This window comes from Ictidomys tridecemlineatus, unplaced genomic scaffold (assembly GCF_052094955.1).
Source record: "Ictidomys tridecemlineatus isolate mIctTri1 unplaced genomic scaffold, mIctTri1.hap1 Scaffold_170, whole genome shotgun sequence".
NCBI lineage: Eukaryota > Metazoa > Chordata > Mammalia > Rodentia > Sciuridae > Ictidomys > Ictidomys tridecemlineatus.
In genome coordinates, this window is record NW_027521478.1 from 256,066 (window position 1) to 328,154 (window position 72,089).

General features: G+C 38.9%; 1 protein-coding gene, 2 long non-coding RNA genes and 1 pseudogene across 3 annotated transcripts; 2 read left to right on the plus strand and 2 right to left on the minus strand.

Annotated features, from left to right (window-relative positions):
- Positions 1-9,056: 9,056 nt before the first annotated feature.
- Positions 9,057-15,190, minus strand: LOC144372826 (uncharacterized). The gene is made up of 4 exons (XR_013432697.1): positions 13,917-15,190; positions 13,677-13,840; positions 11,513-11,728; positions 9,057-10,983 (listed from the first exon to the last, which is right to left on the minus strand). It is a non-coding gene; the product is annotated as an uncharacterized LOC144372826 (long non-coding RNA).
- Positions 15,191-21,065: 5,875 nt separating this feature from the next.
- On the minus strand, positions 21,066-24,471 carry LOC144372828 (uncharacterized). Its single transcript, XR_013432698.1, has 3 exons — positions 24,426-24,471; positions 23,672-23,771; positions 21,066-22,926 (listed from the first exon to the last, which is right to left on the minus strand). It is a non-coding gene; the product is annotated as an uncharacterized LOC144372828 (long non-coding RNA).
- A 4,215-nt stretch (positions 24,472-28,686) lies between these two features.
- On the plus strand, positions 28,687-34,768 carry LOC101978668 (uncharacterized protein C2orf80-like). Its single transcript, XM_078036064.1, has 5 exons — positions 28,687-28,924; positions 31,011-31,092; positions 32,874-32,956; positions 34,144-34,231; positions 34,623-34,768. The coding sequence occupies exons 1-5, from the start codon at positions 28,884-28,886 to the stop codon at positions 34,719-34,721; spliced, it is 393 nt and encodes a 130-aa protein (XP_077892190.1). The 5' UTR covers positions 28,687-28,883; the 3' UTR covers positions 34,722-34,768.
- A 35,757-nt stretch (positions 34,769-70,525) lies between these two features.
- The window catches only part of LOC144372830 (gamma-crystallin B-like), a 1,949-nt pseudogene continuing 385 nt past the window's right edge, over positions 70,526-72,089 (plus strand).

Genomic DNA, 72,089 nt, shown 5'->3' on the forward strand with positions numbered 1-72,089 from the left:
AAGTACATGAAAAAATGCTCACCATCTCTAGCAGTCAGATAAATGCAAATCAAAACCACCCTAAGATACCATCTCACTCCAGTAAGATTGGCAGCCACTATGAAGTCAAACAACAAGTGCTGGCAAGGATGTGGAGAAAGGGGTAGGTACACTTGTACATTGCTGGTGGGACTGCAAATTAGTGCAGCCAATTTGGAAAGCAGTATGGAGATTCCTGGGAAAGCTGGGAATGGAACCACCATTTGACCCTGCTATTGCCCTTCTCGGACTATTCCCTGAAGACCTTAAAAGAGCATGCTACAGGGATACTGCCACATCGATGTTCATAGAAGCACAATTCACAATAGCTAGACTGTGGAACCAACCCAGATGCCCATCAATAGATGAATAGATTTAAAAAATGTGGCATTTATACACCATGGAATATTACGCAGCACTTAAAAATGACAAAATCATGGAATTTGCAGAGAAATGGATGGCACTAGAGCAGATTATGCTTAGTGAAGCTAGCCAATCCCTAAAAAACAAATACCAAATGTCTTCTTTGATATAATGAGAACAACTATGAACAGAGCAAGGAGTAAAAGCAGGAAGAAAAGATTAACATTAAACAGAGACATGAGATGGGTGGGAAAGGGAGAGAAAAGGGAAATTGCATGGAAATGAAGGGAGACCCTCATTGCTATACAAAATTACATATAAGAGGTTGTGAGGGAAATGGGAAAATAAACAATGAGAGAAATGAATTACAGTAGATGGGGTAGAGAGAGAACATGTGAGGGAAGGGGAGGGGGATAGTAGGGGATAGGAAAGGTAGCAGAATACAACAATTACTAATAGGGCATTATGTAAAATTGTGGATGTGTATCCGACATGATTCTGCAATCTGCATTTGGGGTAAAATTGGGAGTTCATAACCCACTTCAATCTAATGTATGAAATATTATATGTCAAGAGCTTTGTAATGTTGTGAACAACCAATAAAAAAAGAAAAAAAAGAAAAAAAAAGAAAAGGGAAAAAGCATTTCCTCAAGGATTTACAGGCCTGCTTTTGGCATGAAATGTCAGAGCACAGAGCAAAAACACAGAGGGCAAGTGTACTGCCAATGGGGGAAGAGTAGCACTCGCCCACCAGTGGGACGGGCTGGATGATCATGTGTTATGCCAGCTTTTACAGGCACTTAGTTGGAGTCCTTATGCTGACCCTTCATAGTCACATCCACCCCTGCCTGTCCCCATACCTGTACACTGGCAACCACTAATCTGCTCTCCATTCCTATGGTTTTGTCATTTCAAGAGTGTTGTATAAGTGGAAACATATAGTACATGACCTTTTGAGACAGGCTTTTTTCCACTAAGCCTTTGGGATCTGCCAACTACACAAGTGTCAATAGTTCCTTTTACTGATAAATAATATCCCACATATCACCTTTTAAGTTCTAGCTTTGCAAGTCACACAATTGCACTTTCATAAAACAGATCTGTGAATTTCCAAGAGAAGGGAACACAAGCCCGTCCACACCTTGATGACAGTAGTATCAATGTCAGTTTGTAAGAAAAGCCGAAGGAGAACTGTTCTGATGATGCTCTACCACATATGATCTACAACAGACAGAGAGTGGCAGGGGTGGCATTTGAACCAAGGCAGTTTGACTCAAGAGTCCTTATTTTTACAGTGTCAACTTGTCAATCTTCCTATCCCAGTGGGAATAAACTTATTGAGAACTTCATTAAGAAATAAGGTATATAAACATGCTAAATATGCAGCACTAGTTTTTTTTGTGGGAGATGATACAGGGGATTGAAATCAGGGGCACTCAATCACTGAGCCACATCCCCAGCCCTATTTTGCATTTTATTTAGAGGCAGGGTCTCTCTGAGTTACTTAGAGCCTCACTTTTGCTAAGGCTGGCTTTGAACTCACAATCCTCTTGCCTCAGCCTCCCAAGCCACTGGGATTACAGGTGTGCACCACCACGCCAAGCAAGTACTAATTTTTTAAGTAAAGAATTTGAGGACATAAAGGCTTGGCAAGATCAAAATCCTACATGTTTATTGAGGGCAAATGATAGGAAGAAACAAGTGAGTAGCCTGGAAGTCAAAAAGACAGATACAATTCATTTTCTATTCTACAGAACTTCTGACCTCCAAACTTCCTGCTTACTGGATGTACTCTGTGAATGTCAACCACCTAGGAAGCGCTCCTTCCTCACTAAAATTGGAACCACACTTTTATCCTAGACAACCCAAATAGTCCTATCTTCTGCCAGATGGGTTTTCGAGAAAAATTCTGGAAGCACAACAGTTCTACTAAACACAAATAGGTCAGTCCTGCCAACCCCAAGGTCATCACTAGCCAATGGCACATTTGTGTGAATTAGAAAAAGACAATCTTTCTCTGGGCAGATAGAACCAGATATCATGGCCTGGCCTTGGTTGTGCTCACGAGTACTCAACCAAAAATGATTTTTGACAGCTCTGCCACTTACCATTTTTCCCCCATTGATTCCATAAACATTTCAGTGCCTACCATAAGCCAAGAACTTTTCCAGGTGCTAGAAACATTCATACCCCCCACCCCAGGAACTTCAAAGACTTTATGAGAAGCCATGAAGTAAGCAGAGGACATGACATAATGCCATAAATCCATGACAAAGCATGGGAGGCAAAACCTAGACTAGGGGCAGGGAAATGGCTTTTAGGAAAGGTGCCCCAAAGAATGCATCTCCTGAGCTGCATTTTAAGTCCTGGAAAATGGGACTTAGCCCAGGGAATAGAGGTAGCAATGCCAACCAATGATCCTGGGCATGGGCAGCAATCACATAATGGAGGGCTCAGAGCCACAGCTAGCTCTGCAAAGATTTCTGTGTAATGTAGAGAAAATGTTTCCTTTTTCCCACCCCCAAAGAAAACGAAGCTGTATTCATTTTCCAGGGCTGCCATAACAAATTACTGTAAACTTGGTGGATCAAAATAAAGGAAAAATTCTGTAAGCCACCAGTCTGAAATTGAGATGTCAGAAGAACTGGTTCCTTCCGGAAGGGCTAGGGGGAGAATCAACTTGCTGTTTCTCTTCTGGCTTCTGGCTTTCCAGGGCTTCGCCTCCTTCTTTACATGAGGAAATATTCAGTGTTTTTCTCTTCCCTGCTGTACTTTTTCTTTTTTTATAAATAGACTTGTCATTGGATTAGGACCACCCTCATGAATCTAGAATGATCTCACTTAGAGGCCCTTTTCATAATTTCATCTGTAAAGATCCTTTGACTAAATAAGCCCCATTCACAGGTATCAGAGGATATAATTTGCACTTGAGTTTGGGGAGATTACAATACAACCCAACTATAATCCCCTCAGCAGATGAAGCCGCTGGGTTAAACTGGGCCCAGAGCAAGGCAGCACAGCAGGGAACTGAGTCTTTGTCAACAGCAGATCTAAACCATTAAGGAAGTATGTGTTCATTAAGGAAGTATGTGATTGGTCATTCTGGAAACTTTGCTCTAACAGCAGTATAGAGAACAAATTGTTTTACAAGGTGACAAAAGATTCTCTGCTTGACCAACTTTTATTCAGCTTTCTAAATCTTCTACTAGACCCATATGTGCCCATCCTTGTAAAACGTGGCTTTAGCAAGAACCCTGATAAGTCAATTTAGCAAGAATCCCCCAACCTCAATATGTCTTTCTTTTCAATTTACCATCAGTTTCCTCATCCTCCATCTTCCCCTAGGGATTGTCTGATCACACTGGCCTGCCTTCAACAATAATCCTCTTAGGTCAGTTTAGCCACAATCCCCTTACCTCTGAGGTTTCCTTTTAAAAATTTCTCCACCCACTAACCCCAATCTTCTCTTTGGCTGTAAATTCCCAGTTGCCCATGCTGTATTTGGGGCTGAGCCCAATCTTCTCCAATCATTGCTAGACCTGTTTGCAGTGCTCCCTGTATCTGTTGAAGTGGTCCAGGATAAAGTCTTCCTGACCATGCTTTAACAAGTATTGTTGAAAATTTTTAATTTATTTAATAAAGAGTAGGTGCAAGAGGATAAGAGATGACTGAGCCATATTAGGGTCAGCAAGTCCAATGAGGAGACTGTTGCAAAAATAGAAGGAAAGAAGGTCCAAAACTATATTAGTGGCAGTGGGGATGAAAGGAAATGAGAAAGCAAAGCTCCCGAGATTTGGAACTAGATGAGGGAGTTGAGATAGAGCTAGGAATTAAAGAAGATCCCCAAATCTCTAGGCTGAAGCAACTGAGTAAGCTGTGGTGCCACACACTGAAAACACACACACACACACACACACACACACACACACACGTAATTTTAGGGGGTGATGATGATTTCAGCTTGGGCTTTGTTTAAAATGAAATGCCTGAGGAAACATCAAAGTGGAGCTTATTCTGAACCCCCATGAAATGGGAGGTCCAGTGTGGGAAATAACCAAATTCCTAGGGTATCATGTTACTATCCTAAGACAGACAAAAATGAAAAATTGGCAGTCTTATGCTATGTAGGAGTGAGTTTTCTGTAATCTGACACTTCTAAACCTGCACTTTCACTTGTTGCTCTAGTGTTTATTTATCTTCCATAAGCATTCTGACAGTGTTTTCTCAGAACTGAGAAATGTTAAAAGCTGCAAAGAAATCTCCACATTGTCTACACAGAAGAAAAGTGTTTATGCACAAGTAACTCACCAAAACGGTGTCTTTGCAACCATATAGACAAAACAGGGTTTGCTAGCATTTCCTTAAAACCCAGCATGTTTGATCATATCAAATGAAAGCTGAAAGTAGATCCTGAAAGTTTAGGCAAGACTAACTTCAACTATTACCCATGATGTACAGATAAAGAACCAGGGAGACAGGCCACTTGCCTATCTGAAGGTCTCAAGGGAAACAGTGGAAACAAGGGAAATAGTTGGAAACAGTGAAATCTTTTCCACTTAGGGACACTGTTGAGGGCCACAATCAAGTCAAGATGGCGCCTGGCACTTTGCCAGGAGGAGTGGTTTGTGAAGCAATGCCAGCGAGTCATTAAGATGATGAGGATTCCTTAATGACTGACTGCTGTATCTAGATGATGTTAATTAAGTTAAGCTGTGTGTAATTAGTTAAGTATATATACCTCTACTGTCCCGTAATAAAGCGGCTCCCACTGTATCAACCTTCACAAGTTGCTTGTCACACCCCCCCCCCCCGGTTATTTTGCCCAGCCAGATTGCAGCAGGACACTTCTGAGCTGGATAAAGAAGTGGTTGATCTCTCTGACCACCATAGGGTGCTAAAAGGTGGGCCTAGAATAAGAATTTGAGACTGTTATTTCAGGGCTCGTGCTCCTCACTGAGCTGCATCAGTCTCTCTGCAAAAGACAAAGTACTCTTAAACTAACCGACAACTCCCTGCCCCCCTGCCCCCACCCTTTCACCAAGTTAGAACTTGGTCAATAATGAGACTAAGCCCTGTTCAAAGATGGATATAAAAAGACAAATTTAGGGAAATAATGACTATCGCATTTCATCATCTTTCCTACCCCTATGGCCCCTCCCTTCACTTTTCCTCTTCACCCTATCCAGGTCATCATTACCCTAAATACATGTAAGAAGACAAGAACAATGTGGCTCTACTTTGTGTTCAACCAGAGATATGAAAAATTGTGCTCTATATGTGTAATATGAATTGTAATACATTCTGTTATCATATATAACAAATCAAAATTAAAAAAAGAAAAGAAAAAGTCAAATTTAGTCAGTGCAGTGGCACACACCTATAATCCCACTTCCCAGCTGTTCAGAAGGCTGTGCAGGAGAATCCTAAATGCAAGACCAGACTGGGAAACTGAGTAAGACCCTCCCTATCTCAAAACTGAAAATAAAATGGGGGTTGGGGATATAGCTCACTTTACAGCACCTTGGGTTCAATCTGAAGTGCTGCAAACAGAAACAAAAACAAAAACAAAACAATCAAGTAATAATAAGTTAGAGAATCTTTCATCAGAAACTTAAAGAATGAGAAATGACGAGAAAAAAAAACTGTCACTAACTTCCTTGAATTTTCCCTCAGATTAATCTGCATAGTAGTACTATGTTGTACTGGTTAAAATACTGCGTTCTTTTATTCTAGATTCTGTGATGAAGAGATTTACAGTGGAGTATTTATCGTTTCTTTCTGAATGAAGTTCTTTATAGGATCCCACTCTCAAAAGGGGCCCTATAAAACACATTATTCAGAATGCAGTATAAATTCTAAGAGAAACTGTGGAGGCCTGAATAGGCTGGGGTTGCATTTATTTTATACAAAAAGATGGATTTTAGCAGCTATCAGCACTCAAAAATTAGAGCCTGTGTTCAGAACATGTCTTAGTTCATTGACTCTAACAAACTCCATACTGAAGGATATTCATTTAATAAAATCTCATTTCACAGCCAAGCATAGCCATTCCTAGAAATTGTGCTTTTAAAAAACAAAATCCTAGATATTTAAGACACAGCAATCTAGTAATGCATGGGTTCCACAATCTTTAACTTAAATCTGAGTTAGATTTCAGATGGGTGAAAGGAAAAAATGAATCTTTTCTACATATTACAAACTCTTTCAGAAGGATCTGGAACACGAACATTTCCCTGTATTCATATACATGGACATTTTCACAGTCAAAAATGAATCTTCTCACTGAATAGGACACATAAGGACTATAGCCTTGTGTCAGTGTAGATCAGGTTTTAAAGAAAAAGAAATAATTTCCACCTTTAGAACTTTTCAGAATATAAAACTGCTGAAGAAGAATTGTAGACCTGATGGTACTATTTCATCTGTTCTTGGAGAAGATAATGGTCACTTGGAACAAATATTGTAGACACAACTTCCTCCACTTCTGCTATCCTGCCTTCCTAACCCCTGGTAATGAACTAGGCAGTCTGGTCCCTGATCACCCTTGGAGAGCATCCTAAAGCCACACAAGCTGCAGTCCAATTGGAAGCAGTACCTAAGAGTCCAGACTTCCGATCCTGAATGTATTAGTCTCATATAGATTAAAATTACTCAAGTCATTTTAGTGCCATTCATTTTACAATAACAAATTAGGAAATTTTTTTTAGCTCAGAGTCGTAAGGAAAAAAAAATTTAATGAATGGAAAGCTATGGTAGTAGAGTATGCAGAATTGGAGCCACTTATTAAAACTGTGCCAAGTGGTCGCAAATTTAAAACTGTAATGCATTTTCAGTCAGAATCCAAATGGGATTGGTGGAGGGGGATTTGAAAAACAGTTAAAATCTGTTTTGGAAAAGAAAACCATGCAAGAATGGTCAAGAAGATTTGGTGGAAGAAGAAGAACTAGCAGTTGCTAAATGTTCAACAAACAATGAGGTACTGGTGTAAAATCATTCATTGAGAATTTAGCATGTGTCAGGCTTTGTTCTAGGTCTCACAGAAATAGCATAGAATAAGAGCAATAGGGTCCATGGGCATATATTCCAGCAAAAGACCCAGATACTGATGGCAAAAATCAGTTGGTCATAAGGATGCAGGGAAAAGCCTGTGGTGGCTCTTTCAGATCAGGTGCTCAGGAGAGCCCCAAGGGGGCTTAGCAAAAAGCCAAGGGGCCACAGCAATATATTCCAGGAGATGGCATTTGATCAGATAGAGTGTCCTGCATGTTTTTATAAAAATTTTTTATTTGTTTTAATTAGTTATACATGACAGTAGAATGCACTTATATACTTTGACATATCATGCATAGATGGAATATAATTTCTCATTTTTCTAATTGTACATATTGTAGAATCACATTGGTCATACAGTCACATACACACATAAAGTAATAATGTCTGTTTCATTCTACTATCTTTCTTATCCCCACATCCCCTGCCTTCCCCTCCTTTTACTTCCCCAATTATATAAAATTATATAATTTTATAATTATATTTTTTATAATTACTACACATATATACCACAATTTTTGTATCTCTGTATATAAAGTATGTTGACACCCAATTCATGTCTTCATACATGTACTTTGTATAAAGATGTCCATCACATCCCACCATCCTTGCTAATCCCCTACCCCCTCCCTTTTCCTCCCACCCCTCTTCCCTATCTAGAATTCATCTATTTCTCTCATGCTCTCTCTCCCAATCCCACTATGAGTCAACCTCCTTATATCAGGGAAAACATTCGGTATTTGTTTTTTGGGGATTGGCTGACTTCACTTAACGTTATCTTCTCTAATGCCACCAGTTTTCCTGCAAATGCTGAGAAAATTCCATTGTGTATATATGCCACATATTTTTTTTAATCCATTCATCCACTGAAGGGCATCTAAGTTGGCTCCACAGTTTAGCTATTGTGAATTGTGCTGCTATAAACATTGATGTGGCTGTGTCCCTGTAGTATGCTATTTTTAAGTCCTTTGGGTATAGTCTGAGAAGAGGAATAACTGGGTCAAATTGTGGTTCCATACCCAGTTTTCCAAGGAATCTCCATTTTGCTTTCCAAATTGGCTGCATGTTTTAATCAGAAAAATAATTTAAAAATGAAATAAAGTAAGTTTATGTAGAAAATTAAGCAATGTGATTGTTATGGTTTGAGTGTGATCTTAGGGAACCCCCAGGGTCCATCATTATTCGAGTCTTGGTCCCAGGATGGCATTGTTGAAAGGAGGTAGAAACTTGGGGCAGGGTGGGTGGCTAGTGGGAGGTCCTTAGGTCTTTGGGGCATGTCCTCAGAGGACACTGTGGAACTCAGGTACCTCTCTCTCTCTCTGACTTATACACACACACACACACACACACACACACACACACACACACACACACCATGCTGTGCTGCTATGCTGGGCACAGCCCTCACCAGAAAGGGGCTAAACCATTGGCTCCTCCCCACCCAATCTTGGACTTTAAACCTCCAAAACTATGAGCTAACTAAACCTCTTTTTCTTCATAATTTTTCTGTGTGGGGTGTTTGTTTGGTTATAGTGGTGCAAAACTGATTAATACAGTAAATAAAACAACAAAAAAATCTGAAGGAGTACATTGTAGTAAGTTATTCAAATAATCATTTAGAGAAATTACAAATAAGCATTATTTTTAATGCTGCCATTGTTGCACACATATTTAGGTAAATCATATAATTTCCTTTGGGATCTGTTGATGGGACTGGCATGGTATTTTCTCATTTATTTATTTATTTTTGGAATTTTGTGTTTGTGCATAATGATCATACATAATAGTAGAATTGGTTGTTAGGTATTTGTACCTGCACACAACATAACAATATAATTTGGTCAGTTTCATTCCCCTGTACCTTCTCTCTCCCTCCTGCCTCCTTCCTTGTGGTCTCCTAGTTTCATAAGGTTCCTCCACCCCACCCCACGCACACCTTCCTTTTTTCTCTTCAGCTTCCACATATGAGAGAAAACATACAACCCTTGACTTTTCTGAGTTTGGCTAATTTTGCTTATCATAATGAAGCATTTAATTTGAAAATATTTTTTGGGACCTTCTCCTATCTGAGGACAGTAGCACACCCACAGCCTTTCTCCAGCTCAGGGTTTTTTCCCTCTGGCCACATTCTTTGGACTCCTCATCCTGATCACTGTGTTTGCTGTGGCTCTCCAGGAACCCCATCTGTCTTGGAGCAGTACCAAAAGCCAAAGAGGCACCTGGCAGAAGCAAAATTGGAAGATGGTGTTGGTTTAACACCCACCCATTCATTCATTGAGAATTTAGTAAAACCAGAAAATGCTCACTGTATGTTACACTGTCAGATGAAAAATACAAGGGCAATTTGAAGGACAGGGAGGAAAAAACCTTTCGTGGCCTGGCTATTCCCTCTAGAGATGCAGGCTTCTTTAGCTATTGTTTGGCATGGCATTTTCAAAGTGATGACTGAAATCATTTGAAATTCAGTCGCATCTTTATTTCCTGAACTAGTACTTCCAGGTTTACCAGTGATGAGATTATTACTAGCACCAAGATTATTAGTTTAAGGAAAACAATTGTCTTAGGAGGGCAGTGGTCAAAGCTACATCATATGCCAATCATAACTTCTAAATTTCATTTTTCTAGATGTTGAGATTCAAATGTAACATTCTCCTCTATTCAAATGATAAGAGTGTTTTATTGATGAAAATTTACTCACATCATTTAAAAAAAAGGAAACCAAACTCTCTTTTTATTTAGAAGATTGTTCTATCACTTATACGTATTGTGTTCTTTTTTATTTTGTTCTATAATATTAGGTTGAGTATACAGATATGGAAGGCATTTGGATGGTTGTTCTATGCTCCCAAACAAAGGTTTTAAAGAGTAAAGTTTTCTTTGATATATCTTTTCTTTGTAATTTCTATGTTCAGGTGAATATGCATTAATTCCATCACTGGAAAATAAATTCAAGCTAGAAAACCCCAAATATCTTGCTATTATCAATCAATTACAAAAGATTGTCAAATCATTTTTCATGTCATTTCCAGACTTCTTTAATAAGCATCCCATATGCCAAAATGCATTCACCAATTGTGAATTCACCACTTGTATCATAACTCAGGAAGTATTGCGTCTACTGATTGATTTTCAGGCAGCAAAGATGTACAGACTCAAAAAACTAAAGAGGTAAACTATTAGAGTTATTCACCTTCTCAAAACTTTTGGAACTCTTTAAGCACATCCAAAGGATGTTACTGCAGATTTTAATACCATTGACATTGCTGGCTATGTTATCACCAACTCTGGCAAGAATACTGAAAGGAGGACAAAATGTCTTTGTGGAACATAGCTGCATTCTTGGCACCTAGGACTTCTACCGCTGTGTTTGATATCATCAAAACTGACTCAGAGGATGGCACACAGGTTGCCAATATTGGCATCGTGGGATTGAAAATTCCACCATTGAAGAGGCCTCTGTGTGGTTTGAAAAAATTTTAGTCTTCTAAGAGTCCCCTGTTAGAGGATAGAATGCCATTGCCTTCTGTGACAAGCTCTCACTTAGCTGGGTATCTAGAAGGAAGTAGAGAGAGAAACGTTACAGCTATTCTGAATCCTTGGAGAGAGAGAAAGAGGACAGCATGAGAAAAAGACAATGTTAAAGAACAACTTCCTGTTTCACAAGTTTTCTAAACATTGGCCCTAAGTACTGGCTGGACACCAAGTCCCTTAGTCCACTGTGCCACAGTTACAGCAACACCCTTCATTACCGCAAAGGCACAGTAAGTAGATACACAATTCCTGGGACCTCATAGGCCTTGGCAGCTCCAAGGCTAAGAGCAGCCAGAAGACGAGCTGGCCAGGTAATCACAAAAGTGTCTCTTTAATCCTGAGATCAATGCCAAACAGAAATGGCTTCATGACTTTGACAACTGTATTATATTTTTGAACTTATATATGGGTTCATCATTTCTTATACATCCAGTGCTGCAATTTAAAGATGTCCCAGTCTTGGTGTGTCAGGGCACTCAGCTTGGTGTCCACAAATATCCTCAAACTTCATAAAGGCACCATTTCCACACGTTTCTCTATATTTTAGCACCTTAAGAGCAGGAAATTATCTTTGAATCCTGCAGAGGACCAGATGGAGGTGGTCACAGGAACTGGTGGATTTGCAATCCTGGCAGAACAGCTCTGGATCAAATCATGATTGGGCACAATTGCTCTCCTCCACTTATCTTCTCCTCAGGATAGCTTTGGTATCTTCTAAGCTAAAAATCTGACAACTTGATCCTGAGTGACATCTCTTTTGTATTACCTAAAACAGAGATTGGAAATCTTTAACTTGGGTGTTTAAATGAAAATAACCGTGGATTCAATGAACCTTCACTAGGCCACTTGATTTAGGGAACAGGTTTCTGAGAACAGTAACATTCTCTCTAAACACTGTTATCAAAATCTAGGGTATAGGGTTTGGAGTGAGGTCGGGGTGGGGGAGTGCTTGCCTAACATGAATGAGGCCCTGGGTTGGATCTCCAGCATCACACACACTCAAAAAACACCCCAAGTGTAGGTGAAAATATCACCAGCTATGGGTGATGCTCACTGAAGGGAAGAGATGTAAAGGAAGCACCAAGAGAAAGAAAAGAACAATGGAGATTAAGGAGGGTGATTTCTAGTCCTTCTCCTGCCTCAAGCCTACTCTTCATTTTAACACACTAGGGAGTCTTGGTTTGCCAGATTTAACAAACAAAAATACAGGGCATCCAGTAAAATTTGAATTTCTGAGAAATGATCAATTTTTTTTTTAGTGCAGTCACATACCCCTGGAATATGTGGTTTTACATGTTAAGTGTTTACACTTAACACTTTAAAAAACTATATTGTTGTTCATGTGAAATTCAAATTTCGCTGGCACAAAGTAGTCCATGGTGAGAACATCAAAGATTTTGAAACAAGACAAACAGGTTTTATGTGTCAAAATACACTCTACTGTCTTGTAGATCTAGAAAGAATAAATACAATTTTTATTTAAAAAGACAAACAGGTTTGAAACCTTACTTATTAGTCACAAGGGTCTGGGTATGCAATATAGACTTTTTGAGTCTCACTCTCCACATCTTAAAATGAAGAAATAGTATTCCTGCATAGGTTGTCATGGGGATTAGAAGTAATATATACATAAGGCATCTAACAAGAGCTCACCAAGATGATGTCCTCTAGTTAATTCTCTTAAATTGTTGGTATGTTTGCTTCTTCACCCTTGGCTTCTAAATCTAAAATATATCTAAAACTCCAAATATGTTTTTTAGCCTCCTCCTCCATCCATATTACCACTTGTCTTTGTCTTTTTAAGCTGTTATAACAAAATACCGCAAACTGTGCAGCTAACAGACAACAGAAATTGATTTCTTACACTTCTAGACTTGGAAGTCCAAAATCAAGGTGTCAGCAAGATGGCACCTGCTATCTGTATCCTCACATTATTGGAGGGGGGAAACACTTCCTGGCGCCTCTTTTAGAAAGTCTCTGCCCTTGTGGCCTAATCATCTTCCAAAGGTTCCACCTCCTAACACCATCACATTGGTGACTAGGTTTTTACGAATGCATTTGGAGAGACAAACATTCAGATCAAAGTACTATTCAACTGTGCATAATATAGAGACCAAATGTTCATTTTCACAGCTTGCTCCCACTTAACATAGTTTATTAGTACAAATTGTCTAAACATGTCCTAAAGACTATGGCATTTTAATTCCCCAGTTCAAGAAAGCCATGGAGAAGAGTCCTGCAAAGTTGAGAGTTGTGGTTATACTAGCAACAAGAGAGGATAGTATAATCAGACCATTTAGCAGCAACAGAATATGAACTATAGAATTATTCTTTAAAAACTGAATAATAATGAAGCTATTCACTGGAGATAAGTTAAAAGTTTAAACAAGTCTCTTTCCCTATGTCATTTCCTTGGATAAAGCCAAAGAGAATGATTTTGAGGTTTTTATAAAATGGTTTAAGTTTCTCCTTAGTCTTTAATGAGGAGAAAAAAGGTTTGCCCAGTACTATACAGGTCAGATAGTTTTAGCTGAACCACCAGTTTCTCCTTAGTCTTTAATGAGGAGAAAATAGGTTTGCCCAGTACTGTACAGGTCAGATAGTTTTGGCTGAACCACCAGCTGTCACCACACTATAATCACACACAAATTCCTGATGAGGCTAGAAAATATGCCTTGAAAGTGTTTTTAATAGCAAGTCTCAGTGGCACATACCTGTAATCCCAGCTGCTTGGGAAGCTGAGGCAGGAAGATTGCAAGTTCAAGGCCAGTCTGGTCAACTTAGTAAGTCTCAAAATAAAATTTAAAAGGCTGGGATTGTAGATCTGGGGTAGATGGCTTGCATAGCATGCACAAAGCTCTGAGTTCAATCCACAGTACTGAAACAAACCAATAATTATTATTAATAATACAGAATTATGAAAGACACCCCATAGTGTAAAATAAAATGTTTACCTCAGGAACCACAATGCACAAGGAGTGCATATCATTCTCCTTCTGGGTCAGAATCTGCAACTCAGGAATCAAAGGTCTGTTTTCAATTGCAGAAGGGTCCAGTGTATGTACTCTAAAAATAAATTAGGCTGAAACCATTCCTTGGCTGCTCATGCACATCCTGGTGAGGCCCCAGTTGCACAGGGAGAATGACTTCATAGCCTCTAACAACTGCACTGTTGGGAAAGAGATATCAATACAGCCTCTCTCACAGCTTGTACAAATATTTAAATGCATTCTTCCCTTGATTCAGCAATTCTGCTACAAGAAATCAACCTTAAGAACATCTTTGATTTCTGCACAAAGCAAATATGCATTTATGCAAAATTGTCACTGTAGAATTGTTTATTGTAGCAAACGACTATAAACAACTTTACTATCTCTTGATAAAGAAACATTTAAAATATATTATGGTATGCTCATACTAAGAAATATTCACCGAAGTTAAAAAGAATGAGTTAGATTTATGTTACAATAAAGAGAACTTGATAAGACATATTTTTAAGGACAGGAGAACTGCACAGAGCATTACTATAATCCTATTACATTAAAATAGTTGGGATGTAGTTCAGTGGTAGAGCACTTGCTTAGCATGCAGGAGGCCTGGTTTTAACCCCCAGCACTGAAAAAAAAACCTTGCTGAGCTTTTTATGTATACATGTATGTATATAAAAGTTTAGTGTCATGTTCTAGTGATAAATACTTAATGCTAATACTACTTCTAACTTGAGCAGGATGTTTGCTGGGGAATAGAGAGACTATAATATTACTCAGTACACCAAAATGTTGAGTTTTTAAAAAGAATGTATTTGGGCATTATTTGTATCATTTCATTAATTACTTTTAAAAATAAATGTAAAAAGGAAAAAAAATATAACTATTGAATATTCTCCTTACATCTTGTTTGCTTATCTACAAAGCCCTCCTTTATAAAACAGGAATTTCAAATTGTTGTATCTATACACAGTGGACTATTACACAGTATTAAAAGAGAATAAAATCATGCCATTTGCAGGAAAATGGATGGAGTTGGAGAATATTATCTGAAGTGAAGTAAGCCAATCCCAAAAAACCAAAGGCTGAAAATTTTCTCTGATATGTGGATGCTGATCCATACATAATGAGGATGGGGGGAAGCATGGGAGGAATGGAGGAGCTTTAGATAGGGCAAAGGGGAGGGAGGAAAAGAGATGGACATGGAGATAAGAAAGATGGTAGAATGAGATAGACATCATTACCCTAAGTATCCTAAGGCACAAATGGTGTGAAAATACTTTGTGATCAACCAGAGACAATAAAAATTGTGCTCTATATGTGTACTATGAATTAAAATGCATTCTACTGTCATGTATAACAAATTAGAGTAAATAAATAATTTTTTTAAAAAAAACAGGGATTTCAGAAAGAAAATTCAAATTGTGCCTGATGCAAATTCAGATGTGTAGCTTTTCCTAAGCATATTTGCTCAGCATTCTAGAATCTAGCTCCTTCAAGAATGGAGGAGAATCACAGAAAGAATTTACCCTGTGGGACAAGTAAAACCGCTTAAGCTTGCTTGGTTCAAGGAAACTGCAGAGTCAACAAAGGAGAGGGGAATGATTGGTGAGAACAGTGCAGTCAAGGCGTGAGAGAGAAAGAAGGTTGTTTGAAACACAAGCCAACAAACAAAACCTAAATCCTTAGAATCAGTGATTCACGAAGGGCAGCAACCACAGCATTATAAGCTGTACAAAGGAGTGAATCTGGGTGTGTGAGAGAGGGTCCTCCACACCTAAGAGCGGTGACTGCACAAGGCTGGGTCATGAGATGGGGTTGATGTTAAGGAGTGGTCCCAAGAAGCTGAGAGTGGCCTGAGTCCCGAGCCACAAGGATTGATGGTGGTGGGGGTGGAATTCTTGGCAGTGATGGGTGCAGGGATTGGGAGCATGAGGGCAGCTAGGAGAGCAAAACTATCAAGGTGGCTGGGAGGACCACATGGAACTTTCTGAGCTTCTGGGGAGGGCTTTGTGGAAAACAAAGCCTTACTCAACTCTGTATTAAGAACTGGAGTGTAATACCAAAACTTAGAGTCTGCAGCAAAAGCAGTTCTAAGAGGGATATTTATAGTGATAAATCCTGCATTAAGGAAAAAGAATGATCTCAAATAAGCAATCTAATTTTATATCTCAAGAAACTACAGAGAGAAGAATAAACCCAAAGTTAACAGAAAGAAGGAAATAAGAGAAGAAATAGGAGAAATAAAGACTAAAAAAACAACAGAAAAGATCAAGGAAACTAAGAGCTGTTTTTTTTAAAAGACAAATAAAACTGACAAACTTTTAGCTAAACTAGCTAAGGAAAAAAGAAAGACTCAAATAAATAAATTTGTAGATGAAAGAAGACTTTACAACAAGCACCACAGGAATGTGAAGGGTCTTAAAAGGCTACTCTGAATAGTTATTTGCCAACAAATTAAATTACCTGGCAGAAATGGATAAATTCCTTCAAATATACAACCTACCAAGACTGTATCATGAAGAAATAGAATTCAAAATGAATAAGGAGGTTGAATCAGTAATCAAAAATCTCTCAACAAAGAAATCCCAGGATCTGATGCTTCATTTTTTAATTCTATAAAATATTTAAAGATAAATTAATGCCAATTGTTATGGTTTTGGATATGAGGTATCCCTCAAAAGCTCACATGTGAGACAATGCAAGACAGGTCAGAGAAGAAATTACTGGGTTGTGATTGTCTTAACCCAATTGGTGAATCAATCTCCTGATAGGGATTAACTGAGTGGTAACTGAAGTAGTAGGATATGGCTGGAGGAGTTGAGAATTAGGGGTGTGGTTTTGGCATATATATTTGTATCCAGCAAGTGGAGACCTGTCTCTCTCTGCTTTCTGATCATTAGGTGAGCTGCTTCCCTCTGCCACACTCTTGAGCCAAGCAATGTTCTGCCTCACTTTGAGCCCATGAGGAATAGAGCCAGCCTTCTATGGACTAAGAGCTCTGAAACCATGAGCCCTTAAGTAAACTTTCCTCCTCTACAATTGTTTTGGTTGGGTTCTTTAGTCATAGCAGTGAAGAAAGCTTATTAAAACACCAATTCTTTTCAAACATTTCCTAAAAATTGAGAAGGAATGAACACTTCCAGACTTCTTCTATGAGAACAGTATCACCCTGATACCAAAACCAGAAAGGGACTCTATAAGCAAGAAAATTATTCGTTAATATTCTTCATGAACATATTGTCAAAAATCCTCAACAAAATACTAGTAGACTGAATTTGACAGCACACTAAGGAAGATCATGCACCATACCATGATCCAGGAATATTAACCCCTGGGATGCAAGATGATTCAATACATGAACATCAACCCATATAGTACACCACATTAACAGAACAAAGGATAAAAGTATAATTCCTAATAAAATCACAATAATACATAAATACACATAGATACGAAAATAATACTAAAATATATATGTTATCACAAAAGACCTCCAAAATAGCCAAGCAATCTTGAGCAAAAAGAAGAAAGCTGGAATTTGCATTACCTGATTTCAAATAGGCTACAAAGCTATATTAATTTTTTTAAAAAACAGTATGGTGGTAGGAAAATAAGGACAGACATGTAGTCCAATAGAACTATAAATAAAGACTAAAGAAAAAAAAATAGAAAAGACCAAGGAAACTAACAGCTGATTTTTTGAAAGGACAAATAAAACATCTAAGGAAAAAATAAAGATGCAAATAAATAAACTTGTAGATGAAAGAAGACTTTACAACAAGCACCACGGAAATGTGAAGGATCTTAAAAGGCTACTCTGAATAGTTATATGACAACAAATACAGAACCCAGAAACTCATCTTCTTATTTATAGCAGAGGGGATCTTTTATATAGGCACCAAGAATACCCAGTGAACAAAGAACCTTATCTTCAAGAAATGGTTTTGAAAACTGGATAGCTACATAAAACTAGATTTCAATCACAAAACAATAAAATCAGATGGAAACTTAACTCACACCATATTAAAAATGTGAAACAAATCAAAATGTATTAAAGATCTGAATATAAGACCAAAATGTAAAACTTCTAGAAGAAAGCATAGAAAAAATGTTCTCAATCTTGGTCTGGGTGATGATTTTTTAGATATGATTCCAAAAGCACAGTCAGTGAATGAAAAAATAGACAAATAGGATTGCATCCAACTAAACAGCTTTTGCACAGCAAAGGGTACAATCAACAGAGTGAAGAGAAAATCCAGGGAGAAAGTATTTTCAAATCAGATATCAAATAAGGTCTATATCCAAAATATATAAGGAACTCAACCTAATAGCAAGAAAACACATAACACATTGAGAAATGGCAAAGGACTTTTCTCAAAAGAAGACATACAAATGACCAACAGGTATGTGAAAAAAATGTTCAGTATCAATATCAAGGAAATTTTGGAATAGCAATTATCAAAAAGACAAAAGATAAGTGTTGGAGAGAAAGAAGAGTAAAAGGAATTCTTGCACACTATTGATGGGAATGTTAATTGACAGAATAATTATGGAAACTGTGGAGTTTCCAGAAATAATTAAAAACAGAACTATCATGTGCAATTCCACTACTCGGCAATCCAAAAAATTAAAATCAGTATGTTGAAGAGTTATCTATACTCCATGTTCACTGCAACATTGTTCACAATAGCCAAAGTATGGCAACAACCTTAGTGACCGTCAATGGATGAATGGATTAAAAAATGTGAACACACACACATATGACATATACCTATATATAATATAGATGTATATAATTTATTCAACCTTTAAAAGAAGGAAACTCTGTCATTTGTAACAACATAGATGAACACAGAAGACATTATGCTAAGGAAAATAAGCCAGGCACAGAAAGACAATTACTTCATGATCTCATATGTGGAATCTTGTAGAGTTGAACTCACATATGCAGAGTGTAGAAGGGTGGTTACCAGGAGCTGGGGACAGTAGGAAAGCCTTGCTTAAAGGGCACATAGTTTCAGTTACACAGGATGAAGACATTCTGGAGAGTCGATGTACCACATAGTGACTATAGTTAATAATATGGTATTGGGCATATCTCTTTGCTAAGAGATCTTAAATATTCTTACGCATACAAAGTTACCTTTATAAGGTGATGAATATGTTAATCAGCTTGATTGCGGTCATCTCACGGTGCATATGTGTATCAGAATATATTGCATATCCCTCATATACATAAATTTTTTATTTGTTAATCATACCTCAATAGAAATGGGGGGAAATAAATTGATAAATAAAATAAAATGAAATTCCACTAGGAAAAAAATATGAAACTGGGAGTTGTGTGGAGAAAAATGCTGTATGTTTTAATAATTTGAACAGTACATAAATTTTATGCTTATGTTTGTGCAAGAGTATATGGAAAGTATTCCAAGAATAAGTAATAGGTCAATAGTTTTAACACCAACATAAACAATGAACTTTCTTTTTCTTTTCTTTCTCCTTCTCCTTCTCCTTCTTCTTTGATAGTAGAGATTGAACCCAGGGGTGCTTAACCACTTAGCCACACTCCCAGCCTTTTGATTTTAAATTTTGAGACAGGGTCTTACTAAGTAGCTTAGGGCCTTTTCTAAAATGATGAGGTTGGTTTTGGCTTTGAACTTGCAATCCTTCTGCCTCAGCCTCCTGAGCTGCTGGGATTACAGGCTAACCAATGTACTTCCTCTATCACCCCTGAGACCTTTCTACATTAGATGAATCCAGAGGTCTCTAGAGAGCTCATACAAAAAAATCACCACTCATGATGGAAGTAACTTTATGGGTGATCAAATAATTTAACAGTTTTATAATACAAATGAAAAGAATCAGAATATTAATGTTGCTTATTATGACTGAAACACTGCTGTAAACTCTGCCCTTACCTTGATATGCCCATGGAAACCCAAGTTACATTTAAAAACCAAGCCCATCATAGAAGTCTTAGTGGATTTCTGAAATCTTCAATCCATTTAGCTAACACTTAAACTAGATCCTGAGCAGGAAGGGGAGAGGGACGGGACTAATGACTGGGGAATGTAACCAAAATAAAGAAGAAAATTCAAATTCTTTCCTTTCTTGACTCCGTAATTTCATTAAATGTTTCATGGAGCTGGAGAAGGAGGTGTACCCTCTGCTTTCAGAGTTCAATATACAACTATTAATCAAATTGATGATTTTCAACTGAAGGTAAAAGGTAAGGAGAAAGTAGCATCAGGGGGAGAGAGCTGAAGTGTGTTGTTTGACAAAAGCACGTTCCATGTTATATTGTAACTGCTTGGGGAATATTGTAAAAACCTTGTTTTCAGAAAATGACTATTTCAGGAAGATGGGGTGGTTGAATTTACTGTAATGGGGGATGACCTAAAAATTGTGAGAATACGAAGCTCAACCTTGCTTATTTTATTGCTCAGATCTTTGGATAACCTTTGTTAATTATTGTCAAGTACTCAGAACAGTATGCTGAAGTTGATTATAAATATTTTCTTTCATCTGGGTCAAGCTGTTCTGTATCTGGGAAACATTCAACATTTATGAAATGACATTGGAACCATTTCCTGGTTTTAGGGCTAATGAAAACTTCTCTTTTTATTTTTATCTTTTTAGCTCATTTTTGTTAATATTTGGAAAAGGTCTATTAGGTCAAATTTATTCCACATTTTTCCTAAAAATTTCAAGCTATGTGTTTAAAGAGGAGATAGTGGGGATTGGTAGACCAGTTGTAGAACCTTTATCCAGTAAAATCCGAGGGGCCACTAGTCACAAGCCTGTAGAAATGCATTTATGCATAGGGAAAGACACTCATGTTGTGTGTTTGACTGAAACAAAGGTACGAGAGGTTGCAGAATAGCATGATAATTAAATTAAAATAATATAAATCATATCCAACACTTAATGAGGGAAACAGAACAAGACAGTTCTTCCTTACAGTAGAATTCCAATTGAAAAATATAAAGGAGAAGAGGGAAATAGAGATTCACCGTTATTTAAATGCCATAGTAATGATTGTTGCTCTGGATCTGCTGATGAATGTTAAAGGTACAGAGGGAAAAAGTCTGAGAAAGAACAAGATTTGCATTCTTTGAGAGTATCACTATCAATCGATTTATTGACCACAACATTACTATGTTCTCTGAAAAAATGACTTTACAGTAGAAGACAATCCCAACAGGCACTGCCTTTACCAGGTCCCGTTAACGTCACCAACAAAAGACCTAGGAACACCGTGAACCCCACTGTCCGGTGCACAATATCTCAGTTATATTCTTGGCAAAATCATGGGTTTGATCCGACAAATCAAAATTGAGGCACAGTCTACAAAATATCTGCTCTTCAAAAGAGCCAGCTTGTCAAAACAAAATTGGAGGAGGAGGGCAGAGGCTTTTACAGATTGGAGTTTAAGGAGAAAAAAACTAAATGCAATGTGGAATCCTGAACAGGATTCTGAAGAGAAAAATGTTATTGGTGGAAAATCCATTGAAATTGAGACACAGTCCATAGTTGAATTGATAGTGTTGTCCCAGTGTTAATTTCCTGATTTTGATAGTTTTATTGTAGCCAGTTAAGAGGTTAAGTTGGGCAGAGTGGTAAATGGAAACTCTCTGTTGCATTTTTTCTATAACTCTAAAATCACTTCATAATAATTTTTTTTCAAAAAATAATGATGAATATATGGGGCATCAGATATGCTGCCTTTCAAGTGTTCCCTGAGTGTGACCAGATGGTCTGAAGAGCCCAATGTTAGAGGAAAGTGTGCTGATTGTGTGCTGACTGTGGTAGTCAGTTGCTATACCCTACTCTACCACAGGCTCTCAAGGTGAGGGGTGAAAGGAGTTGCTTCTAATTGGTGTTAAGGATAGTGGGTGGAATCTGACAGATGCTTCTTGCTATGGCACGTATTTCCTGGACACATTGATGAGTGCATAAGAATTAAGTAGGTGGATCAGTCCACATTCATGTTTCGCAGGCTCTTATAGTGTAAGTCTCATAGCAGCTTTAGAATGCTTCAAATTCCTTTCATGTAGTTTTGGGCATTACTAGCAGATGTCACATTATGATCTGTAAATTCAATCTCTAGTTTACTGCACACGGGTCACCAGTTTTCTTTCCAGTATCAGCTTCTTGGCAGAGTGCTGTTGGGGTATACTTACTGATTTTCCAACCAGAGCACCTTGTGTAGGAGGGACCTTCCTGTTTTTCTCTACATGACTGCAGTGGGCTTCAGTATTCCCAAAAGAACATCCTATTCCCCAGCAATTGATGGGCTGGCAGCAAGCCCAAAGCAATCCACACAGTATCATCTGAAGAACTTTCAGAACTGGAATAGAGCCAAGGAGTGAGAAAGAGGGAGCAGCCTGTCTCTGTGTCTAGGTGGAGCATGCAAACCTGGGAGCTGTCAAGCAAACATTTTCTGGCTTGGAGGCTGGGAAAATGGAGAACTCCACACAGAGACCAAGAGCAGGAGGAGGGGAGTAGACTCCCAGAGATGAGCAAAGAGGAATGAGGACTTCTGGATTCACCAAATACTACACACCCAGCTTCAGTTCTCATGCCCAGCCAGCTGTGTCCCTGCCCTGGAAGTCCATGAGATTTCTTAATCTCCTTTCAATAAACTTTCTGTGTAAGTTAGCTCAGGCGAGGTTTCTGTTACCTGCAGCCATGTGTCCAAAAATGATGTCTCTTGTTGCTCTCTCAGCCTAAAATGGTGGATCTGTCCCAAGGGAAGAGCACAGCTGGTGCCCACCAAAGAGAACCCCTCCGTAGCTCTCATGGGCACCTCTCCCAGTCTCTACCCCTCCTGCTGGTGATGCTGACGCCAAGCTGCTGATGTTTAAAGTTAAGGGTGCCTTCTTCTTATACTGCCATAGCTGGTGACGTTGCCTCCCATCTAGTAAAAGCTGTGGTGCCATTTTTGCTGCCAATTTGTCCTTCAGGAGTACTGAGAGGAGAAAAGATAAGGAAAGTTAATCATTTAATAGCTTCAGGCTCAACCAACAACAGCAACTACAGCAAAACAATGCCACATACCTGGGTGTGTGTTTAAACCTTGACTTGAAAAACCACAGGCATCTGAGCCACAGGTACCGGGGCCGCAGGCTTACAGCTCTGACCAACCCCAAAGCAACAAGTCCTTCCCTATAAAGACTGTCCTCCTATCCCCACGCCTTGCTGGCTAGTGTATCTGCCCCTCTTAGCCAATGCAGGCTCAGTGCAAAAACTTCCACCTTCCTTCCCCAAATTTTCATTATAAAAATGTTCTTGACTAAGAGGTCTGGTGGACATCTCCCAACTATTACTTAGTTTTGCTCCTGGAATTTGTGGGCACTTTCCCAGAATGTGGCCCTTTCCTCACTAGCATCTATAAGGACTCAATAAACTATTTCAGAGAACACTCTATCTCAAGAGTTTTGATTTTACAATCACAGGGAAAACACACTTTGTTTTTATTCACTATTTTGTTTTATTCATGTCCTTCTACTGAGGACCCTGGTGTGAATTTCAAGGTTGGATTGGAGGAAGGTGTTACTTAGGAGAGCTTTGGCTAAAATTCTGTCAATCTCCAACTAAAGTTGTCTTTAAAAATAAGTTATTTTTAAAACAAAAGAAGTTTAAACATAAAAACATAAAAAATGTAAGTTCTTTTGAAATGGAAAAGAACCAAAGCAATGTCATTTTGTTCTGACCTGACTCCATTTTGTGCTTGTTGAACATTTTTTTTCTTTTCAGCTTCCCGACAGCGGTATCTATGTTGAAGTACAGAAGGACCTTGAACTGATTATGGCCCTGAAGTACAACAAAAATGTGAAATTGAAACAAGTCTCTCATGTAATCAAAATATGTCTCAACAAGGTCTTTTCTGACCTACAGGTGCCTCAACTGTCCTGTAGTTTTGCCTTTATAAACTCCATCCAAAATTCAGGTTCTGGGATTTGAAGTGCTAGCCTGCTCCCAACTACTTGCCTGGCATGCTCATTACAGGACCTTTTTCCTCTTTCAGTATGGCTCAATATGTGTGGGTGGTCTGTAATAGCACTCTGTAACACTTTGACTCCACCCTTATCCACACAGTAGCTTCATCCTCTGACTGGCACTAAGTTGGCTCTCAATTGCTGGGTGTCCTATCTAGTAAAATAATGATGGGAGAAAGAGTGGTCCATCTCTTATGTCTTTATAAATAAGTGAAGAAAACTTGCTCCCAAGCTAAATATTAGAGCAACTGCAATAATGAAGCATCACCTAGGATATCCCTGATTGTCACATGCATCCCTGGTTATCAACCTTATTTGTATACCAGAGCCCATGGAGAAATTTCTTAAAGAATAGGGTAGTTCAGCCTTACCTGCCACCTGCATCCAGCACAGATGGCTAACTAAGGTCATTCAGGGAAAATTCCCAAGTTGTTAATAATAAAACACAGACACACAATTTACAATTTACCTTTAAACCAAGCTCCGGGACAGGTCCTTTGCCCTCAGCCTCAAGCTCTCCAAATGGGAGAGGGAGCATGCTTTGTGTACTTTTATTAGAAGGGACTCTAAATTCTTAGGAATTCTCATCCAATGAAGGTCAAGGGGGGCAGGGTTACAAGGACATGGGAGGTAATTGAATCCCTGGGGATGTGGGAAGGTATGAAGACACAGTCGCTGGAACCCTAGAAGACCAGGCTATCCAGATCACAGTGTGACCACCAGATGCCACACCAGTCAGCAGGGGAGTCAGACACAGTCAAGTCCTAGTTTGGCTTCCCACACTAACCCTCAGAGAGTCTTAGCTTACTGTTCTTGGGACTTTTTAAAGTTTCTCACTGATACAATTATGATCCTGATAATCTCACAGCTCTGGGTCCTCCAGACTTGCCCAGGTGTGCCCAGACTTGCCTAAATCCAAGGGTGAGAACAGTCTTAACCTTGTTACCCTAGAATAACTAATCTCTTGTGTTCACAGAGAAGTTTTACTGAATCACGTCTGTGTGGTTTTTTTTTTTTTTAATGCCCAAAATACTATGCCCACATGGGTTACTTTACACAGTCTGTGCATGCAGCCCATCCCTTACCAAATACAAATACCCAAATTAATATCAGCTGGCTATAGGGAGGAGACTGTCTTTTCTGCACCAATCTTGGATTCATGGCGGAAGCCCTTCTAGCAAAAGGTAGAGAGAGAAAGGCATGCAGATTTTTTTTTTAAAATTCAAGTTTTACATGACATAGGAGCTTTCATAAGCATTGAGACAGCAATAGAAATAAGATCTTCACTCTGACCTTTCCTCTTTCTTCTCTCCCCACGCACAGGCCATGAGACCTAGCAGGATTTTCTAACCTTCCCCTGAAGCAGATCCTCAGACACTCATGTGAGAGGTAACCCCCCTGATCTGGAGGAAAGGAGCCAAAGACACAGAGACAAAGAGAAGCATATGAACAAACAGGCTTTTTAAGTTTCCCATTTGATTATCATGAGATCATACCCCCTGGGGCTCATAATACACAATGATAGTCTACCTTTATCAAAACTAAAGATAAAAAAGTACACAAGACAAGTTTCTTCAGGTCTTCATTTCATTCTTCAGGCTCCCATGTCATGTAAAACTTATAGTAAATCAATTTGAATGTTTCCTTTTGTTAGTCTGTGTATTGTTAGAGAGCTCTCAGCCATGAACCCAGCGATGGCAGAGGAAAAGATATTTTTCCTCTTCTACATAACCAAGAGAGTCAGTGGAGAGAAGTAAAAATGAGGATTAAGCAGTATTGATATCAGACACCCAGCCCTAGTTTAGGCACAGCAGCAAACTCAGCCTCTGTCCAGCAACGGAGGAGAGACACTTACAAGTCAAGGTCAGGAATTAGGATTATTGTTCTAAAAGGAATGGGAAACCCTCTGCAGACTCTATGCAAGGGGCAAAGGTTTAGGATAAAGAGGAAAGTGTGGGAATAGGGGGTCCACTCAGCAAGGAGGGAGGTGATGGCTAGACCCACGTGATGGCTCCTAGGACTGTCACTGCTCTGCATGTGGAGTCACTGACTAGAATCACCCTTCTTTGGGGGTGCTTCCTTATGAAGCCAGATTTGAAGTTAGGTAGTCAGTGTAGTTAGATCCGGGTCTAATATCGAGTGAAATCTAAAATGGAGGCCATGCTGGGAATGACTCAGGGAAAACAGGACAATTCATGGAATGTTAATGAAGTCCCGAAAAGGCCCTAGGCCAAAGTCCACCTCAAAGAAGTGTTAACCAACAGCCCCAACAGATTTGGAGATAGCCCATCCCAGAGAAGTGATAATCCCATCCCAAAAGGTGATAATCAGGCCCACCTGTGTCCCATCCCTCGGGCCTTCCAGCCTACATTCCATCACCAAAACTATAAAAAGGGGAAACAACCGCACTTCCATGGATTCCACCTCTTGGGTCCCCTTCTTCCTCCGGGAGAAGTCTTTTCTGCTGTCCTTTAATAAAATTGTAATTTCTACTCTGACCTTGCCTTGGCGTGCTTCTTTGGTGTTATTCTTCAACATTGGGGAAGCAAGAACTCGTCACCGGTCAACAGCGGTAACACTTAGAGCCCTGTATGTACGAAGAAGCCCATGTTTCACTGGCCTCTCCAGTAATCCTTGCTTCGTTAGATTTCTATGTCTGCAGCCAGATGCTATAAAAAACCCTGGGGGAGTGGACTCCTCGAATCTTCTGGCATTGTCTTGCTTTTCTGATTAATCATTTAGATGACACATAAGCCTACTCAGGTAAAAAGATACTTGAACTTCAGGTCAGGATCACAATCCTGTCTCCAGTCTATGAGCGCCTCCCCCACTTTCAGGGTGTGTGTGTGGTGGTGGTGGTGGTGGGGAGTTTTAAAGCCATTAGTTTCATTCAGTCATAGTTTCCTAGCAACCAGGAAAAATCATCTGTTTTCCCCATGTCTGTGGGCACTAGCCCACGTCTGCTGCTGATGCTCACATTTGCCTCCAAAGCAGAAAAAGAACAAAAGCACTGCAGTCTGCTCCAGTGGGTGAGAGATTCTTGAAGGGGACTTTGTTAAGATCCAGGCACCTGATAGAACACAGCAGGAGAGGCGTATCACAGGCTGGCATGTACATGCATTCCTCAGCCACCAGTAGCCCTACAGAATATGGGGGCTGTGACTTCTGGGGGTTTTGTGCCTATGAAAGAAAGAAAGCCTGAGGCAGCTGACATCTTTCCAGTACCTCTTTTGCATGTGTTTGCAGCCCTTGGTCTTGTTTTCTTTGAAGTTCCACAGATAAAAAAGAGGGGTGGTGGGCAAAATCCAAATCTAACTGAAAAATCTTTACAAATGTCCCTCTCTCAACTAGGCTTGGCTGCTAAATGCATGTCAGTTACTATATTCAATAGTTAGAAGGAAACTTCCCATCGTTCAATGTTTTGCAGAGGAAGAAATATGAAAAAACAGAGAGGCAAATTCATCAGTTCACGGTGACACAGCTAGTTGGTGGCCTCATAGTTTCTCCTGACCTCCAGCCTAGTAGTTTGGGAGTGGTAGATGCTCATAATTTTAATACTTAAGCCTTTTTATATTATGCCACCTTGAATAGAGGGAGAGGTTCTAACAGCAACTCAGAGATGCAAATTTTATAATTTATAACTCTGAAATTCAAATGTTAAATATTTTACTTTTTAAGCTTTAAAGTTAATTAAGCCCACTCCCTGTGAAGGAATTGAGATAGGACAAATAATATCCTATGAACAAATATCCTATGAACACTCACACACACACACACACACACACACATATATATATATATATAAATATATTTATATTTGCTGCTGTCAGCATGCAGGGATTGACTCACCCGATGGTGGAAGCTTGGTCAGTTCACATTCACAATCTGATGGGGGAGATGAGCCTGCTGGAGACTTGGGAAGAGCTGCAATTAGAATACAAAGACCACCTGCTAGCAGAATTCCTTCCTGCTGAGGGGTGGGGGGGGTAAGTCTTATTCTTTTAGACTTTCAAATCCTTCACTTAATGAGGGAGGTCAGGTCCACTCCAATTATGAAGGATAATGCTTTTCTCAAAGCCCACCTATTTAAATGTCAATCTCACCCAACCCCCCAAAAATAACCACTTTCACTGAAACATCTAGAATAATGTGTGATCAAATATTTGGGCAGAGTAGCGCAAACAGGTTGACACATAAAATGAACCACCACAATGTACTTCAAATCATTTTAAAGATTTTGGATTCAACTTTAGTGATAAACTTGATTCCCATTTATAATTCTCCCTTGGTACCCATTCAATAGTGATGAGTTTGTATAAACTCCTTTTAATGACTTTAGGCCACTTTTGACCCAATCTCCTGATCTTTCATTTCTGGTTCAGTCAGGCTGGGAATTGAAAACATCTTAGCCTCAATCACATGGTCTTTCAAGGACCTCCTGGCCATAGGTTATGGACAGGTTTCAAGAAAACTCCATTAGGAGCCATCATGCTAGGGTGAGCACCCTGAAGTCACTAATGTTGACATACACAGAAAACCTCCAACAGATTCAGATCACAAGCCATCAAGGTTTGCGTGATTCTGGCAAAATAGCCAATTACTTGCTGGCTTATTGTAAAAATAAGTACATGATAAGTGTAAGGAAAACTTGGAAGGAATGCATGTTGTCAGATAAATACAAGGTACAGTGCACTTGCCTTCAGACAGCTTTCTGACCCAGCCTGCTGGACAAGAGGCACATTCTCAATCCATTCCAGAATCTGGGACTCCATGACTGGTATCTGGAGAGACAGCATCCCTAATTCAAATTCTCTCTGATTTGCTGCTGTAGTTTCTAGGCTCCGAGAAGCGAGAGGCTGATCTTCCCAAAAGACATCAGGTGCAGTGTAAGCTGCAGGTACTGGCTCAGCTGGATAAGCCTTTAATCATGGAAAGAAGGCCTGTAAAAAAGGAAATAAAAAAGCTCCTGTAAGTATGACTGAGAATAACTTTTATGACACTTGGCATTTGGTGGGCTGTCCTAGAAGGTTGGATGTTGGAAGGCTGGTAAAAAGCTAAGGAAGACTCTATTCCTACACTACAGGAGAAAGCCAGAAGATGATCTGGCCTGTCTCCTGCCAGAGAGATCTCAAATGTAGTGCAAAGCGGGATGCTGAATCTCTCAGGAGGATGTTTCTGCTGGCAGCAGGCAGATTGGAGGTGTCCTCATTCTACAGCCTGGGAGCAAAGCAGGGCACGGTATGCACCAATGAAAGAGGCTGGCCCTGCTGGTCAAAGATATAGGAGAGATTCCTGGAAAATGTATCCAAGGATCCAGCATTTAAACTGAAGCCTCTGCAGCATTTATTGTCAGCCTTATCGACTAAATAATTTTTTTTCTTTTTCTTGACAACTGATTAAAAAAAAAAAAGGCGGGGTGGGGGGACCAAAAACATCAAGTCAGCATGAAATTTTATTTCCCTCTTCTGTAGATTTTCTTTGACTTGGTACTTAACAAATGTTGGTGGAAAAATTACAGACCATGTAAGAAGCTAGGAAAAGATTATATTCTATTTCATATGTATTATAGGCACAACAATAAAAATCCCTTTTCATCAGATGTTATCCCAGACCCCATCAAATGTCCTTTCTCTGCCTACTAAGTTAACTTTTACTACGTCCTTCAGAAATGCTGGAATATGCCATGTGTGAATTTTCATACATTTACTTTTATGTGTTTGGAGGCTAATACAATAATAAACAAGCCACAATCAAGAATGCTGACTCTCGGGGCTGGGATACTGAGTGGTTCAGTGGTGTAGCGTTTGCCTAGCATGTTTGAAGCCCTGGGTTCAATCCTCAGAACCACATATAAATTCATAAAATAAAAGTTCATCTACAACTAAAAAAAAAATTAAAAACAAAGGATGCTGACTCCTCTACATATATCCAAATAATGGAATTTCAAAATTGACATAATCTTAGATTCAAAGAATAGATTTAGACTTCTTGGAAGGTAATTTGGAATATTACAGTAAAAATTCAAGAATATTATCAATCTAGAAAAGTTAAGGACTCAGAAGAAAGCTTTAAAAGCCAGAAACAAACTTACCCTCCACACAGTGGAGGGTCCAAATATCCTAGTATGGTAAATAGACAACCAGAACTGACCTTATATAAAAAGGTAAGGTTTTTGGATATCAATCTTGAAGCCACCAGAGTGTTTTTCCTGAATCCAGTTCCTCTCTCCAACTTTCTCACAATAGAACCCATTTCTTTTCTTTTCCCATGGTGCTTAGTCTACCCTCCTTTTATTAAAAGTTATGGTTAGAAAAGAATCTAACAAGAATACACTAACATGGAATTACTAAAAAGTTTTCACGCATAATTCCTTCTAAGGGCAATTGAATTTCGATGCAGAAAGATTAGCATAAAAGAATACATTCTTATAGCACTTTATATATCTGGGATTTACCAGCTTTGGATGTTGACAACTGATTAAAAAACAAAAGGCGGGGTGGGGGGACCAAAAACATCAAGTCAGCATGAAATTTTATTTCCCTCTTCTGTAGATTTTCTTTGACTTGGTACTTAACAAATGTTGGTGGAAAAATTACAGACCAAGTAAGAAGCTAGGAAAAGATTATATTCTATTTCATATGTATTATAGGCACAACAATAAAAATCCCTTTTTATCAGATGTTATCCCAGACCCAGAATTTAGCGTGAACTGAAAAGGAATCTTCACATGAAATAGTGGGTCTCAACTCTACTTTTGCAAGAAACTTTCTCTGTGTGTGGGTATTTGGTATGCTTGTGCTTTGTTGTAAATCCTGTTTCCATGAGTTTAATTTCAGATAAATGTGATTGAAGTTAATTATGGTTAGGCCTTTTAAACCTGCAGCATGGCAAGACTACTGTGTAAATTGAAAATGAATATTAAGGCAGCTACCAGGTCAAAGGCCACTTCTGCTGTATCTCAGTCTGGGAGGGAAGGTTTGGGAAGAAAGCCTCTGTCGGCAGACTGAATCCTGAGTCACCCACAATGGTTCAATGCTGCTCTCTTGCTTTTAAGGGGAGATTATATTGGCATCAGACTTCGGGAAAATGAATTTGACCCAAAAGGAAGAAGGCAACCCACCTTTCTAGATGATATGGTAAAGAAAGGCATGCTGATGTGGCTCACATTTGTGTTCTATGTGTATTAAGAGGGCAGAACCAGGATTGAGGTTATGGAGTGAATGAGGCGCGAGGCACACGAACGTCCTCTTCCTCATTTTCCTCATCCTGACATTGTCCGTACGATCATTTTCACCCACTAAACTGAAAGCAAAAACAGGATGAGAAAATAAAAGTCCTATTAGGGGAGAAAAGATGAAAAAGCAAGTGAGTGCAAGGTAAAATGTTGCATTCAAGATATTAAAAAGTTCTTGACAAAATCAGCTACCATATAGTTCTCAAACAGACTCATTTCCTCATCATCTGCATGATAAGGGGGTGGGGAACAAACCAAAGCAATGTATAATCCTAAAATCCCTTGTGTTATTCAAACTGAAACCCAGATCCAAGTTAGGTTCTCAAATTTCATGACACAGAAATTAGAAAGATTTAATCCAAGAGAAATTAGTAGAAAGTTCTAATCCAAGAGAAATTTATATTCCCCCAGCTTTTCCTCTGCCCATTTGCTACCTTTCCACTAAGAAAGAAGAAAGAATCTCTCTTTTCCCTGCCCCTCTTCCTCCAACTCTGATTAAAGCAATGTTCACTGACTTTTCAAATACTCCTTGCAGCAGAGTTTAGTCTGATTCTCTCTGGACACATATGGAACAGAGAAATTACATAGATTAGAACTGTGCTTCTCAAACTTTATTGAGGTCTTATTGTTGCCATGTTGTTTTGATTTGGGACACCTGGGCCAGTCTGAGAATTTACATCTCTAATGAGCATATAAACAATCCAATGCTGCTGATCCAGGTTTTCCGACCCTGGGTTAGGTTGCAAAACTGAGCACGATCCAATTTTCCCTCTTTATTTATTTAGATTCACATTTCAGTTTGGTTCAGTGCCTGGAAGAAATAATTCTATTGTTTGGAGAATGTTAGAACCTTAGAGCCCTTCTAAAATAAACAAAATCAAAATCAACTTTCCCTTTTCTTTGGGGATGAGAAGGAGAGATAAATGGTATACTCACTAAACAAAAACTCTTAGAAATTACCAGGGAAAAGTCATTGTTAGAATATAAATGAGCTTTCAAATTGTCCCTCAGCTTTAAGCAGTATGTGTGACTCTGCGTGTCCCTTGATCAGGTCCATTGCCAATCCTTTGCTCATGTTGGTCCCTCCACTGGGATGTCCCTCTGGGAAACTGAACTCATCCTCCAAGCTCTAGCTTTGAGAAAGCTCCCTCTCTGAAACCATCTACCTGCACCACCTGCCCAGGTAGACACAGAGTCTCTGCCTCCAAGTTCCCACAGCACTTCCCCTATACCCTGGAAGCACATTTCTGATGTCACCCAGAATCAGAAGTTCTCTTTGGCCCTCTTCCCCTACTCTTACCTTTTTCTATTTTAAAACTTAAGGAAATTGAGGCCCAGAGAGCATCAGTCACTCACTCCAAGGATAGACTATGAGTTGTTGGCAATACCCAGATTTGAACTCAGATTCCCTGATTCCTGAGTTGATATTCTTTCCACTAATCTAGTCTTTATTTTTGGAATCACACGAATCAAAAATTGATTGCTCTAGTGGAAGATAAATTTACTGTCTGAAGATCCTGAAGTATTTCTGGCTGAGCATTGGGTTATGAGGCTTAGCTAATAATCCTTCCCCTTTTGGACATGACAAAATAGAGCAGGCTTAGCAGTGTCATCGTTGCTGGGCCCAGGGAGTCCCATGGTCAGTGTCTCAGCCTTCTCCTTTGGTCTGGCTCCCTCTTCCAGGCACACTATGACTTGGCCATCAGCATTGCTTTGCAATGGCTGGATCACTCCGAAGATTTAACTTGGCTGAAGTGGGAAGAAGTGTAAGTTGTAGTACATTTGTTGTTGTTTAACGTCTGACTTGGATTAATGGTGCAGGGAGTTCCAGCTCTATCTGGCATCTTTCACCCATAGGCACTCTGATTTGAGTATACTCCAGGGTAACTATCCCCCTTCAACTAGAAACCTGAAAAAAAAAACATCTTTGTCAACTTAATAAAGTCAGAGATGTGTTTACATATTTTGCATTTCTACCAATTGGTTTCTATCAGATTAAAAAAAATTTCTTGCATAAACATCCCACCAAAAAACATGACCCATGCTTTTTTTGTGTACAAGCTGTGATTTTCAAAATGATCAATTTGGTGGGTGAAAACTGCAATTTTTTCCTAAGGACTGTCAAACCCAATCTCTGGAGAGTTTAAGCAGATAGGTACCTGAGCCAAGCTGCTTGAATCATGAAATAATTTCCTTTCCAGGATTATTAGCATTTTCTTCCACATGTAGTGTCAGACAGGCACTTAGTTGATAAGAGAGGGAACTAACAAGGTCAGGATGAAGTAGTTTATTCCAGAAACAAGTTATTTTTTTCTGTCCCTAGGCCTTGGACTATACATCTGGATGAAATGTAGCAGCTCGATTTGGTTGTAAAAATCAGAAAATTCAGTTTGAACAAACTTAAGAGAGAAAAAACAAGTTGCCTCTATCAGAGATCTGTAGACAAGTCTGTGCTTGGCATGGTTTTATACAAAACTCAGTTGATGTCCCTGGGACCTGCCTCTTACCCCATTTGCTCTGGGTGGACAGGGCAGGGGATATACTGACTAGCTTAGTCCACAGTGCTTTTTCCATTCTTGGATTCTAGGGGAGTGGTTGGTCTTCCTAGAGGCACATAAGCTTGCAGTGGGGTTAGGCAGTTCACCACAAGCAAATTACCACAATCAGGAAAAAGGATACTGAAGCCAGCAACATCTGCCACAATGGCCAGTCTGCCAGTGTTTGATAGCTATGAAGACATGAGTAAAGAGGACAAATTCATCATCAACATTGGAAGATTAAAACTTCAAAGTGGTATTACTGATGGAGGATTAATCACATTGTTTTTTTAAATCAATAAATGGGTAGCACATAGCCAATGCAGATTACTTATGGATTATTATCACAGACTTAGCGAGTGTCATGAGGAATACAAATAAATCTTCAACTCTTATTTATTTATATTCCTTCTTAGGAAAATGCCCTTTCATGATCGACCCAGATATCCAAACCACAGAAAAAGAGAAGCAATGATTTTATCATCTTATGCTGGAATCTTAATGGTAAGGAAAAGAACACTACATGTATTAGTATCTTATATCCACTACGTGAATTTATATGTTATTGTGCATATAGGTTATTTTTTGATAAAATGTTTAGCATCTACTAATAGCAAATGTTTCCTTTTTAATGACATCATAAAAAAGATTTTGACTTCTATACTGTACTGCAAGAACATTTATTTAAGAAACAACTACAACAAAAAAATAAGAATGAGAGACATAACTAATTGGTATCGGGAAGACTGACTTATTCATTTATTTGAAAGTTAGTTATTTAGTGACTATGACACCACATATAGTACTAGACAAACAAGCTCTGATAGCTTTATTTTGTAATAAAATAAAAGCCAAGATATGACAAAATCTTGATATTGCTGTTTTTATTTAACAGAACAGTATCCCAATTGAGGAAGTCTTTAAAATTTATGGGACTGATTCTTCTGCCAATTCTGGTACTACCAAGGTAAGGGTAATTTGGGACTATCAATAGAGGGGAGATTGAAAGAGAGATTACTTAGCTAATACATGTATAATGATGTATTTTCAGGCAGCAGTAATGAAATAACTGTTTTATATCTAAATGCACAAAACCACATTTATTTGAGGAACATGTTTGTAAAATGCTTTTAAACATAGGTTTACACAGTTATAACAAGTTTATTTTGCATAAGACCTGGTAGGGCAGCAAGTAGAGCACCAGACCTGGACTCGAGATTCTACTTCGTTCCTGCCTGATTTTCCCCTCTTGCCTTTTGTAACATACATCTGCTAAGCCACGTTCTCTGTGATGAACTATGTCAGCTGGAGCTAGGACTCCGTCTCCAAGGCACATTCCCTAGACACAGGAGCTCATATACTGCCACCACCTGTCCCTTTCCCACAAGACTCCTGGGATTCCTCAGAAGTCACCAGTAATGCAAGCACGAGGGAAGGACAGGGAATCCAGAGACCAGGTCTGAGCTCTGACTGTACCACTACAGAGCTGAACAGGCCCCTTTCCCTCCTTGGGTCTCCATATACTGAGCCTTAAAAAGAGAGTATTCTGAATGATCCTTAGGCCAGTTCGGTGTTTGTCAGTTATGGATGTATGACTATTCCGTTTGAATTTAAGTTCTGACTGCTATTAAAGGTGACCTAAAATTGCTTTAGCTCTAGATACCTCTGGAGGAAGGAAGAGGAAATGAAAGAATGTCATTGAGGGGCCTGTAGCAGGAGGGAAGCAGGAGGGAAGGATAGGAAATGGAAAGACCGTAGAATGAATCTGACATAACTTTCTTTTGTACATTTATGAATACACAATAGTGAATCTCACCATCATGTACATCCACAAGACAAAGGTCCTAATTACAATAAAATATATTTCATGCTTGTATAATGATATAAAAATGGATTCTGCTGTCATGTATAACTAAGAAGAACCAACTTTTTTTTTTTATTAAAAGAGTCCCATTCTTATGGATGTTCATGGTGAGGAGATTCACTGTGTTGTTTTCATATGTGTACATGGGAAAACTATGTCAAATTCATTCCATTGTCTTTCCTTCACTTATCCCCCATCTCTTCCCTCCATTCCCCATTGTCTAATCTAGTGAACTTCTATTCTTCCCCTCACTACCCCACTTTACCGTGGGCAAGCTTCAATCTATCAGAGAAAACATTCGTCTTTAGGTTTTTTGGAATCGGCTTACTTCACTTAGCATAATAGTCTCCAGATTCATTCATTTTTTATGGCTGAGTAATACTCCATTGCATATACATACCACATTTTCTTTATCTATTCATCTATTGAAGAGCCCTTAGATTGGTTCCTTAGCTTAGCTATTGTGAATTGAGCTGCTACAAACATTGATGTGGCTGCATTACTGTAGTATGTTGATTTTAAGTCATTGAGTATATACTAAGGAGTGGGATAGCTGGGTCAAGTGTTAGTTCTATTCTTAGTTTTTTGAGGACTCTCCATACTGATTCAGTATGATTCAGTAATCACACTAAGTGTTTGCCCCAATTTGCAGCCCCACAGCGATGTATGGATGTAGCTTTCCCCCCACATTCTTGCCAACATTTATTGGTACTTGTATTCTTGATAATTGCCATTCTGACTAGAGTGAGATGGAATTTCAATGTAGTTTTAATTTGCATTTCTCTAATTGCTAGAGATGTTGAACTTTTTAAATATATTCGTTGACCATTCATATTTCTTGTTCTGTAAAATGTCTGTTCAGTTCCTTTGCCCATTTATTTATTTGGTTGTGTTGTTGTTATTGCTATTATTGTTTTGGTGTTAGGTTTTTTGAGTTCTTTATATATCCTGGACATTAATGCTTTATCTCAGGTGCAGTTGGCAATTATTTTCTCCCATTCTGTAGACTCTCTATTTATGAGCTTGATTGTTTCCTTTACTGTGAAGAAGCTTTTTAGTTTAATGCCATCCCCTTTATTTATTATTGGTTTTTCTTCTTGCACTTTAGGGGTCGTATTAAGGAATTCAGTTCCTATGCTGTTAGGTTATAGTGTTGGGCCTAACTTTTCTTCTAGTATATGCAGGGTTTCTGGTTTAATTCCTAGGTCCTTGATCCACTTGGAGCTGACTTTTGTGTAGGGTTAGAGATAGAGGCTAAATTTCAGTCTACTACACATGGATTTCCAGTTTTCTTAGCACCATTTGTTGAAGAGGCTATCTTTTCTCCAATGTATGTTATTGCTTATATAATTGGTACCTTTGCCTAATATTAAGTAACTGTATTTATGTGGGTTTGTTCCTGTGTCTGCTATTCTGTTCCATTGGTCTTCATGTCTGTTTTGGTGCCGATACCATGATGTTTTTGTTATTATAGCTTTATAGTATAATTTTAGGTCTAGTATTATGATGCCTCCTGCTTCACTTTTCTCAATAAGGATTGCTTTGGCTATTCTGGGCCTCTTGTTTTTCCAAATGAATTTCATGACTGCTTTTCCTATTTCCATGAAGAGCATCATTGGAATTTTAATGGGAATTGCATTGAATCTGTTTAGTGCTTTGGGTAGTATGGCCATTTTGATTATATTAATTCTCACTGTCCAAGAATGTGGAAGGTCTTTCCATCTTCTCAGGTTTTCCTCAATTTCTTTCTTTAATTTTTTGTAATTTTCATTGTAGAAGTCTTTCACTTGTTTTGTTACATTGATTCTCATGTATTTTATTTTTTGACACTATTGTGAATGGGATGGTTTTCCTAATTTCTCTTTCAGTGAATTTGTCATTGGAGTAGAGAAACACAATTGATTTATAAGTGTTAATTTTGTATCCTGCTACATTGCTGAATTCATTGGTGAGTTCTAGAAGTTTTCTGGTGGAGTTTCTTTCTTTTTCTTTTTTTCTTCTTTTGAGTCTTCTGAATAGACTCATGTACTTGGTAAAGAGAGCTAGTTTTAACTCTTCTTTTCTTATTTGTATCCCTTTTATTTCATTCTTTTGCCTAATTGCTCTGTCTAGAGATTCAAGAACTACATTAGTATAAGTGGTGAAAGTGGATATCCCTGTCTAGTTCCTGTTTTTAGAGGAAATACTTTCAGTTTCTCCCCATTTATAATGATGAGCTTGAGCTTGTGGAACATAGCTTTTACAATGTTGAGGTATGGTCCTTTTATCTCTATTTTTTCTAGTGTTTTAAGGAAGAAAGGTATTTTATTTTGTCAAATGCCTTTTCTGCATCTATTGAGATAATCATGTGATTCTTGTCCTTTAGTCTATTGGTGTGATGAATTACATTTATTGATTTCCATGTGTTGAACCAACCTTGTATCCCTAGAATGAACCCCACTTGATCATCGTGCACTATCTTTTTAATGTGTTTTTGTATGTGATTTGCCAGTATTTTATTGAGAATTTTTGCATGTATATTCATCAGAGATATTGGTCTGAAGTTTTCTTTCCTACAAGTGTCTTTATCTAGTTTTGGTTTCAGGGTGATACTAGCTTCATAGAATGAGTTTGGAAGGGTTCCCTGTTTTCGTGAAATAATTTGAGAAGAATTGATATTAGTCTTTCTTTAAAGGTTTGATAGAACTCAGCTGAGAATCCATCTGGCCCTGGGCTTTTCTGTGTTGTAGGCTTTTGGTGACTTCTTCAATCTAATTACTTAAAATTGACCTGTTTAAATTTTCTATATCATCCGGTTCAATTTCAGGTCATATGTCTTTAGGAATTTATTGATGTCTTCAAGATTTTCTAGCTTATTGGAGTATAGGTTTTCAAAATAACTTCCTATTATCATATTTCAATAGTGTTTGTGGTGATATTTTCACAACAGGCTTTAGTAATTTGCATTTTTCTTTGACTTTTCATTTCTGTCTTAACATTTGGAAATTTTCTGTTATTATGTCATTGTAAAGATTGTGCATTGCATTGGTTTGTACTTCAGAGCCTTCATCTACCCCCACGAATATTAGATTTGGCCTTTTAATGTCATCCCATTCTCACCCTCGTCCCACACAGCTGGTGGAATTTGGGGTTCCTCTGTGTGAAGCGGGCTGGCTGTAAAGTAAAGTTAAAAAAAAAATAGTGGGAAAAAAACATACAACAAGGAAAGTAATTTTAGAAAGCGAGGGCAGGACAGCTCTTCCACCTTAGGGGTTGAGCTTCCACACTGGAAAGAGAGAGAACTAGAGCCCATGTTTGCTTTATTATATGGAAAAAACTTCAAAGGTTTTCCATAGAATGTTCTTCGCCAAATAAAGGAGGAGGTGGGCTGTCCAGTTTCCAACAGGTTATGCCCAAATCCCTAGACAAGCAAAGACAGAGGCCAGTGCATTGTGCAATCCATAGAGTAGGAGGAGCCACAAAACAGATCACAATGCCAAACTTAAATCTCCTTGGCTCAAGGCCAAGTGAAGGCGCTCAAATAGCTCAGGGGTGGCTTCCCACATCCCATATTTCTTGAAAATTCTGTTTGTGGTCTCTTAACATTTTTCTCCATGATCTTTATTTTCAAGATTACATATTTTTTCTTCATTGCCTGAAACTCTGTCTTCCAAGTGGTCTAGACTATTGGTGATGCGTTCCATTGAACTTTTAATTTTTTTTATTGATTCCTTCATTTTGAAATTTTTTTTATTGATTCTTCTTTCTCCCCTCATCTTCTGGGCTTAGGGAGGTCTAGGGCAGGCATCAGATACATTTGACCGGTTGGTTCCCAACTCACATGACCAAAGGACAAATATGCAAAGTCTCATTCTGGTGGTGATGTCACTATGTACCCTTGTCTTGGCTGGGCCATCAATCAAGGTTTGCAAAGTGAGTGTTTGAGTAGTTTGGGGGACTCATGTTCATGCAGAGGTGAGCCAGCCAATATTCCTCATCTGCCCCATCACTCATTTATTCATTAAAGAGCCTCTGTACAGGAATACATACTCTCCATCCTCATAATCAGTGACCAACACTGAGAAGCCCAGATGTATGCATTGGCTACAAAAGAACCAGCTTAGAACAGAAGCAGACTATCTCTCCCTAGTGGGGGACTTCTTGTTTTAAGGTCAGTATTTCTTTATTGCTCTGAGATAGGATCATTTATTGATTTATATGTGAAAGGCAATTGGTGCCATGTTAAACACTAGGATTCTAAATCCTCAGCTGTCTGAGTCTGAACCTCAACTAGGCCAGTTACAAGCAGAATAATCCTGGGCACGTTTTCTAACCCCTATCAGCTTCAATTTCCTTTGTAGACGCAGGAAAAAGAAGATGGGTTTGTGTGGGCACTAAGTGAGTTAGTACCAATGAAGCCCAGTGTTTGGCATATGGAAACCTTTAAATAATAGCTGTGATTAAGGTTCTGGTACTCATGGGTTGCGTATCTGATCTCTCTGGTGTCCTTATATATCAGGATTTCTTAACATTCTTCTTATTAACAAAACATTATTCTCCACTGTGTGCATAGGAAGTTGGAGTTAGGGACTGTTACATGCATTGTAGGATGTTTAACAGCATCTCTGGCCTCTAGCTACTGAATGAAAGTTGATTGTCTCCAGTTTGACAATACAAAAAAAAAGTTTCCAGGTGCCTATGTCCCCTAAGAGATGAAATTACATCTTGTTTAGACCTACCACTCTATCCAAAAAGTATAGCTAATCAAGCATCTATGTGTATTATCAACACGATGTAAACTTTGCCTGTTTTGGACAACTAATTATAACAAAGGGTATGATCTGAAGAACCAATACAAGAATCTGAGGACCTATCCCTCTGAGCCTCACAAGCTCCTCCCCACATCCAAAATGCCACCTCAGGCCTTTTTCTTGTGGCTTCACATTAATTCCACTCATGGGCATTTTTCACATTGTGAATAAGGAATTAGCAGGGCCTCTCAAAGGAAATGTAGCATTTACAAAATGAGACTGTAAGAGTGTTTTAAAACAGATCTTTGGGATTTAATATAATTTTTCTTTAATGGTTTTAACTAGGAGATAGAGTTGTTTTAAAGAAGAAAAAAAAACCTTCATATGTCTAAACGACCTTTGATTCCTTTAGATAAAACATCTCCTTAGCAACAGCTAAAAACTTTCCCAAGCTAAAGTTTAAAACCCGGTTGAATACTAATCAGGTTATGTAGAATTTCCGGCCACTGAAATAAATGGGCCTCTTATTATACAATAGGGTGCTGTGCTCAGGCTTGAGGGCTTTCTCCAGGGCTCTTTGCTGCCACCTGGTGACAGACAGGGATCACAGCACAAAACCCTTCCCTCTTCCTCAGAGGAAGCTGTGTTTTGCTGATACAAAACTTTTTTTCTTTTGAGGACTCTGGACTGGGCAAAAGTTCAACTAAGGGCCTTTATGTAAGTCAGGGATTTTTACAGCTACCTTCTGATAAACAGAAACTGCTTTACTGGATTTAAACTGTAGGAAAAGCATGAATCTTCTTTCAAAAAACAGAGCAAGTAATAAAAATATTCTTCAGCTCCATTTGATGGAGAAGGGCAGCAGTAAGAAAGGAAAGCAGAGAGAGTTAGAGTGAGTACATCAGAGCACGGAATAGAGGAATAGAGACCATGCCAGCACCACTGCTTTCTTCTCTTCCTGAAGCCACATCCCAATGTCTGCATGGCCTCTGATAAATAATTATTTAACACCTCTGAACCCCAATTCATATTCTCTCTCTCCCCCCATCCCTTCCTCCCTCTCTTTTGGTAACAAGGATTGAACCCAGGGGTGCTTACCACTGGGCCACACCCCCAGCCTTTTTTATTTTTTGAGATAGGGTCTTGCTTAGTTGCTTAGGATCTCACTAAGTTGCTGAGGCTGCCCTCAAACTTGTAATCCTCCTGCCTCAGCCTTCTGAGTTGCTGGGATTACAAGTGTGCACTACCACACCTGCCCCAATTCCCCAGTTTTAAACAGGCACACCTGAGTAGGCAGGCTGACTCCCCGCCACACCAGGTGCTCCTGAGAATTGAGACCATGATGTACATGGTGTCATGATTAATGACCAAGTACATACATGATGGTTACATGGGGAGCTTTTCCTTTCAGCGCTAAGATTTCCAAGTCTGGCCCCGTGCAGCATGGCCTTCTCCTTCCTCTTGCCGGAGGCTGGTCCTGCCTGCTGTAGGCCTATCTTCGACCCTCTCACACTTCTTCCAGTAGCTTCCAAGTGTCTTCTCCTCCTGAAGAATGCTCAGACTGAATCATGCAGGAAAGAGAAAGTGAATTCATGACAAGGAGAGGGACCATGTTTTCAAAAAAATTCAATATCAATAAATATTAATAAGGATTAAAAAACATGTTTTCAATGTTAATTATGGGTAGTACAGTCTGAAGATCATTAATATTAACCATGTCCAATTAATACTTATCACACATGTTTAGAGTACAAAGACCAAGCAAACAAACCAACCCACCAAGTATATGAAACGGAACAGAATCAAGAGAATTATTATTTACTTTCATGTCTTTGTAGTTTTGTCAGAGATGAATCTCTAAGCAATATATTGTTTAATTTTGCACAGCATTTTAATTTTATATAAATAAAATAATGGCAAATGTGTCATTCTATGGCTTTCTTTTTTTTTATCCCACATTACATTCAATAAATTTACCCATGTCATTAATGTAACTGTAGTTTATTATTACTGCATATTGTATTTTATTTTAGGAATATGTCAATGTACTTGCACATTTTTTCAGTCTTATACATTTGGATTATTTCTTTTATATATCTCTGTTGTGTGGAAGATGTCTGTTTGGTGTATGTCTGAGAAATTGCTAAACTGTAAGGTATGAGCATCTTCAACACTTTTCAAAAAATCAAAATGTTTTTCCAAAATGATCATGCCCATGCTATCACCAGTACTGGTTACCGACACTGGTACTTTCAGACTTTTAAATCTGTTAAATACATGATGGTGTTTTGCTGTGCTCCTGATCTCTAATGGACAACTGTTTGTATGTTTCCTCTTCTGTGGAGTGCCTGTTAAAAATTCTGTTCATCTTTCTGTGGAGTTACTTGTCTTTCTCTCTCTTTTTCAATATAGTCTCAATTTTTGGAGAAACTACTATAGGATAGAATCAGCCAAGTCACAGATTTGCCAATACTTACAACATTTGAAATTTACCCTTTGTTTTCATAAGCATTAAAACATTTAGTAAGTATAATTTTGCAACACCTGAATCACATTTGCAAAACTTCTTAGAAGTATACAAGCTATCTTTGCAGAGTATGAGTCCACTTTTATTTTGGCAAATCTGATTGATATAAGCACATGTCCAATTGCTTTGACACTGAAGGTCAGAAACTCTCTACTTTCCATCCTGGAGATGATCATAATGATGGTTTGAAAGTTACTGGTCCAGGCTGAGAGGCAGGTGATGATTACTATCTATGCCCTTCATTCCTAATTATGTACCCCTCCATTGGAAAAGTTCCTAAATCCCTATATACATCCTCATCTTCTCCTCTCAGCCTTACAGATAGAAGAAATTTCTGTTGAATGTGCTTTGGCATTCATTCAGCACACGAATTGAGAAATAATAAGTCTTTTTTACTGAGATAATGAAGATATCAGTCAACAGCTTTAGAGTTAAAAAAGAGAATGTGATTAACTCTAGATTACAATCTAAATTTCATCCTAAAGTACGAAAGCTGATTTATGGCTCACATGAGTCATGAGGTTATCAGGACTAGAAAGATTCATAGACCATTTGAGCTGGAAATGTCCTTTAAAATCCTCAGTTTCCCCTGTGGGTGGGGAAACTAGAGCACGCAAAACATCAATCTTACATCTACTTAGTGAAGAACTGCAGAAGAACACCTTACGAAAGCTGGGCATGGTGGAGCAGGTCTGTCATCCCAGCTTCTGGGAGGCAGAGGCATGAGAACCATGTAGGTCTATTTGTTCAGGACCAACCTGGACAACATAGGGAGACCTTGTCTCAAAAAAATATAATGACTTATGCTGGGCACAGTGGCGCTTGCCTGTCATCCCAGTTGCTCAGAGATATATATATATATATATATATATATTTAATCAATTTCTTTTTCCTTATACCTGACACACATTATCCTGTAGGGCTATAATCACAGCCATAATAGCTCTATATTGCTATATAGCCTCCTTTTTAATTGTGTTTTAGGCTCATCTTTTTTAATAGATTATTTGCTTCTTAAGGTTGGAGGTCATAGTTGATGCTTATGGTTAATTCTTTTCAGTTCTCACTGTGAAGTAACTCCTCAAAATATTTTTGCCATATTATTTGTCAATAAAAAGTGAAGGTGAAGTTTAGCAGTGCCCCTGCTAAGGGGTATTATAAGCTGTTTTGTCAATAAAAAAGAACACAACTTCACTTTGTTTCCTATATGATATAACAGAAACCCCAGAGTGATACTAAAATACAGAAGTTTACTTATATGAAGGGAATCGAGAAGCGAGCAACCAGTTAGTACCATAGTTGCACCAAATTGTGAGGAACACAGGTTCTTTCAGGTCTCCATTGAGTCATTTCTACAGTGTGACCGTCAACCTCATTATCTAATATGCTTGCTAGAGCTCCAGCCATCACATTATGTTTTAGGCAAGAGAAGATGAAGAATTGACCCCTTCTTCTTCTAAGGAAATGTGCCATGAATCTCAGAGAACACTTGATCCTATGTACCATTGGTTAGCACCTAGTTAGAAGAGAGGATTTAGGATATGGTCACACCTAGCTAGAAGAGAGGATTTAGGATATAGACCTTAGCTGAAAAGAGGACATCTAACTAAAAATCAGAAGGAGAAAGATGGCTCTTGGGTGCAGCTAGCAACCTCTGGCACATGATCTAGGCCACACCAGCCATAAGATTAAATCAATTTGCTGTGAACAAAAATTTTGTTTTTCTAATTCTTCTCTTAATAGATTGAAGGAATTTCAACCCTTTAAAGTGATGCATTAGCCAGTGCCAAGAGTAGCCAGATCTGGTCTCACATGCAGGAATGTTACTATCCAAAAACCACCACATCTCAACTTGGAAGATAACAGGGAAAAAAAAATTGGTCCATCTTATGCAAACTCTTCCAGAGATTTGGTTGTCATGATATGAGACCAGCATAGCCTTTATAAATTTCAGATCCTGCTAAAAACACCAACAAACAAACAAAAAAGAAAGAAAAAATCATAGACTAATTTCTTCTGAGCATAAATGCAAAAATCTTCAACAATTTATTAGCAAGTCAAATCCAGTCATTAAAGGGATTTTATTCCAAATATACCAGGGGAGATTAACACTAAAGAATCAATCAGTGTTTTCAGGAAAAATATATATATATTATTTTTCAGAATATATTATATATATATATATATATATATATATATATATATACATATATATATATATTATTCTGAAAAAATATTTGACAAAATTCAGTGCCAATTCATATTTTTTAGAAAGTAACAAGTTTGAACTCTGGATGGCAGGGTGTCCATGTAGGTTCATGCTTGTAATGGACCACCAAGGAGCAGAAAGTTGATAGCAGGCAAGTTTTTTTTTTATGTATGGGGACAAAGGGTAAATCAGAATTTACTGTCCCTTCAGTTTTTCTGTGAACCTAAGATTGCTCTTAATAATAAAGGCTATTAATTTTTGAAAAATGGCAAAGGTGATTAAATTTTATGTTATGTGCATCTTATCACAATTTTTATAACCTAGCAAACCAAGAAGACAAAATAATTTCCTTAATTTGATAAATTATTTTAAAAAAATAATTTAAAAATTAATTAATTAAAAAAAAACTACAGCAAATATCATACTTAATGATAATATTCTCCATGAGATGAGAAATAGAGCAGATACTTGCTATTGCTATTCCTCTTTCTTTTTCTTTTCTTTTTGGTGCTAAGAATTGAACCCAGGGCTTTACCACTAAGCCACTCCCCAGGCCTTTTTGTTCTTGATTTTGAGACAGGTCCTCACTGAGTTGCTGAGATTGGCCTCAAACTCGAGATCCTCCTGTCTCAGTCTCCTGTGTTGCAGGGTTTACAGGTGTGCGCCACCTCCTCTGGCTATTCATTGTATTCTTAAAAGCTCACACAGTGAGTACTAAGTGCTTTTGCCACAAAATGATAATGTGAAGCAATACATATATTAATTAGCTAGTCTTAACCATCTCATAATGTATATAGCACATACTTCAAAACATCACTCTGTTCATGCCTCCCTAGGATTATAGGCATGTGCCACCATACTAGGCATCGATCCTCTTTAATATTTCATTGAAGATCTTAATCTGTGGGGAAAATAAGAAAAAATAAATGAAATTAAAGGATAATAGAAATAAAGAAAAGTATCTCTGAATGGGGTAGTGCACACCTGTGATCCCAGCTACTCAGGAGGCTGAGGCAGGAGGGTTGCAAGTTTAAAGATAACCCAGGCAATTAGCAAGACCTCTTTCAAAATAAAAAGGGTGGTAGATGTAGCTCAGTGGTAGAGGGCCCCTGAGTTCAATCACCAGTACTAGAAACAGATTTTAAAAAAGAAAGGAGAGAAGAGGAAAAGACAGGACAGGAGGGGAGAGAAGAGAGGAGTCTTCAAACATGTTCTTCAAACATGACATAATGGATACTTTGAAATTCCAAAAGAATCAGTAAACTAGGGCTGGGAATATAGCTCAATTGGTCAGGTGCTTGCCTTGCATACACAAGGCCCTGGATTCAATCCCCAGCACCACACACACACACACACACACACACACACACACACACACACAAAATCAATAAGTTAATATATTAATAAGTGAATTTAGTAAAGTTGCTGGATACAAGGTCAATTTGAAAATTAGTTTTATTTCTATATGCCAGGAGTAAAGAGAAAGCAAAATATAGAATTGATGCCCTAGACTATAGTCACAAAAATACTTAGGAATAAAATTGATAAAACATGCACAAGGATTGATACAGTGCAAATGTTACTGATACTAAAGAAGGCCCATATTAATGAAGAGATACAGCATGTTCTTGGGTTAGAAGGTGTGTTATCATTTAAATCTCAGTTACCCCTAAAATAATCCAGAGATGCAACTCAAGCCCAAGCAACATCCTGGAAGCTCGATCTCATTCTCTTTTTCCTTTTTCCCTTCTTTCTTTTCTTGGACATTGCCAAGCTGATTATCAAATTCATTAGGAAACACAAAGAGCCAAAAATAACCAAAGTGATCTTGAAAAAGGAAAGCAAAACTAGGAGACACAGCAGGTATCAAGGCTGACTACAAAGCCAGTTGGGGAGGGAGAGGTGAAGGAGGTAAATATTCTATGATTCCATTGAGATTAAGTACAAAAACAGAAAAAAAAATTAATCTAAGTTATTAGAAATAAGGATAACATTTTTCCTTAGGAGAAAGACAGTGATGTCAAGGAATAATTAAGGAGCTCTAAGGGTGCTTGTGACCTGGGTTTTGACTGCATAGATTGTTCTGTTAATGAAAATCCATTGAGCTATATATTTATGATATATCCATTTATTTCATCAGAATTTAATGAAAGTGCATAGTCGTTAAATCTAGCAATTCTCCATGTAGAAATTTAGTTTGTACTTAGATATGAGGTGTGGGGGGGAGATATTTGCTGCAATTTATTTGTAATAAAACAAACTGAACAAAACCTCAAAGTGCATTGATTGAAAAACAGTCACATGCATTGTGTACTTTTGTAATGTGGAGTATATAGTGCATGCATTAAAAAACCGAGTCACATTAGCATCTAATGCCAGGAAAAAAGAGCCTTAATATTCTTTTACAAATTGCAAAATAGTGTAAGAATATAGTCCCTTTCATTAAAAGAAAAAAATCCCTCCAAAAAATCTACATAAACCACACAAAGTATCTGTAGCTAAAATTCTATGGAAATACAGATTTATACCTACTTTGAAGGGATACCAGTTAAATGGGTACTTGACCATTACCAAGGTGATCATTGAAAGTTTGGAGTGATCGAGTAGAAAAACCACTGGCCTGGAAAACTAAAAATGAGCATTTATTTTCTTATCATTTTCTCTTAATGTTTGCTTCAATCAAATATATAAAGGCTGTCTTATTAATAAAATGGCACATTTCCTGAGATGCATACACAAAGAGAATTGTGTAATCATCTTGTACTTCTTAGAAATAAGAGCCCTTCCTATAAATAAAAAACCTAATCTCTATTGATGAGAAGGCAGAAAGTTGCTGATTCTGCAAGAAGAGAAACTCTAAGTTCAGGCTTCCTGGCTCTGATTAGTTAAACCTCAGCAATTCCCTCAACCTTTATCTGGTAGATGAGGTAGGATCCTGTAGAGGAAATGGTAGCCCAGGAGCTGCCATGGGCTCTTCCATACAATGACCGGGCTGGGAAAAGATGGTAATGATGAGGAATGTAAATAATAATTATCATCAACATAGTCAAACCTAAAATACAGTGCTGTACTATATGCTAGACACTTTTCTAAGCATTTTATATATGCTAACTCTAATCCTTGCCACAACGCTATAAGGCCAGTATTATTAATAGCACATAAATAAGCAGGCACAGAGAAGTTAAGCGGCTGCTAAGGTGCAGCTTGTTTCCAAACACAGCCATCTGGGCACCCAAATCCCTGGTGTTAACTACCAGTCCCTTGACTAGTATTAGTCAATGATATTTGAAGGTCCAGTATGGGGTGGGCACTTTCTAAGGCACTGGGTGAGCTCAGTGGCCTGCTTTCTCCCACCCTCCAGTCTCTTCCCCACATAGCAGCCACAGAGGTCTTTGATTTAATTTTGTTTCTTTTGTGGCACGTGCTGGGCAAGTGCTCTCTCTACCACTGAGCTATGCCTGCAGCCCCAGCGTGACCCCTGGGTTTTCTTTTTGCTTGTCATACAGGGGATGGAACCCAAGGTCACCTTACCACTGAGCTATATCCCCAGCCCTTTTTTATTTTATTTTTAATTTTGAGACACGGTTTCATTAAGATGAGGAAGCAGATGAGGTTCACAGATCACTCAGCACTGGGGATAGGGGGACATTGAGGCAAGTTTCTCAGTTTCTGAGGCTGGTCTCAAACTTACAATCTTGCTGCCTCAACCTCCCAATTTGCTGGGACGACAGGGGTGTACCACTGTGCCCAGCCCAGAGTGATCTTTTTAAAATCCTAAATCAGATCTGGTCACACTACTGCTTAAAATGACTTGGCTGACTTCCCGCTGCATGCTAGAGTCGATAGCAACATCCAGCCCTGCACCTGACTGAGGGAGACCTACGTGATCTGGTGCTCCCTCACTCGGTTTCCCACCCCACTTTCTTCCCTCCTGTGTCTGGAAAGCTTGAGCTTATCTCAAGAACTTCCCTTTTGCTTTGCCCACAATGGCTCTCTCCAGCTCCTCCTCACCAGGCTGCTGTCCATCCTGTGAGCCTTGGCTGAAACCCCACTTCCTTCCTGAGGCTCCTCTGTCCGTTCTGTTTGCAGTGGAGGCTGCTCTGTAGCTCCCTGTCTCCTCATCTCATTTAGTGCATTTACTGAGCTCCTCTCCACGTGTCACTCCCCTGTTGTCCACTAGCTTATTGTTTCTTCTCACTTGCCTCCCGCAGCTCCAGAAGGGCAGGAGTCCTGTCTGCCTTACACATACCACAGCTGCTCCAGCACACCTGGCCCATGGCAGGTGCCCACAGCACACATGTTGCCTGCAGGACCAGTCCCAGCCTTGAAGACGCTTCCAGGGTAGTGCAGCCCCCAAGGTCATGACCAGCTTCTATCCACTGGCCTTGTTCTATGGGCCTCCATGCTTTAAGTTCACAGATGAGGGAGCAGATCACTCAGCAATGGGGGTAAGGGGACTTTGGGGCAAGTTTCTCAGAAAAGGGGGCTTTTCTCAAAGAAAAATTGGGAGCCTCCAGGGAGAAAAAGAAGAAAGGGCTATTCAGGAAAAGGAAACTGTGAAGAGCGCCAGGGTGTGAGGGGCATTCTGGGCAGTGGGACCAAGTACAGGAGCAAAGGCTGTGTGTGAAGTTCATGTCCCTGTGTTTTGTGTGCCTCGGTGATGGATGTTATTAACATCTAAGCCCCCCTCGTGGGTGAAACAGAGTGCAGTTAAGAGCTACGACTAACCCTAACCCGTGTCAACCAAATGAAGCTCCTGCAGCTTGTTAAAGCAGCACTGTTTCCTTGCAGGTTCCCCGAGCTCCACTCTTCTGCCTCTCATGTTAACAGCACCCAAAGCAGCAGAGTATGCCTGCAAACAGAGTAAGCTTGTTTATTTCCATCTGTTTCGAGAAATTTTAAATAAAATAGGATGTAGGCTTACAAACAAAGGTTAAAATTGATATGGAAACTAAGTTTCTAATTGAATTAAAAAGAACGGGGAACTTGAAGGACTTGATTCCCACATACCCCCACTCCCGTGACCCAAATCGCAAGATCTTATCTGTTAGACCCTTTGGTGGTGGGAGCGAAGTGGTCCAGAAGGGAAAGATGTGAAACTGTGGGGGACACATTATTTTTTTTTTAGGTTTCATATACAGATGCAGTTACTCTCTGTGCCTGCAGGTGTCAAGTTAAGAAGGGGAGCAATGAATAAGAATGCCACCACCAGCAGCTCTACAGAGGAAGCAAATGCCACAAAGTGGAAGTCATAAAAGAGTTTTTCGTGCACATCACCAAAGAACATAGTAGGTCTAAAAATAATGAATTGGACCAAGCTGAGACCAAGTGTTTGGGGAAAACTCTGCTTATATTGTGATTAAATGTTGAACCTTTGGAGTCAGATGCTCTGGATTTGAATCTAGAGCCTGCTGCTTACCAGCTGTGTGACTTCAGAAAAGTACTTAACCTCTCTGTGCACTAGCTTCTTCCTCTGCAAAATGGGAAGAATAATGGTATCTATCTCTTTAAAGTTGTTGAGATGACTAACTGAAGATTCTAGATACTAAAAGATTAGAAAAGTGGCAGTTAACTCTAAATAAATACTAGCCATAATTATCTTTTCAGCATTTGAAAAATACTATTTGCACCAGGCACAGGGGTGTACTCCTGTAATCCCAGCAACTTGTGGGGGCTGAGCTAGGAGGATTGCAAATTCAAAGCCTGCCTCAGCAACTCAGCAAGACCCTGTCTCAAAACAAAAATTTTAAAAAGGCTGGAGACGTGACTCAGTGGTTGAGCGCCCCTAGGTCCAATCCTGGTGCCAAAACAAAAGAAAAAAATATTATTTGCAAGTTAATTGGCCATTATTCTTAAATAAGTATATGAAAGAGGTTTATTTTATTCCTTAGTAGAATTTTATCTCTTCCTTCTTGGCATCTCCCCTGCTCTTGCCCTTTCCATCTAATTTCCCTTTTTATGTTGCAGAATCAGAATGGTCATGTACAGGGCTGGAGGGAATAGAAAAAAACCATTCTTTTTCTTCCTGTTCTGAGTTCTCAATTATAATGTGCACAGTGAACACAAGTTCAAAAAGAAGTCAGAGATTAATGTGGCCAACATAATAAAAGACAATAGGGGAGAGAATCAGAGAAGTGAGAAAGGCTGGAATATTTTAGGGCTCTAAGGTAGAAAAGAGAGAAGGGAATTTTGAAAATTGTACATTGAGATATGAATGGGTTTGTTTAAGAAGCATAAGTTTAGGGCTGGGGTCATGGCTCAGTGGTAAAGCACTTGCCTAGCATGTGTGAGGCACTGGGTTCGATCCTCAGCACTGCATATAAAAAATAAAGGTCCACCAATAACAACAATAAAAAGGTTTAAGAAAAAAAAGAAGCATAAGTTATTTAGTTCAGTTGCTGAAATGAGAATTTCAAAAATATAATATGCATAGTGAATACAAGTTCAAAAAGTGAACTTGTTTAAAAAGAATTTTAAAATGTGACTCTCTTAATCAACTGAGCCACATGGGGCTCAGTATTTCTTTAGATTCTGGAGGCAAACTAGTGATTGATTAGAAATTTAACTTCATCATAGAAATTGCTTTAGGAACTGTCTGGATTCTTTAGCCACATTAGGACTTTAATAAACATTGTCCTAAAAATAGAATAATTGCACTATGGAAAAATCATCACCATATTGAGTTTTGTTCTGAAGGTATTTGCTAGGATGAGATTTGAGAGTCTAGGTTTTCTAGAACCATATCTTTGCTTCCGAAGAATTTTTTAAAGTCAAATGAGGTCATTTTCTTACATGATTTTGGAGACAGCAAGCTGAAGAAAGCAAAACAAGGCAAGAAACAAAAACCAGTGAGAATTCCAGAAATAGCACACACAAACACCCTGCATGAACAAAATCATAGACTGATAATCCAGACTAAGCTTGTACTATCATGTGTAACTAATAAAAACAAATTTAAAAAATTAAAAAAGAAACAGATCCTAAAACAGGGATTCATATACTTGTTTGGATCATATATGGATCCTGTGTAATGAGAATGTAATTCTAAAGATTAATTCAGTGGTGTTTTGTTTGTTTTGGTACTGGAGATCAGACCAGTGGTGCTTAACCACTGAGCTACATCCCCAGCCCTTTAAGGTCTCACTAAGTTGCTGAGGCTGGCCTTGAACTTGTGATCCTTCACCTCATCCTCCCTAGTCCCTGGGATTACAGACATGCACCACCATGTCAGGCTCATGTTATTTTGAAAATATAGTTTCATTCCATACATTTTCTTCTACAACTGCCACCTTAGGAATTTTCAGAGAGAGAGACCTTGACTAGGAATAAGCAGGTACTTGGCATACATGACAGAAAAGAATTTCAGAACATGCCAGTCAGAGACAAAGATTTGCTTAGGAAAGAAGATATGCGTTCAAGGGAGAATGTGGTTATCTAAAAAGAAAGACATCTTTTGGGGTGAAGTAAGAAATAAACATTCGAGGGAGAATGTGAGCCATCTTCAGAGAGATGGTCATGAATGACACAAGACAGAGAGGGAACACTTAGGTTTAAATTCAAAGCAATAGACACAAAGTTAAAAATAATATACTCCAAGCACAATACATAAAAACTGCTAAGAAACTAAAAATTATTTGCTGTGGGTAGGGTTTGTTAAAAGAAGTACAACTTTCTTTATTTATTTATACTTTGAAATAATTTCAAGCTTACAGAAAAGTTTCAAGCATAACTCAAGGAACCCATACATACCTTTTACCCAGATTCATCAATTGTTAATACTTTATTTCATTTGCTTTGCCATTTTCTGTCTCTTACCTCTATATGTATATAGTTACAAATGTATAATCTTTCTTTAGCCCTTAGAAGTTATACATAGCCTATCACTTTGCCCCAGAATATATCAGTTTGTATATCCTAAGAACAAAATCTCTTACACAACCATGATCAATTTCAGAATATCAAACACTGATACTTTTAATCTATATAGAAATTTTGTGGACAGACCTAATAATCTTTTTTTAAGCATGTTTTTCATTCTGCACAGGATCCAGTGTGAGATGACATATTGTATTTTAAGAAATGTAACTAATTTCCAAATCTATGAGAACAGTTCCCTGGAAATTCTTTTATACCTACATGTTGCTACTACATCTTTGTCAGTAAATTAATATCTGATATTTGACCTGAACTTGCTATAGATTGGTGTTATTTGTGTGCATGTTCTATTGATGTGCTTGATACCAAAATCATCCTTTTATTCTGCAGGTCACTTAGAAACTTGAACTTCATAATAGAGCCTCTGGGAGCAAACAAGAAACATCATCTTAAAATTGCATCTCTTACTGGCATATTTTTCTTTACAGTTGGCTTTTGACTCAGATTGTGCTGAAAGTTATTATTGAAATTGAGTTTCTTCTCTTAGAAGCATATTGCACAGCTACATTTTGGTAAAAGACAAAAATGTGTGTATCTTATACTACTTCATTATGACTAAAAGACTTGGACAATTCAGAGTACCTAATATTTCTATGTCAAGCTGGCTTTGTAGCACATTTTACAAATATGTAGTATTGAGTATTGCACAGTAGTACAGTAGGAGGGAGTTTTCCTAAGTTTTAATGCAAAATAAAATTAATATATCCTTGATTGACTTAGCTATGTCCTAAAATGAAAAATATTTAAAATTACATCAATATAGTTTTTTGTTTGTCTGTTTGTTTTGGTACTGGGGATTGAACCCAGGACAACTTTATCTCTGAGCTGCATCTTTGCATTTTGATTTTTTTTTTTTAATTTTGAAACAGGGTCTCACTAACACACTTAGGGTCTGGCTAAGTTGCTGAGGCTGGCCTCAAACTTGCAATCCTCCTGCCTCAGCTTCCAGAGTCACTAGGATTACAGGCATGCGCCATCACATTCAGCTTCTCATCAATATAGTTTTAAAAGAAATATGGATGCAAGTTTTCTCTCAGTAGAATATAAGAACTACTAGGAAAAGAAAATGTTCTGTTCTTTCAGTACTTTTTCAAAATGCTAACTAGGCACATGGTTTAGCCTGTCAAGATTTGTAATGACAGTTGGATCAAATGAATATCTGTACAGATCATACCTTTCTGAAGGTTTGGGTATGCCAACTTTCTGAAGAATAGTTTCCTTAGCATGTGCAAAAGCACGTGTGGGATTTTTTGACTGAAAATGGTGATGTTTCCATGTGGGCTTGTGGCTGGGGCGTCCAAACCAGCCTTTGCACACTGGATCTGATTGTAGTTGTTTTTGAGATTTACCAGGAGACTTGCAACATTAAGAGGGAGAAAGGAGTGGGAATTGGCAACCTGTGGTCACTGTAGACACTGTCAGGGGACTAGCCCAGGACTTTGTACAGATTTTTTTTTAAATCTAGCTCTGCTAGTTATGAGAAAAGATCTTTTCTTTGTGGCTATTTCTATCTCTCCTTTTGCCATCTGCATACTGGCTGTAAGTGTTGCCTGAGGGTTTTTGCAAATAGCATTGTGAATGTGCTGCTAGCCATAGTTAGATATCTTTCTGGAGTCCCTTCATTGGTCTGAAGCACAAAGGTGTTTGATTTCATCACACCACATACACAGGGGATGGGATGACAAAGGACCACCTGAGGTTTGGAGCATCCTCAATCCTTGCATATCTGAGGAGTGCTTCCAAACATGTCAATTGGCAGCAATGGAGAAAGCTCTTCAGGCAGTCACCTGGACTCAATGAAACAGTAACACAAGCAAATCAAAACATGAATTTTAAAAACAACAAGCAACCCTAGAAGAAGGGTGGTGACAGAAGGGGAGTGAAAGGATCATGAGTATTGTCCTGCTCTTTGAGTGTCTCAGACTCTTGGGAGATAGCTTTATTTTTAGCTTGAGAAGTGTTTATTCTCATGACAAAACATGTCTATTTCCAAAAGTGATTTTCACCATTAACCCAAATTCATACATTTAAAAATTAATGTGACTATTTTTATCACATGAAATTGCAATATATGTTTATGATAGAAACTAAGGAAATAGAAAGCAGCAAAAGAAATAAAAACATAATCTTTCCATTCATCGATAACCATGATTGACATCTTAGTATATACACAGTTCTAATCTTTTTATCCTAAACATGCTAAAGTTTTTAAAAATCAAAACCATATTATGCTGATGAAGAAATGCAATTGTCTTTTGATTAACGGATATTTTAAGATCTTTTGTTTCCCCTTTGCACTTCAAGTCCTCCTGGAGTTCATATGATTTCTGGTGAGCTCCCTCAGATGGAACCACCGACCCTCATCTCAGCAGTTTCTATAGGCAAACTGCAAAATGCTGGGCATGTCATGTATTTCTAGAGAGCTGCATAGGATGAGAAGTGTGCCCTTTGTCTCCAAGGTCATAATGGCTCTGCTGACTTTAATTCCTTTCACTGGAGCTAGTGAGGACGACTTGAAAATGCCAGAGAGAATGAGAGCCCCCTGCCCCATGATCCCAAATGAAAAACAGAGAGAACACAGAAATCCCCTTACGCTTTACCCCCACTTCACTTTTGTGTTGTTCTTGCCAACACAGCAGCCATCCTGATATATATATATCAGGATGTATATATATATATATATATATATATATATATATATATATATATATATATATATATATATATATATCAGCTACCACACTTGTCCCCATCACACTGGACGCTGATCATTCGCTCTCCACAACTATGGGGAAGGTGAGCCAATCCAAGTGCCATACATGTCTATCAAGTGTCTACTCTGTGGGGGATGTTCCTTCAGGTTGACCATGTGCTGTCACCTTGTTCCCACTGCAGATCATATTCTATGAGGACTGGGGCTTCCAGGGCCGCTGTTACGAGTGCAACAGTGACTGTCCCAACCTGCAGACCTACTTCAGCTGCTGCAACTCCATCTGCATGGACAGCGGCTGCTGGATGCTCTATGAGCGTCCCAACTACCAGAGCAACCAGTACTTACTGCGGCGGGGGGACTACCCCTCCTAACAGCAGTGGATGGGCTTCAATGACTCCATCCGCTCCTGCCGCGTGATTCCTTATGTGAGTCTTGCTTCCACCTGACTGATGTGAGAGGTCAGCTCCTGTCAGTTGTTTGTTCCCAATAGTGTACTAGAGCTCACTGTAAAGACAGCAAGATCCTACCTTCAAAAAAAAAAAAAAAGAAAAAGAAAAAGAAATATATATATATAAAATTGATCTCCCCATATATATATATTTTTCTTCCTTAAGGACCTCAACATTACTTTGGAGCATAAGAAATTATGACCTTTAAAAATAAAATTGGCTGAATAGAGATATAGGACACCCATCCATAAAAAGAAGGAAATTCTGTCATGTGTAAAGACATGATAAACCTAGAGGACCTTATGTTAAGTGAAATAAACCAGACACAGAAAAACAAATGCCTGTAATCTCACTCTGAAGTGAAATCTTAAAACGCTGATCTCATAGAAAGGAGAATGGTGGTACTAGAAGCTAGGGAAGTTGGTAAGGAGGGAAGGTTTGGGGACACGTTGTTCCAAGGATGTATAATCATAATAATCACAGGTAGGAAGAATAAGTCCAGAAATCTATTGTACACTTGATGATTACAGTTAATGATTATATATTGCATTCTTTTTTTTCTCACTAGGGATTGAACCCAGGAGCACTTTACCACTGAACTACATCCACAGCCCTTCTATTTTTTTTTATTTTGAGGCAGGGTCTGCCTAAGTTGCTTAGGGAATTGAACTTGCAATCCTCCTGCCTCCGCCTCCCATGTTGCCGGGATTACAGGCATGCGCCATCATGCCCAACTATATATTGTCTTCTTAAGTGCTAAGACAGTGGATGTTAAGTGCTTTCACCACAAAAATGATAACCATGTTTGGATACCCATATGTATTAGCTAGCTTTAACCACTCCACAATGTATACAGTATACACTTAAAAGCATCACGTCGTGCATGATAAATATTACAAATTTACCTGTCAATTCAAAAATAAATAAACTTTAAAAATAAATTTAAAGTTCAAAGCATCTAGGCAATCTCTAATTTTAAAAAAAAATCATCTTGCTCATTCAAGAAAAAAGCCCACACAAGTAATTCTTTTTTAATGATAAAATGTTAACCACCCATGCGAGAGCAATGTAAGTAGAACATCTCTGATTGTACCACTGGTTCTCTTCACTACCCTCCATGACACACTGATCCAGAACCTAGAACACTGTGTTTCGGCACCTGTGGCTTTCAAGTGATCATCATCAAGTAGTTTCTTAAAATGAAAGAGACAGATAATTGATTAGAATTTCATGGGTCTTGGTTCTCACCAAAGTGCTGCTTCATGTTTCTTAGTCACATGAAACATGTTTATACTTTGTGATGTCACCAAATCATGTGGCATGGCAAAGAGATTCAAGAATAGAAAGAGGCCCTGGGTTCAATTCCCAGTGCTACCAATAAACAAACAAACAGAAGAACAAATAAATAAATAAAATTTAATCTAGAAAATTTTTCAGATGCACAAAGAGATAAAAATAAGCAGAAACCCAAATTGTACAAATCACTTGGCCAAATATCCTTTGAAGAGACGTGAGGACAAGAGTAAATAGGAATCACTGTATATCATGAGTGCAAGATGGAACCTTAAAACAAGCTGGATAGGTCACAGTTCTATGGGGCTGAAATGCAAATGGGAGTTAAAATTATATCTGCAGACACATTGATCAGGGCTGTGGAGAGTGGCTACTTAGGAGAGTGGCTACTTACAAGGGAAAAACACTACTATTCCCTGTGTTTCAATGCTAGTTTTTGTTTTGTTTTATTTTGTGGTGCTAGGGATTGAACCCAGGGGTTTAGTGCATGCCTAAACTGAGCTAAATCCTCAGCCCTCAATGCTAGTTTCTTCTGCAAGATCTCCAGTTCACTGGTCAGGTCAGCTTTATTTTAATACTCTTCCTAATTTGTTAGAACAATAACACAAGGAGTAGGATTAGGGAGAAACTTTTTAGAGAGTTGTCGGAAAAGCTCATTTCATGAAAATAAAAGGCTGACTGTATCAGTATTGTTTGTACCACACATATGTGCTGTTCATTTTTGTTCTTTTGTTGATTATCACAACAGACCAGCTTGCACAGGATAAGGTTGTATGAGAGAAGTGACTACAGAGGCCTGGTGTCTGAGCTCACAGAAGACTGCTCCTGTATCCACAATCGCTACCATCTCAACAAGATCTACTCCGTCCATGTGTTGGAGGGCTGCTGGGTCCTCTACAAGATGCCCAACTACAGGGGGCAGCAGTACCTGCTCAGGCCAGGAGACTACAGGTGCTACCATGATTGGGGCACAATGGACGCCAAAGTCAGTTCTCTGAATTTGTATGAAGCAGTGCTTTTCTTTATGATCCACATAGAGATGCAATAAATAAACAAACTTTTTTTCTGGCACTAAGTGGCTCTTGCTTATCATAAAGTAATAATTGAATTGTAAATACTCGGTGACTCCTAGACAACTTACCTGACCCTGAAAGGTGTTTTGAATGTCCACTTAATTCCTGTTGGTCAGGCATACATTCCTGTCTGGGGAGAAGGCAGGTTGTTCCCACCTTCCTACAGTCTGAAGGAGAGAGGAAAGATTAATATAATGAACAACTATTAGAACCCACAGAGAGAAGAAAATGCATAATCTACTGTGGCTGGCACACCAAACACAAGAGATTGCTGGAGGGCAAGGGTGGCTGATGTCTCAGACAAGACTAGTCAAGAAAAGATGTATAAAGAGAGGGTTTTAAGTGGAATTTTCCAAAGCAGAGAAGGGCAAGACTACTTGATTAGATCATCATAATAAGAAAAGTGCTAAACAAGAATTAAATAGCCTAGTTTCTTATGCAGTCTCTACTACTAATTCAACTCAGCCCAGTTTCCCTGGGACTCTCCCAGTTTAAGTGCCAAAGGTCTTTGGACCCTCAGTTTCAGGGAGACCACTGTGATTAGTTACCCTACTTTTTAGCTTATCCCTTTGAGCAAGTCGCTTCTATCTGCTTTGTGTCTAATTTCACCTTATGTAAAATAACAACCAATAATAAATACCCACTTGACTAAATCCCAAAATGGGAAAAGTTTGTGAATACAATTTAAATTATCATATCAGTGCAAATGTAAGGAATCCATATGTCCTTAGTATTCCCTCAAATTCAACAGCACCATATGGTTATCATTAGTTTGCATGCCACTGTGAATTTGTATTGAGATGCAATTATCAAAGACTCAGTTGTACAGCATAAGGTATAAATATGTGCTACTGTGCCTGTCATGGAATTTCTTCTCACTCAGTAGAGCAGCTCTCCTGGAATATTTCCAAGTCATATATCTGATCAGATTCTACAGTTGAGAATATATAAATTTTGCAAATTTATATAAGTAAAATTAATGTTCCATCCCTATTTACTTCTTTGTAGAAATTGATAAGTTCTGATTATAAAATCCATATAAAATTGTAAGTGATCCAGAATAGCCAAAACAATCTTGAGAAAGGACAAAATTAAAGAAAAAGGAAGTGTTCGCATTTCCCAGTTTCAAAACTTACCACAAAACAACAATAATAAAAGCGTGAGGTGCTAGCATAAGGACACACTATAGATAAATGGAAAGAATTAAGAGTCCAGAAGTAAACCCAGGTCCAACTGAGTTTTGCCAAAATGTGAAGATCATTCATGGAGAAGGAAGAGTCTTTTCCACAAGTGGTGCTTGGACAACTCTACATCTCACATGCAAAAACAAATGAATCTGGATATCTTACTAAAAATGAACTCCAAAGGGAGTAAAGACTTTAAGGGTTAGAACTCAAACTATAAAATTCTTAGAAGAAAACATATGCATAAATCTTTGTGACCTTTTATTAAACATTGATTTCTTAAATATGACACTAAAACAATTTGCAATGAAAGAAAAAACTTGAACTTCATCAAAATTTAAAAATTTTATGCACCAAAAAACACTATCAAGAAAGTAAATTAGGTAGAGGGAAGTGCAGGCAAGGAAGGGGATGTGGGAACAGGAAGGATAGTAGAACGAAACAGACATTATTTCTGTATGTATATACGTGACAGCATGACCAAAATGATTCTACAACATGTCCACTTAGAAAAATGAGAAATTATATCCCATTTATGTATGATATATTAAAGTGTATAAACACATTCTACTGTCATGCATAACTAATTAAAACAAATAAAAAATTTTAAAAAATAAAGAAAGAAGGTAAAAAGATAGCTCACAGAATGTGAGAAAATATTTCTAAGTCATATATCTGATCAGATTCTAAAGTTGAGAATATATAAAGAACTTTTACAACTCAACAACAAAACTAGAATGACCCAATTTAAAAAACAGGCCAAGTATTTGAATATACATTTTCCCAAAGAAGATATATAAATAGCCAACAAATAAATTTAAAAATGCTCAAAATCAATAGTTATTAGGGAAAAAGCTAATCAAAACTACAATGGGATACTACTTAATGTCTATCAGGGTTTCTATAATGATCTTTTTAAATCTTCAAAACAGAAAATACCTAGTGTTGGTGATAATGTGGAAAAATTGGAAACTTCATAAAGCATAAATGTGGGAATGTAAAATCGTACAGTCTGCATGGAAAATGATTTGGAAGTTTCTCAAAAAGTTAAACTTACAGTAATCTTATGACCCAGCAATTCTACCCTGGTATATAACCAAAGGAATTGAAAATAGATATTCAAACAAAAATTTATGGCATAAGTCCTCATAGTGGCACAATTCACAATAACCAAAACATGGCAACAACCCAAATATCCAAATATCAATGGATTTTTATATAAACAAAATGTGATAAATATATAAAATGAAATATTATTTGGCCATAAAAAAGAAATGTAGCACTAACACATGGTACAATATAAATGGACCTGGAAAACATATGTTGAGTTTAAGAAGCAAGACCAAATATTATGCATAATAATATAAGACCATAATATAATATAAGACCATATTTTGTGCAATTCTATTTATAGGAAATACTCACGGCAAGCAGATCTACAGAGATAACAGGTAGATCAATGGTTCCTGAACTCTATTTTAACAAAAAAGAAAACTTAGGTACCAAGTTTCACTGAAAATAATTTGATTAACTTCAAGTTTTGTTTTAATCTGGCTGAAAGAAAGATTTAGAAAACTGCATTTTATCTGATAAAACTCAGTAGGCCACATGTCTCCTCCTCTATAAAAGGAGGGGTTTGGACAAGATAAGTTCTAGTTTTCCTTCCAGCTCCAACACTTCAGACTCCATTCAGTTTTGAGGAGAGTTATGCCAATGGTTCAAGGTGGGCTTTGAAGCCCACAAACTTGGTTTTGGGCTTGACCACCTAGAGGATATATGGACTTGAACAAGTTATTTATCCTCCCTAGCCCCAGTTTTTCTACTTTCATCTTCCCATGAGGAATAAATGAAATACCCCTATAAATGCTAGCATGTGGTAGAGGCTTAGCATGTTGGAGTTGTAACTCCATTGGTTTTGCTAAAGTTGTGCTATGTACATGGACATGCTGTATATACAGATGTTGTAAGGACAAACATCAGAGTAAATGAGTCTTTTTCCAGAATATTTCTCTACTTTAAAGGTATTTGAAATTCTCAGTGTCCTTTTGACAGTTACCTATTACTACTGTCTTAGCAGTCTACACACAAATGGATGAACCAAGAATTACAGAGCCCTTTACAACTGGTTAAATGCTGAGATCTTACAGTGAGCCTGAAGAAATCAATCGGTTGGTCAAAATGCTGAAATTTACTGGAACTCCTGTCAGGACCGAAGATTCTCATGATAGACAGGCTATTGGTGTGCTTGGGCTTGTGGAAATTAAAACAACAAAACAACACATGGCATTGGACCTGATATGAGAAGTGTATGATTTAAGAAGATTTGAAAGTATAACATCTAAAACAAGTTACTGGTATATGGAAAGATAATTAATTCAGGCCTTGGGGCACATAGGCATGAGTTCAATTCTTGCATCCTCCATTCATTATCTACGCATATTTTTATGGATTCGTCTCTCCATGGTGATCATACTGCAGTTAGGCTTGGTCAGTCATGGCCCCTGGCCTGGACTGGGTACTTCAGAGAGCTTCATTCTGGCCTCCTCCAGCTGAACTCTTTCCCATAGCCAGGAGCTCTGTCCACATCTCTCCTCCAAAACCATTCTCCTTACACTGGAAGCTACAGAATTGCCTTCATTTAGACTGAACCTCACTCCCAAGACTTCAGAGGGAGTCTTCATCAGGACTCTCCTGCTGAGGACACGTGTAGCCAAGGGGCAGCTATTGGGGGAATGGGATGTGGATGGAGCTCAGATTTGTGAGGATTGGAAAGAAAAGTGTAATCCATGGAGGGAGAGGAGGGTTCTGAAAATGCTACAGGAGAACGCAGATTTTAAACCAAAACATTTGCACATGAGTTGAGGAGGAAGGGAAATAAACCACTAAGGCTTCTAAAAGGCCTCAGGTAAATTTGATATGTCCTAAATGATTTTAGGTTTAGAAGAACCCAGGGTTATATCTGTTTGTTTGTTTTTGCAGTGCTGAGGATGGAACCCAGGACCTTGCCTATGTCAGACAGGTGCTCCACCTATCACTCAGCTGCACTCCCAGACATTTTAGTTGGAGACAGGATCTTTGCTGCTTAGTCTGGCCTCAAAACTTCAGTCCTTCTGCCTCATCACTCACCTCCCTGACCAGCTGCTGGGATTATGGGCATGTGCTAGGCTACTGTACGTGGCTGAAGCCAGGGTTGTATTAGATTGATTCAAATGTTTTGATGTGCAAATTTCTTATTTTAACTATGAGTTCCTAAAGGATCTTAAATGGCTTTATTTTTTCTGATTTATAAAAAGGCCTATTTTTTTAAGACTGAGTTCTGTACTTATTTTTAAATGAAACAAATTATATATATATATATAACTTTAGTGTTATATTCAGTATTCAACTATTTGTGATAAAAAGGACTCAAATAATCTTCAGTCTCCTAATCTACCTCATGCTCTAGGACAGCGGGGGTAGAGGTTGCTGACAATACAAAGAGTTATAACAAAGCCTGTCTTGCAGCCTTGACCCCTTCATCTTCTAAAATACAAGAAACTGATAATTTCTCTCATTTCCCTTCACAAAAATTTTACTGAACTCTTTTTGCTTCCTTTTTTTTCCTGTCTATTTTCACTCTCTCAGCCCATCTCTCCTGTCTATTAATTTCTGAGACCTTAATATAACAGGCCTGATTATGCTCTGGTCCATTTCAATGCCCTCCACTTCCCCAGGAAAGCCTCCACTCTGTCTACACAGCTGGCCAGTCTTCCCAGGTCCCCAATGACAGAACAGAACCAGCAGTGTGGTATTGGGCAAGCAGGAGAAAACACGTGTTGGGACATGAAGTGTAATGTCTGGTCTGTGGACACCCACATGAATGACCTCATGTGGGGGAGTCGTTTTTTTCCAGAATGGGACAGCAATCATTGGTTTAACTGTCATTCATGTGTACAGGGCTCCATTCACACATCCTATTAATTAGTAAGTAGTTATAGGGAATGGAGAAGTGTGGCATGGTGCTTATCCTGGCTCATAAACCTGATGAAGAGACTAAACCTGGGAAAGAAGACACCTTACAAGAAAGACAATGCTTAAGGGCTGTTGGACGGTAATGAAATGATGGAGACATAGAATGGAAGGGAGAGAGGAGGAAGAGTCAGTTTGGGGAAGATATTTCCTAGGAAGTGGGTCCTGGACTGCTGTGAAGACTGGGAAGGAGGAGGTCAACTTCAGGGACAGTGAAGATGTTCTAGTCTTTGGGAACAACAACCTTCCATATGCCCAGATCATCACAGATTGTCTGGGGGCGGGGGGGAATAAATCTCCCTTGTGAGCCCTTCTGGGCTGCCAAAATTTAAAACAAATATAGTTTTCAGGTGAATTTTGTCTATGTCCACTATTTCTCTATTTAGCCATAAACATTCAATTAAATGGTAAGTGGAAGGACATGTTTCCTGACTTGTCCTTTTCCAAATTGTTTCAAAAATCTCAAAGCATTTGGAGTGGGTTGGGTATCAGGGATTAATCAGGGGTACTTAATACCTGAGCCATATACCTGCCCCCCCCCGCCATTTTTGTTTTGAGACAAGGTCTTGCTAAGTTGCTCAGGGCCTCACTAAGTTGCAGAGGCTGGCTTTGAACTTGTGATCCTCCTGCCTCAGTTTCTTGAGCTGCTGGGTTTGCAGGCATGTGCTACCATGAAGCATTTTAATAAAAGTATCAAAGCTACAAGGTAATGAATAGCAAAATAGAAAAAAAGGAATAGGAAGAGAGGGAGAAGGAGAGAAGGAGGAGGAGGAAGAAAACTGCATTAGTAGTATGAAAAAAAGGGAGAAGTTCTGCTGCTAGGCAAACCAGGTCAAATCACCTGATAGACCTGATATAATCACACACACACACACACACACACACACACACACACACACACACACACCAAGCACACACATCTAAACCTCCATTACAGCTGATGAATAAAACTGGCTTCTGTACCATAGTCCCCCAGCCACAGTGAGGTGATTTTAGGACAGGGCTGGCCGTAAACTCACGGTTATGTGTTCATTGGAGGATTTTCCTGACTATTGGCATGTTCCATTGCACTCACTCTTGTGAGTGCAGCAGCCACCACTCCAACCTGTAGTCCTGCAGCAATGTGGTCACTCAGGTGAACTGCCAGAGCTGGATGCTCTGTGATGAGGCAGGTACATTGACCACCAGGTGCAGGTAGATTTCAATGACTCTATCCTCTCTAAATGCACAGAGATGTTATACCTCCCTTTGCACCCAACTCAACATCACATACAAACACAGAGTCATCGTTTGATGGAGATATCAAAATTACCAAACAGAAAATTAAATCAGTTAAATCAAAGTTTCTTAATACAGTGTGTGAAATTATCCCTTGATCACATTTAGTCTCCATACCACAGGCAAAAGTATAGACACTATGACACCAAAGGTCAGAAATGCAAACATATTATTAATTGATGTTCAAAGGTGTAAATACTCACCTGTTGTTAATATTTACTAAAATATTAACAAAGACTCTCTTTGACCAATATTTCAGTCAGTCTTCTCTGAGTCCTCAACCTGACTAGATCTAAACTTGGACTTTCCTCTCTATCCTGGTAGAATCTGGTTTGAACAAGAATCCTGCTAAGTTAGTTTAGTGACCATCTCCCATCCCTGGTAACTGTCCACCCTGGCCTGCCTTCAGTAATAATACTGTCAAGTCAGGTTAGCCAAAAATCCAGATATTCTGATGATTTTGGACTTAGTCACATGAAGCCAACTTCTCCCCAAACTCTTGAACCAACATCTTATTTCGAGATATACAATTTCTTAATGTTTCCTCTTAGTGATTTTCCGTCCACTGACCTCCACCATGTTTCTTGCTTACAAATCTCCACATGGCCACGCTGGAGATGAAACCAAAAGCAATTTCTCTTCTCCACTGCAAAATCCCAATTCCATGGTCTCTATACCTATCTCCAAAGTCTGCCTTACCATCTTTGGCAAATGTTGTGAATGATTTTTTTGTTTATCAATATATCTGATTCCATTTTTTGGTCATCAGTATTATTTCACCATTTACTATGTGCTTCCAAATCCAATATTTTGTTTCATTTTTCATTGTCACTCTTATTCTATAAATGGGGAAACTGAGGCTTAAGGAAGTTAATCTTTGTCTTTCCAAAGATTATATGAGCAATAACAGAAACTGCAGAAGTGTGCATGGATGTGTGTAGGCATCGCTCAACAAATAATGCCTATTCAACAATTTCACAGTATTGTATGTATTGCAATGAAAACACTTAAAAAGCTCTGGAGGAAGGAGTGTGAAAGCAAATCCATGGGGCAGTCAGTCAGGGTAGGTCATTCCAGTTGGTGTCATTTGCAAGTGCTAGGTGCCCCACCAAGCCAATTGTGCAGGCCTCCAAAGCATCATTCACACCCCCTGCTCTACCCAGCTCAAGTCCCTCATGCTCCAACATAAGAAGCTGACTGCAAGACTAAGAGGACTTGAGTGTAGGCCTCTGGTTGAAGCCTGGACATTCTCACGGTTTTACATTTATTTGCTGAAGCTAACGCTTGAAATTCTTGAGCCAATATTTTATTTCTAGGTATTTTTATGTGATGCTCAGTATGACTGAATTGTTTACCCCAGGGCTCCTTTAAGACTGCTACTGGTTGTGTGAGAGATTGGGGCAAATTATTCAATGTCAAAGGATACAGGCTAGGAATGGGCCATAGCCAGCCTATTACCACCTCCTCCCATGCTTTTCTATCCCACAGAGAGCCACGTCAGAGGCGGGGTGTGGATACTGTGGGAGTTCTGTTCTACGGACACCTATCCACTAGGGAGTTCACTTTTTATAATAGTCTATCATGAGTCACTGGGGGGGATATACAAGCTGCTTAGTTGGGGCTTGGGAGGCAGTGGTTATCAGCTATTTACAGGAGTTCTCTAGAAATACCAACTGCCTGGCATCTGGAAGCTACAGAGTGGATGAGATTTTTGGGGCCTATCAGGTATTAGGGTCCTTGCCCCTGCCAGGAGAGTAAACCTGCAGTCGCATGAGAAGTGGAGAGAAAGTAGCTACCTCATTGTACACACCAAGGAGAAAGCCCAGGTTCGTTACAGGCAATTCATCATAGCCTGGGATTACAATGTGACTGAATGTGCCAGAACAAAGGCTGGCTCTCTGTTCTGTGTTATCTAAGCACTAAAAAAACCCCATTATTTTTAGTTAAGCTTTTAAAAATTTTAACAAGTCCTATAAAGCCAGGGTGACTTCAGCTTGTGTTAATTTCTATCTTCTTCTTCTGTTTCATGTCACAGCTCACCAGCTCCCAGAAGACAAGGCTATACAGATAGCAACACAGCCCACATGTGGGAACTCCCTGAAGACTATTTCCACATCCAGGATCATCTCCTCTCAAGGATATCTTCCTTCAAACTCCAGACCCACAGAAGACCCTGGACCTTTTTAAGGTACCCATCATCACGAGGAGGCAATAGCTCCCAAGGCTCAAAAGAAAAGCACATACCAGTGGGGACAAATGCCCAAGTAGGCCCTCTATGAGTAGTTACAATTGATGCTGAGATATATTTAATCCTTAAATTTCTTCTATTAGAATTGATCACATCCTGATCTTGTGTTCCTGATAATTTACTTTCTTTCCTAAGATTACTGGTGTCTCTGCGTCAGAACCAAAGATGGAGTGTATCTATGTAACTAAAAGCACATTTCTCCAGGGTCGTAAATTATTTAAACATTATACTAAAAATAAAAATCAGGGTAATTTTAAGTCAGATTAATTTTTACTGCATGATATTTCATTATCATCCTCAAATCCTCACCTATGAATGGCACTGAATATATTCAGTCTCTTACATAAAATGGGGTTGTGAATTTTGTCTCCTTAAGGGTTCAAACTTTCAACACAGGAAAATTACCCTGTATATATCTTTTAGTGACTCCCTCAGCTGAATGGAATCCTCTCTTGAACACTGACCAGGCCTTAAGTATGGGTATGGTAGAGGGTCCAGAATGACTTCTCATTAAAAGTCTTGCTTCACCAAAACAAAACACCTTTGTGTTAAAAAGGCTGAATAAAATCACTTTAATCAATTTTATTAATCCCTTTATTTAAAAAACTACCTAGAAGAACACAAGAGCATGCCACACTGTGTAAGTAATACAACCACACATGAGTTTTATACATAGATAAATACCAAAATGTTCACTGTGGTTGTCTCAGACAGTGAGACCATCAACAATATTTACTTTCTCGTACAGAGGACACTGGTGCGCTGCCCAGACTCCCACTCAGGGCCAGTCACTCTTTCTCCCAGATACTGACAGCTGAAAGCTGAGTTTGTCTCAAGGAATTTCCTTCCACTGAAGAGCACTGTCTCATCCAAGCTCAAGCCCCTCCATAGCCACAGCTCACATCAGATGACTGGGCAATGCGGGGACACAGTCCTGGTCCCCTCACCTCATCCTCAAGGACTCTAGCTGGAGAGTTCTCTGTGGGACTGGCTGAGGCTCTGCTATTGCCCTGCTCCCTCCCAGCTCATGCTTACAATCGCACTGCAGGCATCTTTTCGCAATCTGATGGAAGAGGAAAAAGGCTGGGTGAGCTTGGTTCTCTCATGGTTGCCTTGGTGTGTGTGTACAAGCCCCATATGGAGGGCTCCTGCATGATCACGGCTCCCTCAAGGGTGGCCCCAAAAATAGCAGAGAAGGAAATGCTCCCAGGGACAACCTTGAGGAAGTGTCCCTGCCCATCCACTTTGTGTAGAAAGAAAAATAGACAGGTTAGGATATATATAGAATACTGAGCAGTGATGAGTGACAATGGCTGGTTGGTCCAGGGCCAGGAAGGAGAAAGGTTAAGGACAAGCAGATCTGGGGTAGAAATGTGTATGCAAACATAGGAGAGGGTACAAAATATAAAGATGATTGCATCCCCATATTAATGCCTATTCAGGGCATCCACCATGGAAGGCACACTAAACAACAAAGCAAAAAGAGTGATTTAGGAGCAGGCATGGTGGCACATGCTTATAATCTCAGTGTTCTGAGGCTGAGACAGGAGGATGGCAAATTCAAGGCCAGCCTCTGGAACTTAATGAGTCCCTAAGCACCCTGTCTCAAAATTTAAAAATTTTAAAAGGGAATAGGAATGTAGCTCAGTGGTAAATCACCCCTGGGTTGAAACCCAATACTGCTTCCCTCCACAAATAAAATAAAAAATGATTTGATCATTGGCTATCAATCATTCTCTGCCATCAGCTACCCTAGTGCTGACACAATGACCTCCAGGGCAGAGCAAAGTGTTCATGGTGGCAGAGGTGAAGGTTAGGCCTTAGCTCCCACATGGCCAAGGCAAAATCAGCTACTGTCTCTGTACAATGTCCAATCTGCCAGCAAGAAAGACTAACTGTGCCTCAATGTGGCCCATATCTTGAAGAGATCAATCAGCCACTTGATGATGAGCTGAATACCTGGATTCCCTTTCCCCTTGGAAGAGATAATGACTCACCCTGATAGGAATCAATGCATACCCCAGGTATGGGTTTACCTTTTTTTCCTGAAGGGTCTTAGCCAGTAAACCTACTGCATGCTACATAAATAATACATGCTTATGATTAACAACCAAATTTTCAAAGAATAAGTATTGAAAAATGTAGCATCATTTTTACATTTTTGCAAAATCTCTTTAATTGCCATGTAGCCTCTGGAAAAACAACACTGCCCATTCATGAAGGAATGAGAGTGAATAAAAGGCAAATGACATCTTAGTATTATTTTGAAAACTGTCTCGGTGGTATGAACAGTTTGAAATTGTCTCAGAGACCCAAAGGGTTCACCATACTGTGAGATCCACATTTTCAAGAAGCCAGACGGGCTAGCCTGGATGCTGTCCAGCATCTAAGTCCAAGGACCTGGATGGGAGATACTTCTGCAGAACTTCTTACACTACTCAAACTGCCCTTGTCAAGAAAGCAAGGGTTTTAATGATTTTTTAAGAAGAAAGATCTTAAGATATTTGAAGAAGAGGTGGAATGGCAAAGAGGAAGCAGAATTTGGGCAGCCACAGCAGAAAGAAGCATTTAGGACCTTAGGGAGGAATGGAGGAAGATCACAATTATCTGCTTTCCTTCCAGGATTGCAGGCCCACTAAATGTGTGTGCAAAACCTCTGTTCTAGGGCTCAAGGCTAAATGAACAAGAGAGACTCCGCTGCCTCCAGGAGCCTATGAATTCCAGTCTAGTAATAATTCAATTCAAGGTGATTCCCCAAATAACAGTGATGATCATGGAATCTTGAATTCTAAGTAAGATTTATGCTTTTCAAAACACTTTCACAGATTACAGAATACTTCTCTTGATTCCCTCTTCCTTAAGATTCCCTCTTCCTTATTACTTAAATTCAAGTTTTTTAAAAAGTTAAAAAACACCGGTCCCTGAGTGCTAAACAAAATCACCTTTGAGAAGTCAATTAAGCACAGTAAACTATAAAATAAAATCATAGGGATAGAGTTTTGCTCTCCCTTTTGCTCAACTAAAAGAGTAAAGACTCTTTTCACTTTGGTGGCAACAACAGCTTTAGTGAATTAGAGCAACTCGAACCTACCAGAAAGAATGAGAGTAAACCATTCAGCCAACCCCGGTGGGCAACGGGAGGGAGAGCTCGGAGCTTGCAAATCCCCTCACTCCCGCAATGGGCCCTTTTGTGTGATTTCCTGTGGAGGCAGCAGTCAGGGCTGCTATATAGACAGCGATCCAGAGATCCACAGTACCGAGAGAACGTCCTTGTTTTCCCCTCCAACATGGGAAGGGTGAGTCCTGGGTGGGGACCTAACACTCCATCTTGGCCCTGGTGTAGCATCCTCAGTGGAGGCAAATCGCTCATGCTTCCACTCTTCCTTTGCAGATCACTTTCTAAGAGGACAGGAGCTTCCAGGGCCGCTGCTATGAGTGCAGCAGCGACTGCCCCAACCTGCAGACCTACTTCAGCCGCTGCAACTCCATCCGCGTGGACAGCGGCAGCTGGATGCTCTATGAGCGTCCCAACTACCAGGGCAACCAGTACTTACTGCGGCGGGGGGAATACCCCGACTACCAGCAGTGGATGGGCCTCAGCGACTCCATCAGCATCTGCCTCCTCATTCCCCAAGTGAGTGTGGTTCTGTCTGTGCCATTGGCTTCTGGAAATAAAAACCATGTAAAGGCATTATCTTAGGTAGGGACTGGGGGTGTAGTTCAGTGGTAGAGCACAAGCTCAGTAGACTTGAGTTTCATCTCCAGCACCAAAAACAAAACCTTATCTTAAACATAATAGTTCCAACTGTAAATGCTTAGCGAGCGCAGGCTGGTGTACACAGATACCTTAGACGTAAAGCCTTTCTTCATGAACTCGGTGGTGGGATTTTTTAAAAAGTCATGTTCCCAGATTTTACATCTTACGTGCAATCAAAAATTAAGAAAACAAAAATCAAATCAGAAAAATTAGGATATTGGGGAGATGGAATTTACTATTTGTTCAAGATATAATTGCCTAAAGTGTTCATTCCAAGCCATATAAAGTTAGAAATCAAATGAATCAAAATTTATGAGTACAATCTGGAGCTGTTTGCTTGACTAAAAATTCTCTGATTTGTTTGGCCTTACTTTTCTCCTTGATGATTCGTCTTATCTTCTGGTTTCTATTCCAAAGTAGTGATCAGTAACTAATTATCTCACTTATAGATATAAATCAGAGGAAAAGACAATCCCAAACCAACGTTTGAGATTCAGTATTTTCTGGAAGGTGATTGCAGAATATTTAGAAAAGGGGATTGTGGGAGGTATGAGATATAGTGCCATCAAGTCAGAACTCATTAAGGCTATTCTAGCTGCCTAGGGAAATGGCTAAGTTGAGGATAAGAGGCCAGGGAGGGAGCCGAGGAGTCATTTGGTTTGAGATTTGAACCCAAACTGCAGATATGAAAAACAGGGATGAGGGAAACATGTCATCTTCTCTGTCACAAGAGCTTAATAATCCTATACTCCATAAAATACATGAAAATCAGTATATCAGTCTTACAGAAAATAGCTAAATGTTGATATTTTTCCAAGCAAATGCTGATATAATTTTAACAACAGTGATATATCAAATGATACCTTCCCTCCCAATGACTCTCACTTTTCTCCTTTGAGAAGCGCTATCTCAAAAAACCAAGCACTAAAATGCAGTGGTAAATTTTATTTTAAGCATATCTTAATACCTGAGAATGGGGGCTGGTGAGTGGAGGCTGAAAAGCTGCCAAGCTGCGTCCTTGCTTTGCCCATGGATCACTAGGTTCATTAGCAGTGAGCTATAGGTGGCTCCTGAGTTCTGAATACTGCAATATG

Coding starts and splice junctions, on each gene's coding strand:
- LOC101978668 (XM_078036064.1), top strand. CDS start 28,884: ATGGAAAGAAGGCCTGTAAAAAAGGAAATAAAAAAGCTCCT. Junction 28,925..31,010: donor AAGGAAATAAAAAAGCTCCT/GTAAGTATGACT, acceptor CTTGCTTTTAAG/GGGAGATTATATTGGCATCA. Junction 31,093..32,873: donor CCACCTTTCTAGATGATATG/GTAAAGAAAGGC, acceptor TCCCTCTTCCAG/GCACACTATGACTTGGCCAT.